The sequence below is a fragment of the Ischnura elegans genome, chromosome 8 (assembly GCF_921293095.1).
Source record: "Ischnura elegans chromosome 8, ioIscEleg1.1, whole genome shotgun sequence".
NCBI classification, from domain to species: domain Eukaryota; kingdom Metazoa; phylum Arthropoda; class Insecta; order Odonata; family Coenagrionidae; genus Ischnura; species Ischnura elegans.
The window spans coordinates 94,358,623-94,430,711 of NC_060253.1; the positions used below are offsets into that span (position 1 = coordinate 94,358,623).

At 38.2% G+C, this 72,089-nt stretch overlaps 2 protein-coding genes across 4 annotated transcripts; one reads left to right on the forward strand and one right to left on the reverse strand.

Moving 5' to 3' along the window:
• The first annotated feature begins 835 nt into the window (after nt 1-835).
• Nucleotides 836-43,283, forward strand: LOC124164162 (sodium-coupled monocarboxylate transporter 2-like). 3 transcript variants are annotated; one of them, XM_046541360.1, is made up of 14 exons: nt 836-1,011; nt 17,474-17,775; nt 23,120-23,279; nt 25,781-25,846; nt 26,121-26,172; nt 26,383-26,450; nt 30,842-30,996; nt 31,680-31,820; nt 34,095-34,203; nt 34,315-34,424; nt 38,445-38,628; nt 39,818-39,904; nt 40,474-40,652; nt 42,695-43,283. In XM_046541360.1, exons 2-14 carry the CDS (start codon nt 17,504-17,506, stop codon nt 43,011-43,013), a joined length of 1,902 nt encoding a protein of 633 aa, XP_046397316.1. In that variant the 5' UTR covers nt 836-1,011; nt 17,474-17,503; the 3' UTR covers nt 43,014-43,283. The 3 variants fall into 3 exon arrangements, with proteins under 3 accessions (XP_046397316.1, XP_046397318.1, XP_046397317.1); XM_046541361.1 differs by lacking the exon at nt 836-1,011 and adding an exon at nt 16,798-16,875; XM_046541362.1 differs by lacking the exon at nt 40,474-40,652 and having other exon boundaries at nt 42,695-42,855.
• Nucleotides 43,284-46,286: 3,003 nt separating this feature from the next.
• Nucleotides 46,287-51,411, reverse strand: LOC124164262. The gene is made up of 8 exons (XM_046541503.1): nt 51,148-51,411; nt 50,834-51,025; nt 50,663-50,746; nt 50,519-50,572; nt 50,142-50,440; nt 49,804-49,966; nt 49,491-49,635; nt 46,287-49,166 (listed from the first exon to the last, which is right to left on the reverse strand). Exons 1-8 carry the CDS (start codon nt 51,401-51,403, stop codon nt 49,127-49,129), a joined length of 1,233 nt encoding a protein of 410 aa, XP_046397459.1. The 5' UTR covers nt 51,404-51,411; the 3' UTR covers nt 46,287-49,126.
• Between the last annotated feature and the right edge of the window lie 20,678 nt (nt 51,412-72,089).

Consider the following 72,089-nt stretch of genomic DNA (forward strand, 5'->3'; position numbering starts at 1 on the left):
TTTTCTGGTCTGATCTGATTTTCTGATCTAAATCTGGTTTCCAATTATTTTTTTATTGCCTAAATCGAAAGATTATTATCTCCTCCTGGAGTATGTATTTCACGCTTTTAGATTTTTAAATGACAATATCTATTTTTCGCGATCGAATGAAAAGTGAAAATTTCAAGCGCGCGAGAACGCGATGGATAAGTATGAATGCTGGGAAAATCCTGTGTGACGTCATTCTGGTTCCCACTGCTGCTGACCTTGGTGCGAGGATATGAGCGCAGCAGAGTACCCTGCTGGCAGGTGGCGCTTGGCTTAAATAAGGATTATTATTCCCCTATCAAATAAAAAAAACTTTCCGACCATAGGCAATTTTAATAGGTGATTATTAAGAAATGTTTCCCAGAGCTCTCTGCCTCAAGAATGCATTTTTAATCTCAGACGATGTAAAACTCCTATCTACTCGTATAGAATCTAGGTCCCTGTGACGTCACGTTGAGTGGCATCGCATGGGCGTCAATATGTCCTTTTTCAAATTAGGTTAAAATTGACCATTATGATTCGTCTAAACTGAGATTCCTAAACCCAAATAATTTATATATTATGAGTACGCTAATGGTGGGTAACGACTCGTAATCAGTGCCTTTCGTTTTCTTTGATGAAGGAAGCTACCCTATTCTGCGATACGCATTTCGGAAACTCCCCTTGTCAACCTAGGGAGGTGGCCCCCTTGATTTTACGACATAAAGAGCGGACCAACACAACTCCCTTGTAAGAGGGAGGCAGAGGGGGGAACGTGAAAAACAAGCAGTAAGAAATAAAGGGTTTCCCTCGCGCACCGCCTTCTACGCATTCCACAATTCGCCTCCTCCTGAGGCGTCTGGATCAGTCTGGACCCATCATCCCCTTCAGTCCGTCCACGTGCTCACGCGGCAAGTCACTCCTCTCTCGGCTGAGGGAATAATATAATTGGCTGGCATCCACACCGCGACGGACATCCGCTGAAGGGACTTCAAGGAAACAAAGGTATTTCCACCCACGTATAGAGGACGCATCACTCTCGCTTCATCGGTGCATTTTAAGTGTACCGGGACTATACACAGTGATAACTTTTACGGGAGTCACCCGCAAAGCACTAATTGTGCCAAATATCCACAGAGAAAAAAATCATTCGCCTTAACCAAGATACGAACCCGGATCCCCCGATTTCCGGGCGAGTGCTTCACCAGTTAAGCTACCGAGGCTTGATTCTTACCTGTGGATTTTTGTGGACACAACCGGACAAGGTGTTATGGACTGCTGAGCATTTGATGTGTTATCTAACTGGCTAAAGCACTCGACCGGAAATCGGGGGATCCGGGTTCGAATCCTGGTAAAGGCGAATGATTTTTTTCTCTGAGGATTTTCTGAGGAGGTCGCATGTATTCAGGTTTCGCAGCTCATTGACTCTTCACTGAAATTTGTATCATATATGATACAGTACACTAATTGCCGGTTATTTCTGAAGGCACGATTCTTCCTCTCTAACGAGATGTATGAGATACGATATACCCCGTCGTAATACTTTTTGGTTCTCGAAACAGTCAGCAGGTGCCAAAGGTGATCAGCTTCTCATTATGTAGAAGGAAGTCAGCTCTCCGCATGGCAAATGAGTTCGAGGATTTACCCGAGTGATATCTATATGTGTAATTAGGAAAGGTTCGGGCGCCTACGAATAGTTTTCAATCAGTATATGAAATGAAAAAATCTCTTGTGGAAAATTGCCAAATATGTGATACATATTCATTTAATGTAAAATTTGTGTACAACCAAAATGTATCATATGTGATACTATTATAATATTTCCTTAAACATTGAAAAATGGCAGAAACAGTTATAAGAATGTAGTAATTGAAGCATTTATGGATATATTGCATGAAGGAAAAACTTTTTGGCACGGGTTCAGAAATTCATGCATTTAAGGATTAAGACCGGCTATTAGGAAAATGTAACAATAAATGTATACAGGTTGAGCATAAAATCTTGCCCTGATTATAAAAAATTATTATAAACCATGTTATAAACTACACTTCTAGTACACTTCCATTTCTCTTTAAGCTCATAAGTCCATGCAGGTCCATGAGGAATAGGGCGAATGGCTGATTGAATGTTAGGATAAGAAATATCCTTTTTGTCACTCAAATTGAAACTTCGCACGTTGCGAGAACAAAAATAGCAGTCATCGCTATGATTTTTGGGCTCCCTCCAAACCATCGGTATTCCAAAACGTAAGGACCGCTTTTTACGTTGAAACCATTGCCTCAAATCTTCAACACACACTGCACAAACTTTGTGTGCGGCCTAAGGGTTATTATGATCGCCGAACTTTATTATTATTATTATTATTACATAAATTGTTACAAGTCGACCATAATGTCGGGTGGTAACATAAAATCAGGAAGCACATAATACAGAGAAACAGAACCAGAATATATATCCATGATAAAAATAACACCCTAATTCTAATCTCTTACAACTAAGAATTTAACATTATCCCAATAAAACAATTTAAAACAATCCCTTAAATACATTAATTCTAATATAATACAACTGAAAAATAAGCATTGGCCCAACTTCAAACTCTCTTTTTGAACCATTATGTACTAAATCAGTAGGTAAGTGCTTCACACTTCTTCCTAAAAATTTTGGCATTTGAAGGGAAGATCTTAAAAATCACTTCAGGTAGGTCATTCCACTCCTTAATTCCTCTATGTAGGAAGGATTTTTTCAAAATGTCTGTTTTCTGTTTTTTCAATTGAATTTTAAATTTATGGTCTTTCCTTCCTATGTAGCAGGGTGAGCCCAGCTTTAGACCTTACAGAATAACCGTTTGATATAATAATTGAAATTTAAATATCTATATCAAGGAAAGAATTTTCACCACTCCAGTTTCTGACGTCGACGAACTGACGGCTAGGATACAAGCTGCTGTGAGTACTGTGGCAGAACCCATGTTAAAAAAACACCTGGCGGGAACTGGAATACCGCTTCGACATTCAAGGTAATACTTTATGCTCACCCTGTATATCAAAGGCTGAATCGCACGATCATTTATTTACATCCCTTCCGAGGGACAGCTCCAGCGATCGCTCCAATGATGGCTCCAATGACCGCTTGACGTGATCATTTTCCGCGATGGCTCGAGGGATGGCAATCCCATCTCTTTTTCCATCCCTCTCTAAAGCCTGAATCACACGATCATTTGTTTCGTCCCTCTTAGTGATGACTCGAGCGATCGCTTTTCGCGACCGGAAAAGTGATCGCTCGAGTGATCATTTTTCTGAATCACAAGGTCCCTCCCGCCGTCGCCTTTCGCATCCTTTCCGATATCACAGCTCCTGTCATGGGACCCGCATCACGAAAATATAAGTATAGCGTGTTTATGTTTACCTATGTCGTTCCCACGATTTTCAAACGTTGCGCTGCAATCGCTTCACACGGGAATGAGTTCTGATTGGCTGATATTGTGTTTCAGTGACGGTTTCAGCGACGGAGAAAACGACGAGACGAGTGGTGAAAAAAGTTATGGGATTCCTCATCATTAGAGTGATCGCCAAAAACGATTGCGGGCGACGATCAATAGGGTGGTTTCCTATTATTTTTTTATTGCCTAAATCGAAAGATTATTACTCCTGGAGTACGCATTTCACGCTGGAGTACACATTTTCGAATGACGATATCTATTTTCCGCGATTAAACGAAAAGTGAAAATTTTCAAGCGTGCGAAAACGCGACGGCTAAGTAGGAATGATGGGTAAAGTCCGTGTGACGTATTTCTGGTTCCCGCTGCCGCCCTGTGAGGTGACCTTGAGGCGAGGCTTGATCGCTGATATGACGCAGGCTGCTAGCAGGTAGCAGAGTACCTTGCTAGCAGGCAACACTTGGCTTAAATATGGATTATTACTACCTTATCAAACGAAGGAAACTTTCCGACCTTAGATAGTTTTAATAGATGATTATTAAGGTATGTTTTCCTGAGCCCTGTGACTCATGCATGCATTAGTAATCTCAGACGATGTAAAACTCCTATCCTCTCGTGTAGAAACTAGGTCCCTGTGACGTCACGTGGAGTGGCATCGCATGGGCGCCAATCTGGCCTTTTTCAAATGAGGTTAAAATTGACCATTGCCATTCATCTAAACTGGGATTTCTAAAACCAAATACTTTGTATATTATGAAAACCCTGATGGTGGGTAACGAATAGCAATCAATGCATTTCGTTTTCTTTGATGAAGGAAACTACTCTATTGCGAATGATCACTCTAGTGATCACTCGGAAATTACGGGTAAAATGATCACGTGATTCAGGCTTTAGCTAACTTTCGAACGGCTCTTTCTCAGAAATGGTAAATCTTGGAGAAAAAAGTTTCTGTGACCTTTAGCCTTGAATAATTTTTTTGCACATAGGGGATAGTTGGGGACTTTCATTAGGGTGGTATTCCTAACTTTCCTGTAAATTTTCAGCTTGTTGAGAATTTATGCAAGCGTCACTGTCTATTTTAACCGGGCTAAATAGGCGACAAGCTAACGAACGCTATCGCAGCATAGTCAGCCTGGTTGTGGAACAGGCACGTTGGCACTGCTAGTGTCACTATTGGTGTCTACTTTCACTCCAAATATGCTCGTTTTACTCTTTGTACCTTTTAACATATTTTTAAAAGACAGAGATTTTTTCTTGGTGCAATTGCGATTGAATAGAAAATTGCCATCCGATGCCAAACGATTTATCAAATTTCGAGATGATAGAATGATAAAGCTACGACTTGAATAATGCATACGCTGTCTGGGGCAAAGACTCAAGTCAGAGTGTTAATAAATATTCAACGTTTAGCCGTAACTTTCCGAGCTCAGCGCCAATATAAATTAGATGTTTCATATTCCGGATGAGAATACTTTAATAGGCACTCTCTTCTTTCATCTCCCGCCATTTAATTACCAAGAGTCAATCTGTGGAAAATTCCGTAATGGCTTCTCTTGCATAGGGTTCGCTGTTCTCACTTAGACCACGCGAAGAGGCACGAGTTTGAATCATTCGAGATTTATTTCAGTAGGAATGGCACTCATTCACAGAGGCAGAATCTTCTAGGTTCTCTCATGATAACTACCAAATGGATTCACCGCAAGCCACCATTGATTGGGACATCACTAATGACGGACATCTTTGAAGCACAGGCGTCGAGACGTGTGAAGACCATCTTCAATTTTCTAATTTAATATAAAAATAAATGGACAGTACATATGCAATAAATATCTATGGACAGACCTACAGGTCGTGTGTTATTTTTGTCCTCTAATTTTAGTAACTTCGTATCGAGCAATAATCATGAAAAATGGCATACTTATGACGAAAGGTCCTAAGTTTTGTTGAGGTCAAGCAAAATTTTATAATTTTGATCTTTTGACCTCACAATGTGGGTCCAGACCAAAAATTTGAATTTGCCTTAAAGGGTTTAAATGTTAAAAAAATCGAGATAGAAAAAAGTCTGAATTTCATTGACTAAGATGTCAATTCTTAGGTTTTCGGACACGAAAAAACCGAAAATAACACATTTATTTACGAAAATTCAACCGTTGACCCAGTAAGGTCACAGTTAAGGTCATAAAGGTGGCAAAAAGAATAGCATACCAACCAAGGTGTCGATCCATGGGTTTTAAAGGGTGCCCAAGTCAATGGTATTGTCCTAATACCCGTATATTCCACTAATTGACCTCTAGCCACTAATTAATGGTTTATACAGAGGTAAAATAATACAGAGGTAAATAAAAGAGGCTGTCTGTTTGTCTGTCCGCTATGCATTTTCTTGCTGCCGCACAGACTGCAACCAAAGTTAGTATGTAGGTGCATCTCATGCTCCCAAAGCCTTTAATGCTACTTCTGGTTGTGTCCGACGCCTCCTTCGCGTCGTTTTCTCATTATCGTTTGTTACGGCACGTCATACAACTTCCGCGGTTGGAAATCCTGACTGGTAAGCACACATACTGACACGCTCAATGGGAAAGCATAATTCAAAGGATCCTACACTTGAGTATAAATCCTCTTGGTGCGAACCTTTTCATTGGGGTATGGATTGACCATGTTAAGTAACGAGGAAGTGCTAAGAAGAGTGGGAGAAAAGAGAAGCCTCCTAAAACCGTTAAGCAGAAGACGGGTCAACTTAATTGTCCACATTCTGAAGCCTAATGGCCTGATGAAGACAATCATTGAAGGATAGGTGGTAGGGAAGAATGGCAAAGGACGGCCCCGAACGAGTTACGTAGGACCAGTGGCGCAGCGAGGGGGGGGTTTTGGGGGATAAAATCCCCCCCCCCCAGAGCTCAGAGAAATTTTTAAGTTTAATCCATTTTACTCAATTGGATTGATATTACTAATAGAATAGTGTAAGGATTAATAAAATATCCCTCAGAAAGCCGTAAAACTCACCATTTTGAACCATTTATATTTAAAATTCCGCAATTTATTAATCTCGCACCTACCGCTTATCCTGGTGAGTATTCCATACCCCCACACACCCCGTTATTAGTTGCACCTAAACACTCCCCAGCCTTAATTCCTAGCTGCGCATCTGCAAAGGACATGTTATAAAGGATGTAAAAGAGAAGAAATACGTCGCTCTAAAACGGTTAGCGGATAGGAGAGAGGAATGGAGAGCTGCGTCCAACCAATATTAGGATTGGTGACTAATGATGATGATGATGATGGGTTCACACGACGTTTTTGACCTGCACACGTACGGATACATAAAGCGATCAATGTTTTGGAGCAGGGTATAAGCTGAAGCGTGCGCGTTATACGGAAATAAGTTTTTGCATTGTTTGCTTTTACATATGTTTACTATAATCATACCTGCTTTGTTACTTTACCTAAACATCCTGCCCTGTGACCATGAATCCCAATTTCCATGTTTCCCACTTCTCTGGGTACCATACTTCCCGAGGAACGCCGGGTGACCTGCTAGTTCCTTACAACTTCCCATAATTGTCACGCTACAAATGTTTGTAGTTATGCTCTTACAAGCTAGGGAAAATATCAGTGGGGTAGCCAGGAACTTTGTTCGGGGGGGGGGAGGGTCCAAAACCAGGGGTGAGGGAATTTTAAAAACATGGCACTAATTAGCGGGTTTAAAACTAAATTTGATACTGCATAATCGAAAAAACTTCATTTTTCAAAAAAATATTTTGTAAATTCATGATTTTTCAATATTTTGTTATATTTTCTGAAGCAAAGTAATTACGTTTTTATTTTTCGGGTGGGTCCGGACCCCCCAGACCCCTCGGACCTCCCCCCTGGCTACGCCGCTGGAAAAATCTCAGTTCATCTTGAAAGCCCGACAATCTTCATACGCTCAATAAATCTTCTCTGCCCATTTCGCCATAAGGGGGTATCCATTAATTACGTGAGGCGTTTTTGGGGGCAGAGCGGGTAAAACCGCTTCTCACCCAATTTCGCGTGCGGGAGATTGAGGGTCCAGGCAGATATCACATAATTTTTTTCCCTAGATACAGCGTAAAATTGCTAGATAACTGGGTTGAATTAAGCAAAACGTGTTTCTCTATTGAAATATGACTAAATTCTACACTGCGATCTAATAAGGCCGTTTTACACGGTACACGGAATTGCGCAGTCTGACGTACGTGGGAAGGCGCAATCAAAATTGCGTCGTGTAAAGCGGTGAATTGCTAGAACACATGCGAGAATGGGTGGATGCGAGACGGCAAAATAGCCCCTGTTCTAATTTCGTTCATGCATCCGCGCAATTCCACGCCATTTTAGAAATTAATGCAGCTCTAACCTGCGCAATTCCGTGTGCCGTGTAAAACGGCCTATACAGTTCTCCAGTCCGGCCGCCGAGAGTTGTCGGATGACAGGCACAAGGGGTAGGGGGCAAGGTTGCCAGGTAAGAAAGGGAAACGCCCACCTCACATGTAAACAAAAGGGTTCCCTTCAGAAAGGAGCCAGAAGGGACGACGAGCGTGAGGACCCAAAGGAAGAATCCCTTGTTTTGGCGATTCGAAGAAAGGGCTTGATTTGGTAGCTCAGGCTTGTTTCATTGCTTCATATCCATGTGGCAACGTTGCATGACTAGACGAGGGTATGAGGTGCGTTTGGGGGACAGCGATTGGCTGCAAACCAAGCTGACGCGGGGTTCTTCGCCCCTCCTTTTGAACTGTCATCGGACAACTATCGCCGGCTGAACTGTAGACTACGACCTTAGTAAACTAAAATACTAGTCTTAATTAATCTTAAATAGAAATAATTTTTACAAATTGTTTTTTTTATAAAAACAACGCAATGAAGCATAGATTAACGTATTTATACTAAAAATAGGCATTTTGTACAATCTCACGTAATATTAGAGGGAAAGGGTCGAGTCAAATCTCACTAACGGGATCCAAAAATCAACAAAATCACTGCACTTAATTAATGGACCACTATGGACCACTATTATATATATTAATTATTACTTATATTAATTTATTTTATTATTTTACCTACATCTGGAGTATGCTCCTATACGGAAGTGAGGCATGGACAATGACCGCAGCGGAGAAAGCAAGGATAGAGGCCTTTGAAATGTGGTGCTACAGAAGAATGATGAAAATCAAATGGATCGACCGAGTTAGTAACGAGGAAGTCCTAAGAAGGGTAGGAGAAAAGAGAAGCCTCATGAAAACCTTAATAAGAAGACGGAACAACCTTATAGGCCACATCTTGAGACATGATGGCCTGATGAAGACAATCGTCGAAGGACAAGTGGAAGGCAAGAATGGAAAAGGAAGACCCCGGACAAAATATATGGAACAAGTAAAGAGAGATGTGAAAGAGAAGAAATACGTAGGTGTGAAAAGATTAGCTGATAGGAGAACTGAGTGGAGAGCTGCGTCAAACCAATCCTAGGATTGTTGATTGTTGTGATGATGACTAATTAATTAATACCACTAATTAATTTTAATGGCTCTAGAGAATGTTTAGCCTAACAATGGCGGACACCGCCTGGAATGGAAGCCCGCTGGCAGCTCACAATCAGAGTAAATACGAGGTGTATTTAACTTATGATGACTCCGATTTTTCCTACCTAATTACTCATCCGAAAACTATGAAACTGGTGTTACTTGTCGACGTAATCTCTCTGCAGACGTACACAGGTTTCACAACATCGACGCCATAATTCCAGGGCCGCTGCGAAGGCTTCTTCAGGATCTGTTTTTGACCACTGGAAAATCACTGAAGCAATATCAGCACGGCTGGTGAATGTGCAGATACGGATAGTGTCTTTCATTATTGAAAATAGCCAAAAGTCACTAAGAGCCATGTCAGGAGAGTGAGAGGGAGCATGAGAAAGCACTACAAAGTTGTTTTTACGAAGAAACTCTTGCGTAACGTTAAATCTATGTGCGGGTGCGTTGCCTTGGAGTAACAGCACGCGCGCAGACTTTCCCAGACTTTTTTGTTGCAGTACATTTTCAGGTCGTCATGCAGAATGGTGAGCGCAGAACCTACGTAAATGCCAACGCTGCAGTCATGGGCGTACCCAGCGAGGGGCAGAGGGGGGCAGTTGCCCCCCCCCCCCCCCCCAGATGCAAAATTCGCTTAAGTCTTTAAGCAAAATCAGTACTGAATTGAAACGAAAGTATTCAACAAACTTTAAATTTAAATTTGTTTTACATATAGTTTATTAATGAAGTTATTTAATAAAATTTAAACCCACGAAAAATGATATTTATTAGTATAAGATATGTACCTAAAATTTTTTTCAAGGAAATAATCTCATAAAAGCGCCGTTATAATTTTCTTAAAATGTTGGTTTCATTATCCTTTTCCATGCTAAAATGTCACAACTTGGCTTGCCCCTACCCCCCCCCACTGACCATGGCTTGACCCCCTCCCCTAATTATGATCCTGGGTACGCCCTTGGCTGGAGTTGTTATGTTCCACAGTCTTTCGGCGATCCCCCGATCTTTATTTTCAGAAATTTGAAAAAGTCACACGGAGCTATGTCTGGTGAAAATGCAGGCTGGGGCAAGGTTACAATAGTATTGTTTTTGACCAAACATTCACGGACCAGCAATTAAGTGAGAGCCGACAATCGCCGATTAAAATGCGACCGAAGTGGCATCAGAAATGAACCTTCTGCGGGATGGAATTGGGCCTCATCTATGCAATCCCCTTCCTTCATACCTTCGATACATCTTTTAAAAGAACACCATATCTGCACATTTCCCCAATAGGCTATAGGTGGCGTTAAACCTAACAATGGCGTGCGTCATATTTCCGGTGGCGGAAGCCCGGTGCAAGCTCAGAGTAAAAGCGTAAAACGAGACCATAAAAACAAATCTAATCTTAAGGCCGTTTTAGACGGGGTACGGAATTGCGCAGGTTAGAACTGCATAGATTTCTAAAATGGTGTGGAATTGCGCGAATTCATGAACGAAATTAGCATTCTCGCATGTGTTCACGCAATTCACCGCTTTACACGACGCAATGTTGACTGCGCCTTCGTACACACTACAGATTGTGCAAGTACGTGCCCCGTGTAAAACGGCCTTTAGCGGATGCCACAGGCAAAGTAAAAAAAAATAAATACAGCTGAAAATTTAATCATACTTTAGGGGCATGCATGCCAACATAATAAAAAATAGACGATAAGAACCCTCAAACTCGCGAGAAATTTAAAAATTTAGTTCCTGTTATTTTCTGAAGAAAAAAACTCGTAGATCACGTAACATAGATTGTGGTAGGGTAGAGGACAAATTTCACATTGCTGAATGAAATTTAACATGATGAAAGTGCCGTGGTAAGCCATTGGATGTGATTGGTGTTTATCAATCCTTTGAAGTTATCAAAAATTATATATATGTGATTATATGTGGACAGACCTACAGGTCGTGTGTCGTTTTTGACCTCTAATTTTGGTTCATATCGAGAAATACTCATGAAAATTGGCATACTTATGAGGAAAGGTCCCAAGTTTTGTTGAGAGCAAGCAAAATTTTATAATTTTGATCTTTTGACCCCACAATGTGGGTCCAAACAAAAAATTTGAATTTGTCTTATGGGGTTTAAATGTAAAAAAAATTGAGATAGAAAAAAGTCTGAATTTCATTGACTAAGATGTCAATTCTTAGGTTTTCGGACACGAGAAAACCAAAAATAACACATTTATTTACGAAAATTCAACCGTTGATATGTTATCAGGCCAGCAATTATATATAAAACGAAAAAAAAATTTTAAAGCAACCTTCAAATTTAAAAAACAGAGTTAATATATGTGTCACCATGACTTTCAGGGAGAGAAGTTTGACAATCAAGCGCCACTCACTTATTCGTATCACGTCCGGCAACCCATAAACCTTGAATAGCTGAAGCCATTGATGACGTCATACAGTCAATTCCACGGTGTTGCGGATGCCTCTGCTCTTGGCAAGCGGTTTGAACGGACAGATAAATGAGACACTCAATTGTCGGCAAGAAAACTCTCACTTCGAAGAAAGACTCGGCTATTTGCAGCGACAAATGGCGACTAACGACCCTGGGTGACATCCAAACAAAATATAAAAAAATACGCTCATGTCTCTTTAATCTCAGAACCTTGACAGCTTCATTAACAGCAAAACATATTTCTACGCATCGATCAACCCTTTAATAAGCATCCAGCGATTCGCACTTATTTGACGTAACAAGCATATAACTTATATAATATTAATATATACATACATTGAGTCACCTACCTAACTCTAAGGAAGGTGGATGTATACCACCGAAAATTTAGTTCAGTGAGTGTATTATATATAATTATTTATAATTATTATAATATAATTATACATAATTATGTATACAATATATTTAACTCATAAACTGATTAACACGAGGATTCATAGTCTATTCATAATCTATTCTCAGAGCACATCAAGTTTCACCATGTATCCTTATAAAAATTAAACGGGAACAATTTTATTTAATAAAAACACACGTAGAAATATTTTTATGCTCATTCTGTTTATAATAGGAGTTATAATTACAGAAAGGGGTTGATCTTCACTCAAAATGTATTTTTTTGTCTTTAAGTAAGTATTCTTAAAACATCTTTCCTAGGCTTTCATTTATATATTGTAGCAACCATCAATTTTCTCTATCCCCTCCAGATTGCGGGAAATAATTATCCACAAAAACTCGCTTATCGCATTGTAATAATCACGCTGACGGTTTTAATAAATGCTTAAACGATGGCTTAAAGAAAAAATGTAACAATTACTAATGAACAAATATCAGCCATCCTTTTAGAAGAACATATAGTAAAAAATGGTGTAGACAAAAAAAAACATCACCAATTGGTAACAAACTTCTTTTTTCTAAAAATGTCTTGAAAAATTCTTATTTCAGTCACGTTAGGTGAAATAATAGATTAGGGGGATGTCGACGATCTTTGTTCGGATGTACTATGTAACAATACACTGTGCGTATATCAAAATAAATAGTTCGGGGTACAGGTCTGCTTCCCAATGGCAGACAGTGCTAAGAGCCTTCAACATAACCAAAAGCTAACTAGCGCAAATTTAGAGGGGGCACGGGGTTACGTAACGCTTAAGAAATAGACTAATTTTTTTAATTACTGCTATCATTACGTTCGTTTCGGTTTTTGTATTACAGAGCCTCAATCATTAAATTCAATGTTAATAATGGATATTTGATTTTATTGAGATACGGCCTAGTTACGGTTAATGATACCGTCATATCATCGCGAGAGCGCGCTAAATATTCATTATAAATTGCAATCGGCCATAGAAAATAAGCAGGCATTCTTTTGGATCGTACTTGGGCGATGAGAAAAACGTTCGAAAAAACGCAAAGAAGAAAGCAGCAGCGATCGTAATTGAAATTCCAGAATAAAATTCGCGTCAGCGGATAAAAACTTATAAATGAGGAAAATTTTCAGTGTTCGGCTATTAACCGCCCGCCGAATCGAGGCATCCTAATAGTTCCTATTCACCTGCTAGTACTATCATTTTTATTATACTTTTACTTTAAATATAAAATATCTACACACAACCTCGCAAGCCGCCTAAAAAGGTGTGTGGCACGGGTTGTTAATATACAGCTATTTACATATAATATGCAAATGCTCAAATAAAATTACGAATAGCATTTATTAAGGTCCTTTATGGTTCGGAGGAAAAACGAATTCCCATATCTATCCGTTCGGCAAATTACAACTCTTAATGTATCGCTTCTGCCAAACCTGGAAATGTGGTGGGGCTCTCATATGATGCTCTCAGTGTCGCTCAAAATGATATCTATTCTCAATTGGAATCTAAGCTTAGCGCGCAGGCTCCGAGATTCTAGCGGCTGCCAGCCTGATTCGCTTAACATCTGGGTAACGCTGTCTGTACGCCCGCAGAAGTTTTTGACGAATCGCGCAGCTCCATTCCTCCAACCCTGTTATCAATATCTACAGTGACTCTGTGTCCTCGGCTAAAACCACCATATCATCAGCAAATCTAATGCATCTTATTTTTACTCAACCAAACTTTTTCCTTCTTCTCTTTCATCTAACATCTCACTTATCATGTCTTCAACATACATATTGAACAGAGTTGGTGACAGACAACATCCTTGCCTAACCCCTCTACTTAGCTCCACCCATTCAGTCATGTTTTCATTCACTTAATTTCGTACTAATAACTTTCACATTACAATAAATAGAATATTTCGTACGGTAATTGTTGTATCTTGTTGTTTTTAATCTCAAATATGAGAAGACCGTTTGTCTGTCAAACCCTTATGCCCCCTTTCCTGTGGCAGAAAATTATCCTGGATCCACCCGTGGCTATTGGTTTGCATAAAATGTTTCGTTCCCATTCGATCACTCGACCCATTCGACCATAAAGTGTTTACCCGGGAAAGCCAAAAACGAGGAACAAAACAAAGCACTGGGAGGGAGTAGAGGATAGTGGGTGTGAAACTGGGGAGAGATGCCAAAAGCACACACATGAATGTTAAAAGACTTGGATATCGTCCAGGGTTTGAGCGTCCAGTTTCTTTAGCAGCGTTAAAGGTCGCCTGCATTCAGGGGCGGTCCGGGGTGATAGGGGGCCCTCGGCAGGGGATCATGATGGGGCCCTCCATACCGGGGGATGAGAGGTTCCTCCCAAGACAGGTTTTTAGGAAATTGCATACCCGGATAAGGATTTTGACACTCTTAAGGCCTGTTTACACGATAGTGTACATTAACACCAAGGTTCTTAGACTGTAAGAACCTTGCATTAACACGTACGAGTTAATGTCTGTTTGCATGAACGAATTTTGTGGGCCGGAACGGAATATGTACGAATGCATGCACTAAATTATGACTGGTTATATGTTCTGTACATGCATTCGCACGAGCATGGTGCATTTTCGAGTTCATTTATTTAAAAACTAGATGAAAGTTAATTTAAAAAATAACATAAAAAATACTTTTAGAAGTGTTAATTCCACAGCTAAAAAGATTCTATTGGTTAAAATGGATTAAAATGGTTCTATTATCTATTTAGTAAATTTGCTCCTAGTAACTGCTATGAGATCAAAAAATAAACATCTAAAATAACCAATTCAAATAACCATTCAAAAAAGCATAAAAATGAAAGGTTCCGCAATATGGATCTTAAGACGTCTTTAATTATGTTATTTTTGTACTCTTTTTACACCGCATATTCTGTAAATAAAGCAAGTAATGAAAACGCAGAATTTCATAATTGCAAAAAGACTTTGTTTAGAGTAATCCGAGTCTTTGTAACAGATCTTTCGTATGCGTTTCACCATGGGCGGATCCTGGATTTTTCTGGAGGGGGTCTGACAGGCGAACGGTCTTCTTATATTTGGAATTAAGAACAACATAACACAATTACTGTGCGAAGTATACTTTTTATTTTAATATAAAAGTTATTCATATGAAAATTACAAAACTTAAGTTACATAGATGATAATAATGACAGTTTCATTTTATATTTTCTTGTTACAGCTCATATTTTTTATTAATTACTCGCGATCAATAGTGGACAAATCAGTTTGGATTATTTACATCTTTGCATGACATGCTGATTTTCTGACTTTCGCGTCATACCATCTCGGTTCGCTCCCTTCTTTTTTTATTGTACCGGGGATAAAAAGCTTTTGATGCCTGAATTTACGTGCGAAAGAAAAGCTTTTCAAGTAGCCTCTGCCAGGGGCGGATCCAGGATTTCTTTCTGGGAGGGGCACAAGCAAGCCGTATCCATGATTTTGTTCAGGGGGGGCACAAGGATACCTCGTTATACAAAACGAACGAAATGATAATGGGACCGTATTAAAAATCTAGCATATTTTTAAGGGTCTGGGGGGGGGGGGGCACGTGCCCCCGTGCCCCCCCCCCTGGATCCGCCTATGGCCTCTGCATTTAACTCTATTACTCATTACGCTAAGCAAAGCGAGCGCAATGATAACAGGGATCGTATCAAAAAAACTTGTCTAATTTTTAAGCATCTGTGGGGGCCTCCGTGCCCCCCCTCAATAAATCCGCCTAAGCGTTTTAGTATGCGAGAGTAGTGGGAAACCCCCTACACTCGTGGCCCTCGAGCATTTCCGACCAGCCGACTTTTTTCACGCTCTTCAACTTTCAACTGGTTTCGCCTCTAACTTTAATTAATTCCTCACTCCGAACATACCATTCGTTTCCAATAATTTTAGTGCACATACCGTGCCAGTATTGCAAGTTACTCGTGACTTTCCTTACCAGCTTCGGCAGCACCACTTTCGCGGTAAAAACTTTCCATTACTTATCAGGAGCCCTATCCGCTCAAGCAATATCTCGTTGAAAGCGTTAATCCCTATAGGCATTAACGCAATTCATTACATTTGGCATAGTGGATAGTATTAAAGCTGTTCCGAGTGACGAAAACGGAATCGGAGACGGAAGCGGAAAGTTCTATTCCGAAATCTCGGAAACGAGGAGATGTAGTTACTGGATAGGACTCCAGCTGACACATCACTTTCCGATTCCGAGAAACGGAAAGTCATTTTCCGAGACCCTTCGTCATTTCGGCCGCTCTCGGACGAGTCTCCGAGACGAGAAAAACTCGGATAGACCTTAGGATGCATCCATTAATTACGTGAGGGGATGTGCCCATTCTCTCCGAATCTCACATAGTGTCCTGGCAAGAATGACGTAATTTTTTTCCGCAAGAAACAGCGTAAAATTGCAAAAACTGGGTTCAATGGGGCTAAACATGTTTCTCTATTAAAAAATAATTAAACAAGTTGTATTTTTTTAACCCAACGCAATGAAGCATAGATTAACGTATTTAAACTGAAAATACGCATTTTTGAACGATCTCACCTGATATTAGAGGGAGGGTGGATCCGAAAATCGCCAAAATCACCTCGCGTAATTAATGGATCCCTAAGTGGATAGCTCAATCCGAAATTATGACGTCTTTCCGGGAACCAACCACGACCTCTCCGAGAGATGGTGGATGTAGTGGATAGGGCATCCTTAACCGCCCCTGCCTGCATTCAAGACTGTCGCACAGTCGGCGGCTTTGTCGCCATCGGGACAAACACCGTCGCGACGTCTTCCAGCTACCGGGTGAACGTTCGGCCGGGGATAAATAGACTACACCCTACGTATTCTTCCCCTTCACAGCCAACATCCCTAGGCCGCTAAGCTCGCTCGATTGATAAGATGCACGTATCTTGTTTTCCTAAGAGCTGCCAGGAAGCGAAATGAGGCTGTTGACGCTCAGAGAATAGACTGGCCGGAGACGAAAACACTACTTTGTTGCTTGGATAATTTCCATGCTACACGGCGTTTACTTTCTGTGTCGTCACGACGTTATAATGTTTGTATACCTATAGTTTTGAATGAAATATTTTTTCTTTCAACCATTTCATCCATTTATATTATTTTTTTAAAGTCATTCCATTTTTTTTTATTTCCCCTAACTTTTTTTCAACTCTAAAGTGCCATACTCAACAGGTGTCACATAAATTCCCTTGAGAACTGCACAAAAGTGTTAAAACCTGTTGAAAAAAGTTTCGGTATTAACTTAGGTACTACCATAGAGTACGTATATATTTACTCAATGGTGTTACCAACTCTTTTGAATATAAAGAATTGTATTCATTTGATGAGGGGAAGGATAGCTTTTATTTTAGCTGTCACTTAGTGAATATTTAGCGTGTTAACTCTACCCCGTGGCTAATCTTAGAATAACATTTAATGTAGAACCGAATTTAAAATTTTTCTTCGAAAGGTTAGTAAGGATATTTTATGTTGCCACATTTTAATGATTTTTTAGAGTCATTGTAAAAGAAACTCCACAAGTATTTTGATTGAGAGATGATGGTAGCCTAGTGGTTAGAGCCAAGTGGATTGACAAAAATTAATCACCTGAATACCATGCATCTGAAAAAACTGTTTTCATGACTTTTTTTCAGTATTTGCCAGATTTTCCCACACAGGGCAGCATGGAAGAAGAGTTGCCTGTATTACACAATGCCTATATTGAAGTAGAGGATAAGATAGAAGATGGTGACTCAAACGGGTGGAGAGACTCAGCTACCCGACACTACTTCTCTGCTCTGGACTACAGTCTATTTGGAGCCATGCTGGTGCTCTCTGCTATGATTGGTATTTACTTTGCATTCTTCGCCAAGAAGAAGCAAAACACAATATCAGAGTATCTCATGGGTGGGAGGAATATGAGTCTCGCTCCTGTTGCTATGTCCCTGACAGCAAGGTGAGTATTTTTCAAGGGTTACTGTGTCTACTGCGCTCAAATTGAGGGCAACAAGCTAAAGGTGACAACTTATGAGGACTCAGTTCTCTATAATACCACATCATACATATAAAATCACAAATACTATATAAAATGTGTGTAATATACTTCTATACTCTAAATTCTCTGCATGTAGAACGGCTTTGAATATTACGTATTCACATTATTAGATGGGAGAGTCAAACAGATGGTCAATACAGATCAATACTTAATCATTTTCTGAGGAATATTTCTTTCGCTTCTGTACTATTCTTTCTGATGCTTGTGCTCCTGATCTGTTGACATCAGAGGTGGATCTATGGGGCTGGGTAAAGGGGTCTATGCCCCCCACTCACTGAAACACACTCCAAATAGAATAAAAATTTTTGGAGGTTACTACTTTGCACAAAAATATTTAGTTATATTTTCCAGTAAATTTACCTACCACTACAAATTGAATTACCAATTAGTTTTAAACGTAGGGCATATTTGAGTATTTTTTGTCAAATAATTAGCCTAAAATAGCCGTTTTTGAGCCTGAAAAATCCAAAATTTCCAAAATTTCCGAAGTCTTTGACAGGGAGGAATTCCCCTCACCCAGCCCTCCCTTGGTCCAACCCTAGATCAGCAACTGAATGACATTTATTTATTTATATCACACCAAAAACAGCACTAAGGCCTTTAAATTGGGTTTATAAACAAAATAAATTATGTAAATGTAGTTAATAAACATGTATAAAAATAATATCATAAATAACAACCATTTTCAACATATACAATACATACAAAAGGTCGGTGTCAAAAAGATAGACTTTTCACTTGGTTATTAAAATTGGTGCGGGAGGCAAAGATGTCAAGAGAGGAAGAAGTATTGGAGATTGAATTGAAAATAGAAGGTAGGCGGAAAAAGAGGGATCTATGAGATATTGCCAGACGGAAATTGGGCTGGTGTAGATATAACCCGCAATACTGAAGCTCGAGCTTCAGTATTGCGGGTTTTGTGAGCAGGAATGCGTAGTGAAAAGAATGTTAGGAGGTCACTGGATCTGAAGGACCCATTTAAGATGCGGTAAAGAAATTTGATGTCTAATGTCAATCTGCGGTGGTTGGGGTGTAATAATCCAAGTGAATGAAGTATTTTGGCACGTGAAGAGAATTTGAGGTGAGGTATGCGATGTCGAACTATTGCTAAGAAGAAATTGAGTGGACGGTTGATTAATTTTAGTGTGGTGGGAGAAGCAGTTGACCAAATGGGAGAGCAATATTCAAGGATGGGTTGCACACATCCACCGAAGACTGATTTTAAGGTACTCGGTTTGGATATCTCGCTCAGATGATATAGGGTCCCAACCACTGCCATAGCCTTGTTAACAATGGTTTTTATATGTTCGTAAAAGGTTAATTTTTGGTCAAAAGTGATGCCTTAATAGGCGTGGGAAATGACGGAGGGAATGGGTCGATTATTTAAAGTATAAGTGGAGGTGATAGTGCTCTTCTTCAGCGAGAAAGACATCGCAGCGGATTTTCCAGGATTCACACACAACTGCCATTTATTGCACCATTTCTCTACAGCTTGAAGAGCAGTTTGCACATACGTACTATTTTGAGGAGGAAAATCATGCGAAAGATAGCAAACAGGAGGGTTGAAAAGAGTACTCAGAGGAGTGATTGAGTGGACAGTCTACCAAAGTGATAGATAACTAATCCAAAAAATGGTTAATCAAGCCATAAATATGAAGGTCTTTCAATTAGACCAAAAATTGGAATAGGGGAGAGTGTTGTACCACAAAACACTTTTTCAACGTTTTTATATAAATCACAATACATATATTTACTGAAGATTCAGTCTATTAGCAGCAATTTAACCCATCAGGATGACGTCACATAAATTTTAAGTTTAATACAAGCAGGTACCTTTACTATCAATGGATCTAATTAGAACTTCTGAAAGTGTTTGCATTGTTCCTAGGCACATCATGTTCATGTACCTCGGAACACTACCCATTGTACCCAGGAACACAAGTTAGATTGGAGGGAACAGCAACAAAACTTGTGAAAAATGAAATCAATTTGTATTATGTTCATTAAATTTGAAAGTAAATTAAAATGTTACATAATGAGAATTAATATAGTTGGTTAAAACCCAATTTTAAAATGTAACTCCTTTCATGAACAAGAACAAGAATGAATATCTTCCGTTGAAGGGGCCTACCGCATTAAATATTTCCCTGATTTATGCAGGCCATAGGAAAATAAAAGTTAAAAATATCAGCTCTAGTAATTAATTTCCCATTTACTAAATGACATTAGGCGGCATAAATTCGTCTGTGAATACACCACGATCCAGAGGGAAAATTCCAGGAGTCTTAAATCCACTGATAATGTATTTGATTGCATATTTAACAGATATCTCTTATGAAAACATGTTCCTAGGTGTAGCATGCGCTTGTGTTCCTTGGTACAAGAGGTAGCCATTTTGAATTCCGGCTGATTTTTCAGGTTAATATTGCATCTAAAATACCAAATAAGTAGCTAATACTACTCACCATTATATGTCAATTTCACCTGTGCTGCAATAACCACTGCTGGTGTAATAGAATTTTGGTAAAACACTTTGATATGCAACTAAAAATATTTACTTTTCAGCATCAAAAACTTCAAAATAGGCTCTCATTTGCAAATACATATAACCCAAATGAACTCAAATCGACCTTTGCTACTCTCTAGCGCATCTTTCACGTAATAGCTTACTTTAAAGCCCCTAGGTCGAAGCAATTGCCGGTAGTTCCTAGTGCTCCTAGGTACACTATGCCCAAGGTACACCACCTTCCCCTACATTAAAATAATTTAGTAAATGGAATAGATATATAAGTTATGATAAAAGAAAAATCTCCATCATTCAGCCACTACCTAATTAAACATGAAAGTAGCCACCCACATTTCAGGAGTAGGTGATATCATTAGAGTTTTGATCCTTAAAGTCATTAAGGACACTGGTAAATCAAGAACAGGGGTCTCCAGACATTTCAATGTAAGGGCTGCATTAAATATTTCCCTGATTCATACAGGCCGTAGGAAAATAAAAGTCAAAAATATCAGCACTAGTAATTAATTTCCTGGAGTAAAAACACCTACAATTTTTAAAAAATCTAGTTGGAAAAAATCAGATTAATCCTTAGAGTGGAAGAAAGTTTTTATATATTTGCATGCTAACTACGGCATTAGCCGAAAATTTTTATTGCTACCTGAAGGTATATCTTGCACTTGGGCACTTTCCCTCACCATAAGTATTGATAAGGGGCTTAACTCAGACCTTGTGGCAGGGGATTACTCCTGCACTGGCTGGGAGCTAAAAATCTGAAACTCCCACAGCCCAAGGGTTAAACTAAACTCGTGCATTTAGTTTTAGACAACCAAAGTTGTGTGACAAATGATACTGTCATTTTGACTTCAAAATTTAAAAAAAATCAGATTCCAGATTAGATGACCCAATAGGGTGGTGTCCTATTTTTTATTGCCTAAATCGAAATATAAATACTCCTGGAGTATTTATTTCATGCTTTTAGATTTTTAAATGACAATATCTATTTTTTGCAATTAAATGGAGAGTGAAATTTCTCAAGCACGCGAAAACACGACGGCTAAGTATGATTGCTGGGAAAAGCCCATGTGACATCATTCTGGTTCCGGTTGCCACTGTGTGAGGCCACCTTGGTGCGAGGCTATAAGTGCGGCTACGATGCAAGCCGAGCATGGAGGTAGCAGAGTACCCTGTTAGCAGGTAGCGCTTGGCTTAATAAGGATTATTATTACCCTACCAAACGAAGGAAACTTTCCGACCTTAGGGAATTTTAATAGGTGATTATTAAGAGATGTTTCCCTGAGCTCTGTGCCTCATGCATGCATTGGTAACCTCAGATGATGTATAACTCCTATCCTCTCCTGTAGAAACTAGGTCCCTGTGACGTCACGTGGAATGGCATCACATGACCACCAATCTGCTCATTTTCAAAGTAGGTTAAAATTGACCACTAACACTCATCTAAACTGGGACTTCTAAAACCAAATATGTACTTTGTATATTACTAATACACTAATGGTGGGTAACAAATCGCAGTCAATGCCTTTCATTTTCATTGATGAAGGGAACTACCCTATTGTAAGAACTTGTTTCATATGACCATCAGACAAATTGGCTCGATAGTTACATTTTCCAAAATGAAGTGTGTGAAATCTATGTTCACCCAAGTATGTTCACACACAAGTAAGGGATCTGCTTGTTTGGCCGGATGAAATTATGTGTTGGGCAAGATGTGGCCTTTGGGCCATAGTTTGGAGACCCCTGATGAAGGATATTGGCTAGGCTGATGGAGTCTAGGATCTAGGCTAATGCATTGGGGAAAGGATCAGCATCCAACTGAGTTGAATATATCCTTGTGATTCTACTCCTTTAAAGAGCTCCGAACAGAGGAGTAATGATGTTCCCAAGGTACCCAGGAAAGCATTAGCCTCAGGGGGGTAGGGGGGTCCGGACCCCCCCCCCCCTAAAATATAAAAACACAATCATTTTCCTTCATAAAAGAAAGCAAAATATTGAAAAATCATGAATTTTAAAAAAATTAATTTTTTATAACAAATGAAGTTTTTTCGATTGTGAAAAGTGTTAAAATTAGTTTGAAACCCTTTAATTAGTACCCTGTTTTACAAAAAATTTCCCCCCTGGTTTTTGCCTCCCCCCCCACAAACGGAATTCCTGGCTACGCCACTGGATGATGATGATTGGTGCACTTATTATTTCCACTGCATATGAATTATGAGCTGCTACAAGGATGATGCTTTGATCGCAACTCAATACCCGCCAGTTTCTAAGTACATATTAGTGAGGATTAGATAAAATATTTAAGACATGATATTGTGTTTTATAAATTTACAGCTCACATAAAAGATTGGAAATATTTTTGTAAACTATTAATAATCGCTCAAATGAAAAATCTTTTTTACCTCATTCACATTTGCGATAAATATTTTAATAATATTTGTAATGCATTAATACTCTCATGTGTCCAATCTGAATTTTTACCAGGCTAACAAAAATTCCACATTTGTTGAATAATTTCATGAGAGATGTAAAATCGTATGATAGACCTCTGTTTGGTAATGATTTAAAGTTGGTATTCAAAGTAAAAATGATTGTGGAAAAGACAAATATGTATGCAATATGTAACAATAATCTATGGCATTATGTAAATATTAATATGTGCAGCTGATAATGGAATATGGTAAGGCCTCCAACATTCCCATCCACATGGGTTACATGTGCTCATAGTTATGTTTCAGGAATCACCCTCCTGGGAGTACCCAGTGAGGTTTATACTTATGGCACCCAGTTCTCAGCTCTGTGCTTTGCAACAGTGATTGCAGGCCTGTTTTCAGCCATATTCTTCATCCCAGTTTTTTATGAACTTCACCTAAACACATCCTATGAGGTAAGACTATTTCAAAATTTCTTTAAATATTTCAATTCGTAACAGTGTTGGAGGGACTGCTCTCAGTTCTACCGTAGCTTCCTACATGAAACTCCCAAGTACTTACATAAACTTAAAAATTCATAAATATATATCATCATAGTTCGGGTTCCAAAACAAGTACATATATCCTCTGAGTAAAATCATGAAATAACAGTGAAATTCACCAAATCATAAGCAAGAATGTCCCATACATTGAAGATCTAATATACCACAAAGAAAGCTCTAAAAGAAACATTGCATCTGAGGCTTTCCAATTGATGTGAGGGATGTCATGAGCTTACAAAATTAAAGTGACTGTATGGGAAAAGCAAAGTGAATACCAGTTTAAAAGGAGCAATAATCTGTTTATAGAAAGAAAATATTCTATCAATTTATCTTTCGATCTATTACCTGACTACATAGTAATTCATTACTGACACAACATTTGTTGGAAAAATTAGACAAGAAAGCTACCCGATAGGGTCTATAATCATCTCCGAGACCTATAGACTCCACCATAAGACCACCACTAAGACCCGAACTACGGGCGATTACGATGTAATCAGACTCCGAACACCGATTAATGTAACGAGAGTTTATTTACTCCAAAAAAATATGTTTACAATACACTGTAACACAGCCTATATATGTTACATTAACACTCAGGCGGCACGCGTGTAATGTCCATCTCGCCAGTCCTCTCGCCGTGGAACTTACGGTACTTTCTTGCTTCCCTTACGTGGCGCTCCTCGTCCCTCTGTCCGGGAGCCCTTAAATCGTCTGCTGGAGACTCGCACAGGGGAGCCACAACCACATTATTGACATATGATGCAATTTGAAGAAGTTCAAATAAAATTGGAGTTCTACATAGTAAGCTTAGATTTGCTGGGCATTGCTGAGCAATATCCTGTGAAATTACTTGCCACATATCTTCAAGAAATTTGGATCTGCTGGGAAATTTAACCTAAATAAATAATGGAAAACAATGTGGTCATTCTTACTGGTCCACTATGGTTAATTGATTGCTATGGCTCTTATTGTCAACAGAAAAGCCAAATGCTAATGTTACATTCTTTACATTTGTTAAAAATTATGCATGGCCATCAGATTTTCTGCAAAACAAAACCATTGATCACATGAGAGTGACTTCAATACATGAACACTACATATTTCTAGATTTTTTATACTTGTTGAGTTAGTATCAAAATATAAAGTAATCCTTTTTCCTTCCTACCACATTTTATTATTTCAATTTCCAAAAATATTCAGTGATTCTTTATTCACTAGAAATTATGAAGTTACCACATGCAAAAAACGTAGCTAGGGGAAGTTGTAGGGAGGTCTGGAATCTCCCCCCCCCCCCCCTGAAATATAAAAATGCATTTACTTTGCTTCATAAAAGAAAACAAAATATTTGAAAATGATGAATTTGCAAATATTTCTTTGGAAAATGAAGTTTTTTGGATAACGAAAAGGATTAAAATTAGTTTAAAACCCTCTACTTACAACCCTCTTTTTAAAAAAATTTCTCCCCCTGAACAAAATTCCTGGCTACCCGCATGTTAGTTATATTCATGACAAAAAATGGGCAGAGCATGAATTTTTGTCCATTCATAATGAAAAGGTATAGGACATAAATGTCCTGCTACTTGTTCCCCTACACTGCAACATCACGCTACATCTAGGTTGCCTAAGGTTACCCAAGCACTCTAAGCAGTCAATTTATACCTTGTTGTTAGCGACCAAATGATATGAAAAATTGACAGTGATTCTGCCCTGAATAGCCTAATGCCCCTTGCTTATTACACGTTTTCACCCGTGCGGGAAAAAACCGCACAGTTTTAAATCGTGCACAGCTAAAACCGTCTAGTGTGAAAGTGTGCATTGGTTTACATGGATCACTAAGTAGAAAGACAATACGGTAGCCATGTGGCACTGGACAGCTGCGATGCGGCTAAAAATGCCCGTGTTTTAACTGTACAATGTGAGAGGTCTCGTAGACTTCTTCAGTGGACTAAAGAAAAAGCCCCATGCAGTTTTTTCATGCAGGTTCAAAACTGTGTAATGTGCAAAGAGTGTAACACTCGGCCAAATAACCCCAAAACATTACCCCCCCCCCTCATTAAAGATCGCAGACTGAGGGTAGAGGGTCGACCTGATGAACGCCTCAGATTTTTTGTGCTTTATTTTGAGACAGTTCCTCAACTTTTTTATCCACCTATATGCACAAGGAAACTTCAGCATATGTTATCAATGTATAAAAAAGCAAAAGTACAAGAATGAACAGCAAATAAAATCATAGCATAAAGAATTTTAAGAAATAGCATTTGCTCATACTTACACAGCTCTTATGGCTGATTCAGGGGTGGTATGGGAAGATTTCGTTCACTTTAATTTTTATTGACCTTAAAAGTGCCTACATTTAGAATGAATTCAAGATTCATGTATTTTTCTTTTAACAATTTTCTTTTTTTTTTCAGTACTTAGGAATTCGTTTTGATCGCAAAGTGCAAGTTCTTGGGTCATTCCTGTTTGTTGTCACGTATGTAAGTCATTTTTATTACTCTCTATGAGAATAAAGTGATAACCTTTAAGCACCAGAGAATAAAAACACATAAGTGTATACTTACTCTATGGTGTTATTTATGGTGACAATAAAATGAGCTCAATCAGTCTTTAAAATTTTCTCTGGATACTAGATACCAGACCAAAATTGAAAAAGTTTTAAAGAAATAATTTTAAGAAACTTTTGGGCAATAATAAATTATCAGCATGACATTTTTCCCTCAAAAGCACTGTTGATATTTTTTTCATTCACAGCTTTTGTACATTCCAGTAGTGATTTACGTTCCTGCACTGGCAATCAATCAAGGTAAATAAATCTTAGTCATCTTTACATTTTAACTCTTTGACTGAAATTTTATAATCTTCTTTACGGTAATTACAAATAAAAATGCAAAGCCTTTGAATATTATCTTGAGATATTTAAAATTTACATGACAAAATCTTATATCTGTATTCTTATGGGTGTATTTTCCAATGTTCTCAAATCTGTCACTCATATTATATTTTTTCTGCACAGTGTCTGGGGTCAACATCCATTTAATCACCCCTATTGTCTGTCTAGTCTGCATATTCTACACAACACTGGCAAGTAAAATTTAGCTTTTATTATTTATTAACACTAGAATGACAGAGTGAGCCAATTTGTTCCTTCACTCTATTCACCAATCACTTTTAACCCTTTCGAGACAGAGTGGAGTTCTCGCCTTAGCATGACTGCTGTACTGAGCCCCAAGAGACTCTTCCGTCCCCTCCGTATGGAGCATTTTTGTGGGACATTGCTTAAGACAGGTCTTGGGGATAATCACTCACTCTCAGCACCAACCTTATTCTACCCTTCCTAGCGTGGACTCTGTATTATCTCGGACTCCGAGGGTAGTTGGGCTCCCTCCTTTCCAGGTTGATAACCCTACCAGCAGCATTGTTATGCGGTCAATCATGCTTTGCTTATTAGCTATATGGATAATTGTTGCTTGAACGTAAATTGTAGGCTTTGAATTGAATTCCTCGTTTTATGTCAAATTTTGAACGAAGCTCTACCATCAATAACAACGCATTTAAAGCAGCAACAATTTCCATGCTGATGGTTGTACTGAAATTGAGATACAAGTTGATATTTATTGTAGAATTTCACTTAAAAATTGTAAACGCTGCTCATAAGACAAATAATTCAATTCAATTCAACAAAAATTTATTTTGCAAAATGACTGGATAAACAATTTTATGACCCTTACCAATAACAATAAGAATATGACAAGGGGTCCAGGTACCTGTTCCCAGATTTCAAGGGTAGAGCCTAAGTCCCACTGTGTTGGGACCAGAAACAAAGACATCACAAACCCTCGACCATCATAAAGGGTAAGAGATAGGAAACGTTTATATTCGGCATTCGTTCATGTGCGTAGGCAAATCTCTGACGAAAATATGCTGCATTCGCCTCCTGGGTCAAGAAACGTCCAGATGCATATTTTTGTCTTTAGTAGGGAAAAGGTTAATTAACTTGGCCTTTCGCGAGTTTTAACCCTTTCACTGCTGTGTACGTACCTAGTACGTCCGCACGGCAGACTGCTGTGGACGTACTTTTTCTTCCTCCCTGCCATGCGGTCAGCACTTTCGCCGAAGCACTTCGAAGGGTCGCTAATCCGCGACCCTATCCTCGACCAGCTGACCCACGCAGGACAGTCTCCTGGACCCTAGGAGCAGGCAGCCTACCTCCCGAAAAGTGACCGCTCTGACTGCAGTTTGAAAATCAATCAATAAATCCGATCATCAAAAAATTATTGTTTTCATCGCAATCATGCAATCAAGTACGTCTTTGAACCGTGTTTTTGCGATGAAAAATAACGATTTTGTTAACTTTGCTAAAATGGCCATTTTTCCGGTTGTCCGCAGCCACGTTTCTAGAAAAGTTAACAAAATCGTTATTTTTCATCGTAGAAACACGGTTAAAAGACATGCTTGATTGGCAGGATTGTGATGAAAACAATCATTTTTTGATGATTGGATTGAGTGATTGATTTTCAAATTGCAGTCAGAGCGGTCATTTTTTGGGAGGAAGGCCCCCCCTGCTGGCAGGGTCGAGGAGACGGTCCTGCGTGGGTGAGCTCGTCAAGGATAGGGCTGTGGATTAGCGACCCTTCGGAGGGTGTACCACACCCATCCTGGAAGTACCTGCTCCATGGGCCCACGAAACGCATTTTAACATTTTCGCCGCATGTGAGGAGCAGGTTTTCGGAGATTGAACAGCAGCGAAAGGGTTAAGACACTTTAACCCTTTCACTACAGTGAACTTTTCTTCCTTCCTTTTATGCACTCTGCACCAGGGGCGCAACAAGGAATTAAGGCTGGGTGGGTTTAGGTGCAACTAATACCGCCCAGTGAGAAATGAACCCACGTGGAATCCACGTTGAGTGGTGGATATTTGGTGGTGGTGGATATTGAGTGGTTGGACCCACGTGGAATCCACGTTGATTTCAAGTGGATTTGTGGTGATTATCATAAAATGTTAAACAGAATTTCTAATTTGTGGAACTTAACTCTCTGGTGACATTGCGACATTTATCATCCTGAAACCACGCTCGTTATGTGAAAATGTATCGCACATTCTATTTTTATATAATTCGTGGAAAGGCAGCCATGAGAGCACATGAAAAATCGTAGACACATATATAGAAGGTTTAGATATAGAGTGGTTGAGGTTTTAATGGTTTTAGGACAGCACCAACTGCTGTTTTAATTTTTCCACCAAATTTCCACGTGGGTTCCACGTTGATTCCACGACCAAAAACACGTGGTATCCACGTTAATTCTCCACGTGGGTTCCACGTGGATTCCACCACCCATTTCTCACTGGGCGAGGTGTGTGGGGGTATGGAATACCCACCAGGATAAGCGATTCGTGTGAGATTAATAAATTGAGGAATTTTAAGATTAATGGTTCAAAGTGGTGAGTTTTACAACTTTCTGAGGAATACCTATTTTATTAATCCTTATATTATTCTATTAGTAATATCAATCCAATTAAGTAAAATGTATTAAACTTAAAAATTTCTATGAGGTCTGGGGGGGGGTTTTATCTCCCAAAACCCCTCCCTCGCTGCACCCACTACCCAGAAATCCAGGTTTCTGGATAGTGAGCAGCAGTGGAAGGGTTAAAGATCTTCAGGTTAGTGCAGTCAGGTCTCTGCCGTATGTTTTTTTGGAAATTAATTATATTTATCCAAGAAGGGAGGCATTTCATGGCCAAAATGGCTCATTACATCGTTTTAGTGTTAAAAAAACAGCTTTACACTCAATCAATGGCGTAGCCAGAAATTTCGTTAAGGGGGGGTCCAAAACCAGGGGAAATTTTTGGAAAACAGGGTAGTACTAGTAAATAATGGATTTTAAACTAATTTTAACACTTTTCATAATTGAAAAAACTTAATTTGTTAAAGAAATATTTTGTGATTTCATGATTTTTCAAGATTTCGTTTTCTTTTTTAAAGGAAAATAATCATTCGCAAAACCTTATCGGAATTCGATTTTCAAGATTCAGAATTTTCAAGATTCGGAATGGAGGGAGACCACCCAGCTGGAAGCCCGAATAGCCTTTTTTTTGAAAATAATCATGTTTGTATATTTTGGGGGTGGGTCAAGACATCCCCCCTGGCTACGCCACTGTACTCAATATATAATACTCAATTAGATTAAGATGTTGTCTGTTAGCAGGGAATAATGTGTGGGGGGGGGGGGGCAGACGGTCCTGGTCCAAACACACACTAGATAAAATCAAAATTTTTGGAGGTTGCCACTTTTTACAAAAGTATTGTTATTTCCTGATATGTTTATGTACCTACTTTAACAAATTGAAACACAAGTTAGCTGTAAACTTAGGGCCAACATGATTTAGTTATACTTATACTAAATCTAAATACTAATTTTGCGTGATTTAAAAATAATAATACATAATAATAGATGCTTATATTCAGGTGAGGTTGAGACTAAAAATTCCCCTCTATTTCTCCCTGCTTTTGGTACATTACAATCCAGTGACAGTTCCAGATAGGGTCTTTGGGAGGCTATAGCCCCCATTGGGCATCTAATTTACACTAGATACAATAGTAATTTTGTTCAGTCTCCAGTACTGCTGGAAGGTTATCCCACAATTAGCCTCCTCCGTGTCTCTACCTTGGATCCACCATTGGGTAATCTTATTATTTTATTTCAAATATATGAACTCACAACATTTTGTAAGTGAAATGATGACTGCCTGCCATTATTGCAGTTTCCCATGCAGGGAAACTGCAATTTTGCCGGCTCAAGGAAAAATACTTACCCAGGCAAACTGCTGTTGTGTATCCCCCCTGTCAGGACTTGGTATGTGGAATACCCCAGGGCTGGCCCTAGCAGGTGCGGGGCTGGGGGCGAACCTTCAGTGCGGGGCCCTCTCACTCGTTCTCTCACTCGTTGTTATCACTCACACGACACAGTACTGTGCTGACAAACGCAATTGCACTATAAAAATAACAGCGTTATTTTTCCTTTTTCATAATATTATTTTTTGTCTAGCATAGACTTAACAATACAGTAATAGTTGAAATTGCGTTTTCAAAACTATCGTATATTTTAATTTTTTTTCACGAACGCGGGGCCCCCCAAAGTGTGGGGCCCGGGGTGGTCACTCCGGCCCTAAGGCCGGCCCTGGAATACCCCCAAATTAAATGGGAGATTTGGTCACCCTCCCTGGCTACGTTGCATGGGTCACATGGCCTTGTTCCTGTGTTCACTGATTCATATTTTTTTTAGGGGTATGTTAGGGCCATCAAATTTTACGTTTCAGCAACAAAATATTTGAGCTCAAATATAAAAATTAGTGCCATAGTAAAAGTTGCAGAATTAAATGAAGTTTCAATTGGTATATGCTCATTGCCATGGCCCAGTTCTTCAAATTAAATTCCAAAATCAGACTAATACTATTATATGTGATTTTTCCTTAGGGTGGAATGAAAGCAGTTGTATGGGCAGATGCTCTGCAAATCCTCCTTATGTTTGGGTCACTCTTTGCAATTATAGGAGTTGGAACCAACACTGTTGGAGGTTTTAATACTGTATGGCAGAGAAATGCAGACACCAATAGAACTGAGTTATTCAAGTGAGTTTTATCAGGACTGCAGCTTATTAGAATATCACCAAATTAGCAGCATGACATCTTGCAATTATTAAAGAGACTAGTCCCTCAGCATGATGTCATAGCACCTTTTGTGCTGATTCACTATATTTTCATTTCCTTAAGGCCTGTTTACTTGGTACAAACATTGCAAGTTAACGTCTAAATGCACAAATGAGAATGAACACCAAAATGAGCTATGCAACTACCTAACTTGCATTAATACATGAACATAAAATAGAACCTGTTCTAATTTGATTCATACTTTCGTACATGTTCCGATCTGATACACCAAAATCATTCATATAATCAGACATTAACTTTTACATGTTAATGCATCATGTAAACAGGACTTAAGATGCCAACTGTGTTTCCTGAGATCTCTCTCATAAGTATGTGCTAAAAATTGTTTTTGCAGTGTATCAATGCATAAGAAACTTTCCTGAAATCAATTTAAACTTTAAGTACAACATTCATAGTTTATTTCTTTTATTGAATGCAGACTGAATTGCATTACTCAAATACAGCAAAAATGTAGCATTTTTTATTGAATTTCAGTGGGTCATGGTTTATCCACATTTTAACAATGAAATTGGGCAACATAGTCCGTCCAATATGAATTTATACATAGATCATGCTTATCTCTGAAAAATATTTTTTCCATTCAGCATGGACTTGGATCCCACAATTCGACATACTTTCTGGGGGGTGGTGATTGGCTTGAGTTTCAACCTCACATACCACTTCTCAGTGAACCAAGGAATGGTTCAAAGATGTCTCGTCATGCCAAATCTAAAGCAGGCACGCATGTAAGTCCAAAATAGGATCACAAATAAGACTTCTCTGTAGACACTGGTATTTACAATGCATATCTGGACTTTTTCCTCAGATTTTTGTTCAAATACTATCTTTAAAAAATATGAATTGCAATGCTATTTTAAAGAAAAACCATAAAACAGGCAGATGAAAATTGTATACAACCGAAATACTAATGTCATTCCTATGTTCATATAAGTATTTGACCTAAACTTGAAATAAAAGGAATGCATCACTAATAATTCACACAAAACATTTACATCTGGAATGAAGATGGAAATCGTGAAGGTCATACACTGCAGGTAATTAAAGCCTATGATTTACCTTCACAATATGATTATGCAATTATTAATCCCTTAAATAAGGGATGATATAGTTCCATAATTCCTAAAGTCATCAGTATATCTGGAGAATTTTTTTATGAAGATGACAAGTTAGCTGAGAATACACATACTCATGAACATTTGAAGAATTAAATAAACTTTCCTCCTATACATACATATTTCCAAGAACACTGCTAATTTCCGGGTTCTCCAGCCGCGTCTGTCGTTTATGGTTGACTACAGTTTCGGAAGCCATCCTGCTTCCGTCTTCAGGTCGAAGGTGAGAAGTTTTCATTTTTTGCCGTCTTATATAGCACTGGCCGATCTTCTCCTGTGCGCTGATTGGTCAGAACTCTCTTCCAAACGTTGCTGATTGGGTAGCCGTTGTCCCTGTTAATATTTTGTCTTTTGTGAATTTTCGCCAACATATGATTTTCCACAGGAGCATGGCACTGTGTACACGCCTTCGCATAGTGCCTGCGGGATACGATCTTTTGGTCCAGGTACAATGTTTTGTATCTTGGTTCAATTGCGTGACCGAATCGCGAAACATGCCGAGGAATGGCGACAAGGATGAAGGAGCATGTGAGAGCTAACAATAAAAAACAACTGCACTTGTCAGCCATTGCAGAGCATGTTTGGAGTGAGGCCGGCCATAACATTGAATTCGAAAAAGCAAAGATAGTGGCAAAAGAGAGTCGCTACTACCCAAGGCAAATCAGGGAAGCAATTGAAATTCACAAAAGACAAAATATTAACAGGGACAACGGCTACCCAATCAGCAACGTTTGGAAGAGAGTTCTGACCAATCAGCGCACAGGAGGAGATCGACCAGTGCTATATAAGACGGCAAAAAATGAAAACTTCTCACCTTCGACCTACCTGAAGACGGAAGCAGGATGGCTTCCGAAACTGTAGTCAACCATAAACGACAGACGCGGCTGGAGAACCCGGAAATTAGCAGTCATCGTGAACAACGCCTTGGAAACCTACGCACGAATTTCATATTTCCAAGAATATCAATATATTGTACATGTATGTACTTGATATGAACTATGTATATATTAAGGATATGATATGAACTGGTGAGGTATGGTATTAAGGAGATGATATGATAATGCAGGGGCGCAGCTAGGAATTAAGGCTGGGGGGGGTTTAGGTGCTACTAATACCAGGTGTGTTGGGGGTATGGCATACCCACCAGGATAAGTGGTAGGTGCGAGATTAATAAATTGGGGAATTTTAAAGATAAATGGTTCAAAATGGTGAGTTTTATGGCTTTCTGCAGGATATTTTATTGATCCTTCCACTATTCTATTACTAATATCAATCCAATTAAGTAAAATGGATTAAACTCAAAATTTCCCTGAGCTCTTGGGGTTTATCCCCCAAAACTCTCCCCCCTCTGTGCCACTGTGATAATGAACTATATGTTAAACATATACTATGTACTTGATATGAACGCAGGTGGAAAAAATGTTTTGGGGAGAACCATCGGTTTCACTGCTTCTTGTCTTTGATTTAATATAGGCAGAGTATGTTTTCTTAGAGCACAAGGGCTCATAATTTCCTGACCTCTTCAGAAATAAAATCCCTCACAATGCCATTTTTTTCACTGATGATTCTCATGAACATACATTGATGAGTGGAACAAATTATATCAAAATATATTCTCGCTAAGTGAAAAAGAGTAAATGCTTACTCCTTGACTACTTCCATGCGCTACATTTCCAAAAGTTGTCACCTGAAGTGCATAATTTGATTTTGTGGGGTAAGAATTATTAAAATATTAAATTATTTAAAAAATTATTAAATGTAAATGCTAGGCTTCGTAATATTACTGAGGTTTTATTGAAATATATATATGTATAGTCATATACCTGCTCATATTTTTCTTCCATTTGTATGCATTGAAGAATAAAACTTACAAATTGTTTTCCACAGACTGATAGCTATTGCTCTTGCTGGAGTAAGCATTCTGACAGCTATCAGTACATATACTGGCCTGCAAATGTTTGCTGCTTATTATGACTGTGACCAACTATCAACCAAGGTATGTACAGCTCGTGGCACTTTTCGGCTGAGAAGTGATAGCCAACATATCAGCCTGTAGCACTATGAGGGTTAGCAAAACAACTTAATTTTTTTACCTTTTCGTGTTAAGGTGGTGAGTGAATCTGATCAGCTGCTTCCTCACTATGTCATGGAAATTGCTAAGTCATTGCCAGGTCTCCCAGGCCTCTTCATGGCTGGCGTCTTCAGTGCTGCTTTGAGGTAAATCATTTTTCATTGATTTTCATTCCCTACTTAGATTATATCCAGAGTCGCAATTCAAATTGTTCTTCTTATTCATTACTGCTCTGAGGAAAATGGAAGAGTACTCCATAGAAATGTTAGCCACAAATTTTCTTACTTGGCTATAAACCCAAGAGTTATTTTTTATGAAACTGGCATTATTCCATGAAAGTGCCATATTGTACATTTAATAACATTCCCATTACAGAAAATTGTTTATTTTAGAGGAAAATCATGGAATCAACTTTTAAAATTCTAAAATGATGAATTAGGAATAAGAAGTTATATACACATAACTTACTTTTAAAAATAATGAAGCAAGTAGTTATAGTAGCTATGGCCACAGATGTAGGGCTGGAGGATGGGGGGCGGAGGCACATGCCACCATCCCCCAACCGCTTAAAAAATAGACAGGATTTTTAATACAGTCCTATTATCATTAAGCTCGCTTGGTTTTGCATAATCAGTCATAGAGTTAAATTTAGAACTTTAAAAGCTTTTATTTCACACATAAATTCAGGAATCAAAAGTTATACATTCCCTCCAAAAAAAAAGAAGGTAACGAACCATGATGGTATGACGCAAAAGTCATAAAATCATTAATGCAACAAGAGCATGCCATGCCAGGATGAAAATAATCTCCACTGATTTATTTGCTAGGGGTCGTAGGTAAATAAAAAAAATATAAGCTAGCGAAAGGAAATGTAAAACTCAACTGCCTTTATTATATATGTATGTAACTTACTAATATTTTCATATTAATAACTTTAATCCTAAAATAAAAAGTTTACTTTGAACAGTAATTGTTGTACATTGCTCTTTATCCCAAATATGAGAAGACTATTTGCCTGAAAGACACTTGTGAACGTTTTCAGAACATTTTGTATGCTGACTGCGGGAAAAATGTTTTTAAACGTTAGACCATTGCTTGACTGCCTACAGCAGTTTCCCAAAACTTTTATTTCTACCCAGGTAGAGCCCAAGTGCACTTTACCCAACCACAATAGGATCGCTAATGCAGCTTAACTCTCTCTGGCCAACCCTCATGGCCAGGAATGCCGACTTATAAAAATATTGGGGGACCCATACTGGTGTCTTGCTCCGGGAAATTTTGAAAAACCCTGAAAACTAGACTCTCGATAACTCAACACCCCGGGGAAAATCGACAAGCCTGACACTTCTTTTCCTCCCCTAAATAACGATTTTTTTGGGGGGCTCACGCCCCCTCAGACCCCATGGAGTCGGCGCCACTGCTCACGGCATGGGGTGCCTCCCGGCATTTCCTACTGCACTGCTGTTAACCCATCAATGCCCACGGGTGCCATATGGCACCCAGTGAAGTGCCAAGCCAACACTTCTGCACTGCATATAATATGTGAATTTTAGCATACATTTATGTGCACATACTTAGTAGAAGGTTTCCTCTATTATTCAGCCAGTTTGAATTGTGTTCATTGTGTTGAGCTCATATGTATCATATTTCATAAAAATGAATGATGCGTGATTTGAAAAGCACTTTGGGCACTGACAGGTTAATATGCCAACAACAAGTGCCCGAGTAGAAGCCCATCCATTGGTAAGAAAGAAGGAAGGGTTGCCTAGGATCATAAGATTTTACTCCTTGCAAGACACTCGGCCAGGCTAGAAGGAAAAATATTTATTTGCAGTGGCATAGCCAGGAATTTCGTTTGGGGGGGAAGGGTCCAAAACCAGGGGGTAAAAGTTTTGAAAAACAGGGTACATACTAAGTAATGGGTTTTAAACTAATTTTAACACTTGTCATAATCCGAATAACTTGATTTGTTAAGGAAATATTTAGTAAATTAATGATTTTTCAATGCATTGTTTTCTTTTATGAAAGAAAATTATTGTGTTTTTATATTTTGGGGGGTCTGGACCACCTGGCTACGCCACTGTATCTTGGTTATCTCCCACACAGCCTGGTAGCTAAGATCGTGTACTCCCACAGCCAAAAATTAAAAAAAAAGGAATGAATGTAGAATAGGGTGGTTTCCTATTATTTTTTTATTGCCTAAATCGAAAGATTATTACTCCTGGAGTAAGTATTTCGCACTTTTAGATTTTTAAATGATGATATCTATTTTTCGCTATTAAATGAAAAATGAAAAATTTCAAGCGCGCAAAAACGCGACGCGTAAGTAGGAAAGTCCGTGCGACGCATTTCTGGTTCCCCCTCTCTCCTTGTGGAGTGACCTTGATCGAGGCTCTGAGCGCTGATAGGACGCAGGATGCTAGCGGATAGCTGAGTACATTGCTGAATGGTAGCACTTGGCTTAAAAAAGGTTTATTAATACCTTATCAAACAAAGAAAACTTTCCGACCTTAGCCAGTTTTAATAGGTGATTATGTTTCCCTGAGCTCTGTGCCTCATGCATGCATTGGTAACCTCAGACAATGTATAACTCCTATCCTCTCGTGTAGAAACTAGGTCCCTGTGACGTCACGCGGAGTGGAATTGCATGGGCGCCAATCTGGCCTTTTTCAAATGAGGATAAAATTTGACCCTTGCCATTCGTCTAAACCAGTATTTCAAAAACCAAATAATTTGTGTATTATGAATACACTAATGGTGGGTAACGAATCGCAATCAATGCCTATCGTTTTCTTTGATGAAGGAAACTACCCTATTGCCAAAAAATCATGATATGAAGTAATAAACCAAAAAATATTTAACCCTTTCACTGCTGTGGACGTACCTAGTACGTCCGCACGGTAGACTGCGGTGGACGTACTTTTTCTTCCTCCCTGCCATGCGGTCAGAACTTTCGCCGAAGCACTTCGAAGGGACCCACTAATCCAGGACCCTTTCCTCGACGAACTCACCCACGCAGTGCCGTCTCATCGGCCCTACCAGCGGGGGCCCTACCTCCGGAAAAGTGACCGCTCTGACTACAATTTGAAAATCAATCAATCAATCCGATTGTCACAAAATGATTGTTTTCATCGCATACCTGCCATTCAAGCAATCAAATACGTCTTTGAATCGTGTTTCTGCGATGAAAAATACCGATTTTGTTAACTTTGATATAATGGCAGTTTTCCAGTGGTCCGCAGCCACGTTTTGTTGCAAAGTTAACAAAATCGTTATTTTTCATCGCAGAAACACGGTTCAAAGACGTACTTGATTGCTTGATTGGCAGGATTGCGATGAAAACAATCATTTTGTGATGATCGGATTGATTGATTGATTTTCAAATTTTAGTCAGAGCGGTCACTTTTCTGGAGGTAGGGCCCCCGCTGGTAGAGCCGATGAGACGGTCCTGCGAGGGTGAGTTCGTCGAGGATAGGGTCGCGGATTAGCGACCTTTCGGAGGGTGTACCACACCCATCCTGGAACTACCTGCTCCATGGGCCAGGAAACGCATTTTAACATTTTCGCCGCATGTGAGGAGAAGGTTTCCGGAGATTGAACAGCAGTGAAAGGGTTAAAGTCATGCAATATGAGTGGTACATTTTTCATTTAAAAAATGTACAAAGAACTCAAAAGATGAACTGTATGAAATGGAAGATACACCATAATAATAGGCAGATTTAGGGGGGAGCACAGGAGTACGTGTGTCCCCCACCCCGAGACGCTTAAAAAATAGACAAGATATTTAATATGGTTATCATTACGTTCGTTGTGTGTATTATGAAGCCTCAATCATTTAATTTCACAATAATAACTCATCAAAAATAAAGATAATATTTCATACAGCAATTGTTTTATGTTGTTTTTTATCTCAAATATGAGGAGATCGTTTGCCTGTCAGACACTTGTGCCCCCCAGAAAAAATCCTGGATCCACCCTTGTCCATAATGGTATATATGGTCGATATAGAGCTAATGTAAGCTGATTATTCTATTACCGATATACCTATATCTGACCAAATCTAATGAGAAATACTAATGAATTCTGCCCAATGCACCAAATGTCTTCCCATAAGTAATGTACCTATGTAGCTCGGTTCACGCTAACATTTCTCTGTTTTTTTTCAGCTCCATGTCAACAGGATTGAACTCAATGTCAGGAGTGATTTATGAAGATTTCATCAGTCCATTTATGAGCCCAAGAACATCAGAAGAAAGAGCATCATTCATAATGAAGATAATATGTGCAATCCTAGGAATCATCTGTGTTGGGATGGTGTTCATTGTTGAGAACTTGGAAGGTGTTATCCAGGTACATTTTTCAAATGTTGATATGTACATACATAATAAATTTTGGGAAAGCCTTTAATTTCTCAATTAAACTCTACGACATCTCCCTGCCATAAAGCATGAGATATTAAATTAGGTAACTACATATATTTATCTATGTAGGTACTTATTGTGAGTAACTCTGAATATGCACACCATTGCATTCATACAGACATAATAGGGACACATACATAAATCATAAAACACACCCAGTGAGAAATGGTCGGTGGAATCCACGTGGAACCCACGTGGAAATGTAACGTGGATACCACGTGTTTTTGGTCGTGGAATCAACGTGGAACCCACGTGGAAATTTGGTGGAAAAATTAAAACAGCAGTAGGTGCTGTCCTAAAACCATTAAAACCTCAACCACTCTATGTCTAAACCTTCTATATATGTGTCTACGATTTTTCATGTGCTCTCATGGCTGCCTTTCCACGAATTATATAAAAATAGAATGTGCGATACATTTTCACATAACTAGCGTGGTTTCAGGATTATAAATGACGCAATGTCACACCAGAGAGTTAAGTTCCACAAATTAGAAATTCTGTTTACCATTTTATGCTAATCACCACAAATCCACTTGAAATCAACGTGGATTCCACGTGGGTCCAACCACTCAATATCCACCACCACCAAATATCCACCACTCAACGTGGATTCCACGTGGGTTCCACGTGGACTCCACCACCCATTTCTCACTGGGCAGGACTAATATTATCAGGAAGTTCTCACAGAATGAATAGTGAAACATATTAGATTGCCATATATTATATAATATAGTATATTTTTCTCACAAATAGGCAACCTAATATGATTTATAAAGAGCTAGTTAGCAAGATTGTTAGATTATATTCCAAGATAGGAGCAAAGCACATACAGGAACCCGTGCCAAAATTGTCTAAGATTTTGAGGCAAAACCTTTCTTCGACAAATTTATTGCCCAGCCAAAATTAGTTGCACGAGTTTTGGATGCATAAGCTTTTAACAATAATAATAATAAAATACCAAACCCATACTAATTTGATGACAGTGGATATATGTATTGTATATGTAATGCTTTGAATTCTCTAAACACATAATTTTCTGTTAAAAGTTAATGAAAGTGAGCATGGAAATGCTTCATCTTTTGGCCTTGGATTCTAAGCTTCACCTACTTCTTTTTTAGACTGCTTGGTCCCTTGAAGGCATCGCATGTGGACCAAAGCTTGGCATTTTTATCCTGGGAATGTTCTACCCATGGGCAAGTTCTACGGTAAGTAAGAACTTCGGCACAGTTTTTAGATGGTAAGGAAAAAATAATAAACACATAATTTTTAGATGTTTCTATTTCATCCTTAAAAAAAAACTGCCTCAAGAATTTCTAAGCCTGGAAGCAACAGGGGTCAATACATTCTGCCAGATAAATAAAAATGTACAGTGTCGGAAAAAATTAATGCAAAGCTTATTGGTGTCTGAAAGCAGCCAGTCCAGGAACTGCTTGTCTTCCAAAATTTTGTCCTCATAATGCCCTCATACAATCATGAATTTCAAAAACTATATGCCCCTTACACTTGGGGAAATAATCATATGAAAGTGCCCAAGACATCCAAGTAGCAATAAAATGTTTGGGTAAATGCCGCAGTCAGCGTGCAAAATATATAAAAACGTACATGGGTTAAGGGAGGCCGAAAGTCATTGCATATTGATGAGCAGGTAAGGAACAAAGATCAAATAAAAAGAGTTTGCATACCTAATTGTTGACTGTGTAGTAATGTCCTACAAATAAAAATATAACCTTCCCCACTAAGAGAATTCCCTTAAATAGTCACAATAATTTTTCAGGGAGCTTTTGCTGGAGGTATAACAGGATTGATACTCATGGGAGTCATTTGCATTGGGAATCAATCCGTGATATCCAAAGGCCTTATTTCATCACCAAAGAAACCAATATCCGTGGATGGCTGCACCTCGCCCTTCAATGTCACCAGTGATGCTTTGTTTAATGGAGGAAATAGTTCAATGTATGTATGTTTTATATAAATGTATAATCCTAAATGCAGACCAAAGTTGCATGATGTGCTCTCCAAAAGAAAAAGTGCAGACAGTGACAGGCAATTCTATACATATAATCATTTTTAACTGGAAACGCTATCATTAACCAAACAACTCGAGTGTTTATTTCCAATGCAGAGACTGCACACCACTTCGTGCACACTTCATACACTCTTTCAACATTTGATGAGCATGAGTTACAACTAGGTGCCAACTTTTAACTCTACAACACAATTACCTACTTCTAACTTCAGTACATGCTCCAATCATACCCAGTGGCAGGTCCAAGCTAGTGACAAGGGAGAGGGCTAACCAGAGGGGTAACCTCGCAGCAGTAGAGAGGTAGGAACAAAATTACCATTCTATCAAGTGTAAATTGGATACCCTATTGGCTATAGTCCCCCTTAGCCCCTCTCTGGATCTGCCACTGGATTATAACATTCCAAAAACGTGTAAAGTAGGCCCTAAGTTTGCATTTCAATTTGTTTAAAGAGGTTAATATACAATAAAGTATAACTACATAAATACATTGGTACAAAGTGGCAACCTCCAAAAATTTCAATTTATCTAGTGCAGGGACCATTTTGTTGGGAGGCCCACTGTTTCAAGGAGTTGCAATGTGTTGTTTCCAACGACAGCACTTGTCATATCACTATGGTTGCATTCAGAGCTACATTAACAACACCAGCAGATAAAGTGTTTTTTATCAGCAGCGTTAACCATTTATTAACGTCAATGTTAACAACTAGATTTTAACGGAAAAACAACCCAGCTTCACTTTGAATCCCCTTGTACATGATGGTTTTTTTTCTGTTTTTCTAATTTTGTGAGAATTACCTCTATATTGGCGGAAGGCTCATGCTTGGTGGTTGGCTCTGGTTTGATGGGTGACCCAGGGCCTTGGCCCCTTGTGCCTACCCTTTGATGCGGCCTTAATCTAGAGTCTGTAAGGGGGGCAAGCCGTGGTAATTGGGTAGTCTCCTTCAACAAAGAAAACAAAAAGCATTGATTGCGATTCATTACCCACCATTAGTGTATTCATAATATACAAATTATTTGGTTGTAGAAATCCCAGTTCAGACGAATCTTAATGGTCAATTTTAACCTCATATGAAAAAGGCAGGATTGGCGACCATGCGATGCTACTCCACGTGGCATCACAGGGACCTAAATGCTATACGAGTAGTCAGGAGTTTTACATCGTCTGAGATTACCAATGCATGCATGAGGCACAGAGCTCAGGGAAACATCTCTTAATAATCTCTTATTAAAATTGCCGATGGTTGTAAAGTTTCCTTCATTTGATAGGGTATTAATAATCCTTCTTAAGCCAAGCGCTACCTGCTAGCAGGGTACTCTGCTACCAGCTAGCAGCCTGTATTTTAGTGGCACTCATAGCCTCGCACCAAGGTGGCCTCTCACAGCAGCAGCCGGAACCAGAATGTCATCACGAGGGCTTTTCCCAGCATTCATATTTAGCCGTTGTGTTTTCGCATGCTTGAGATTTTTCACTTTTTCAATTAATCGCAAAAAATAGATATCGCCATTTAAAAAACTAAAAGTGTGAACTACGTGCTCCAGGAGTAATAATATTTTGATTAAGGCAATGAAAAATAATAGGAAACCATCCAAAATTCAAGTTGTAATGCAGAAAAGTTTATGATACCAAATTTTCAAGGAAATTTTAACAGCGCTTTATTGGATTTCAAAATTAATTGCTCGGAATAATATTTTTATTTTGATTACATGTTTTATACTAATATCACTTTTCTTGGATTTAAAGAAAATTTGTTCAAAAATTTCGTATTGAAATAAATTTAACTTCTAGAGGGGGGAGGGTGTGCTGGGTATGCCCATGCTTTAAATGTATTCTTTTGGAATTGAAGTCTTCATTGATTGAAAGAAAATTAAAAGTACCAAAACATGCATATTTATATATCATCGAAATATTCTCAATCACACTTGGAAGTGTTAATTACTTTTCTATTTACATGATCTGCTTCTCAATTAGGTACAACATATTGGAAGCCTTGGAAGCAAGTGCCGTTGGAGCATATTTGGAGGAGACGGAGGCATATGATGTACCATGGATATTCCGCATTTCATACACATGGTATGCATTGATAGGACTCACAACCTCTGTGGTGGCAGGAATGATAGCAACAGCCATTGCTGGTGCAAACAATCTCAAGGATATCCACATCAATCACCTCACACCTCCAGTGCGGCCACTGTTCTCAAGCTATTGCAAGGGGGAGGGCAGTGAGCATACCATCAAGCTGAATGGACTAAGCAGCACTAATACCCCAAGCCAGAAGCCAGCGACTTGATGTGCCTCAGTTTCTTTTCCATTACTTGGAGAGAAGTGGTACTCAAACAGGTCTGCGACAGGAGTCAAGTTTTCACTGTTGCAGCTCCTGAAAAATATCTCTTTGCATCAAAGGAATTGAGCTCAAATTAGGAAAGAACTGAGACAAGGAAATTCTGATTAACAAAAACAAGAAATGTTCAAGTCTCTTTTGATTAAACCCAAAACCCATGATCCCAATCAAACATAACACTGAATCATGTATGAAGGTCAATAAAAAGAATATATGATTTGAGTTTCGTTTTCATTTTCAACCTACAGTAAAACAAAAAATATGGATATAATCTCATGCGGTCTCTATGAGTATATGGTACCTATCTTCCGGACACAAAATGGTGTATGATAAGGAGTTGCATTATGACCCAGAATCACCTTGCTAAAGGAACCTAGGGCCGTATTCTTAGTGGACCCTACATATCCGTCCCTACATAACAAAAGGCCCCTACATGTGTTTCTCAGTCGACCCTACATAAGTGGTGGGGGGTAATTCCGTCGTCAAGTTCTCTGAGATGACGTAGATGATGGCGCAGTGCTAATTTTACACTCTGGTGGTGTAATAGAACTAACTACGAAACTAAGAAAAGACGACCGAAAATTTATGACTGAGCATATTGTTTTTGTAGGGCGTAGGACTGGTTCAACTACCCTACATCAAGTAGGGCCCGATTAGTTCCAAAAACGGCCATATTTAGGGCTTGATGTGGCGTATGTAGGGCGAGAACAGTTTATGTAGGGGCTGATGATGTATCCAGGGTCGGTTGGCCCTACAGGGTCGACTAAGAATACGGCCCCTAATCTTTCCAAGAACTCATCACCCTAAAATTAAGATAAATCTCATAATGAGATTGGCTGACAAAAGAGGCAATAAATAGTTTTAAAGCTAACATGAATTCAATTTTAAACTGGAATCAACTCATTCAAAAATTAAATGCCCTTGTGTGGGATAAAACTAAATCGTTTGAAGCCTAAGCAAGTGGCCCCAAAGGTGCACATCAGTGGCGTAACTATGGGGGGGATGAGGGGATAGATCCCCACTCTAATCCTCAGAGAACTAAAAATATTATTTGAAACTATTGTCTGGTTTTGACATTCAATAACTGAATCTCTAATTTAAATTTTTAGAGCCAAAATAATGTAAAATGTATTTCCTGGCATGTCATTTTTCAAAATTTTCCCGACGGAACCGAAGACAACATCTACATCTACATAAGACCCCACAAGCCACCTCAAAGGCGTGTAGCAGTGGGTGTTGGGACACCAGCCGTTTACACATAAAAAGGAAGTGCTTTAAGGAAATTACAACTGGCATTTATTAAAGTCCTTTATGGTTCAGGGGAAAAATGAAATCCCATACATATCCGTTCGGTTAAATTAAAATAAATATCTCTCTTAATTTATCACTTTTGTTGGACTAGGAAATATAGGGGGGCTCTAATATTATGCTCTCTGTGTCGCTCTTAAAGATATCTATTCTCAATTGTTCAAGCGATCGCTTCTAAGCCTAGCGCGCAGCCTCAGAGTCTCCAGCAGCTCCCAGCCTAATTCTCTTAACATCAGGGTAACGCTGTCTGTATGCCCATAGCAATTTTTGAGGAACCGTTTCTTTGTATTTTATTTAGTTCACGAATTAAGTCTTTCTGCTCCGGATCCGATATATGCTTGCTGCATATTCGAAGTGTAAGTATTCGAAGATGAGTGTAAAATAGCACCTTTCTTTTACTTTCTCATCCGAAAATCTTCCCTCAATACACTTGACGAGTTTTAATTTCTTCAGGGCTATGCCGCAAATATTCCTTATATATTTGTTCCCCTCAAGAGATTCAAGGTTATCGTAATTCCCAGGTACGTACTTCAATTCATGTTAAAGAAAAGAAAAGGAATTTCTCAATTGGTCGTATAATTCTCCCTGCTCGTCCACCTTGCAAGTCGAAAAAATTTACTGCGTTGGTGTGCGGGAAGGGGGAGAAATTCCCCGCGGGGACCAAACACCAGCCTCTCAACCGGAAAGCCCAAAAACACACGCACTCACACAATCACTCACACAAACATACACAACAAGATCCTTTGTGGGGGCTGTAGGGACCTCCGCTAAGGATTCTTGCTCCACAGAAAACCGGGAATCTTCACAGGATGGGCCTGTTAAAGACAGCCAGTGATCCATAAAAACACTTGCACTCAATAAGCAATCACTCAGACATTCACTCACCTGTGGATGGCTTCAATGTTCCGGGAGAAAAAAGGTTTTGCTCCAAAAGAGCGTCGCCGGGGGGGTTTCGGCAAGGGCACAAGGAAAACACACGTATACGTATTTCGGCTACAAAGTACCCATACAGCACAAGCAGTGCGAAACCCGTGTAAAATCGTGATAAAACACGGGTAAAAACTCGTGTATATCCCGTTTCTACTCGTGTAGGACTGGTGTAATTGCGGTGTATTTCCGGTACTATGTCCGCTATTTCTGGTGTATACACGAGTATTATCCGTATATTATTCCTTAGGTCCCACGTAGTACCACGATTCCCGAGGGCGACGCCACCGTCGCAACATTGAGTTACTTTCAAACATGGCCGCTAGTTGGCAGTACTATCGCTGCAGCCAAATCGATTGGTCGAATCTATCGAACTACCGATAGGTCGCATTTGGTGATATATCGATCACTACTATCAATGCGATATATCGTTATTTTCAATGCCTCGACGTTACAGGCATATGAAGTGATTACTTTCTACTTGTGGATTATATTAAACATTGCTTTTAAAATGCTTCACCACTACTTTACTTCGTTGACATTAGTACCTTCCACATACCTGTGAACAAAATGACGAGGTGGACCCATGGAAACGCTCCATTAATTGTCACCCAGCTGAATAATGCAAAAGCAAATTGAGCTCACAAGCAGAAACTGCAGACTAACCTGCTCCTTCAGGGGTCCGCAAAGAGTCATCAATCATGAAGTCCACTCCATAGACCCTAACCTTTCTATTAAATGAAAACTGCCAGAGGCTGCCTTGACACCCAGGGTAGCAACCAATAAAGAATGGTCCTACTACTCCTTGCACCCAACACATTCTGGTAAGGAATGAATGCATTCCATAAACCTCATACCATCAAAAACAACCTTTAAGAATAGATTGGAAAGTGCATCAAATAGACCAGACCAACTTTTCCTAATCATTAATTTCAAAGAGGAACATGGGAATATCTTTCAAATACCGACAAAAAATTTAAGGACAAATCAAATTTAAAAAACATTTATTTACCACAAAATTGTGCAAACTGATGGGTACAAAACACAGCTTTCACAATACATAATCAACAACACAGCATGTAGGAGATTACAATAGCATCACCAAACAATAAGAAAAGAAGACATAAAATTGGTGAATATAATAGGCAGTATATGTGGCATACTTAGAAGCTCCATCGAGGAATAAACAACTTGCTCAAACATACACACAAGAAGTGCATAATTACAAGAAATGAACCATGCCCATGACTCCATAACACCACATACAGAAATATGATGGAATTTGGTGACAAAATTAAATTAAAAGGATTATGCCAAGGAAATTCCACAAAACATCGAGAGAAAAAAACAGAATAGGTAATGTCAATTGCTGTAAAAAACAAGCATCCCCATAGTAAGAGCTGTCATGAAAATTGGTGAATTATTGTTGACATTTCACTGTGGAACGAAACAATCGCCCTCAAATTGGTACTCATTCCCACTTGCAATCACATACAATGCACCATCAACATAAATACACCACACCCATGACATCACACAAAGCAATATGATTGATTTGGTGACAAATTTCAATTAAAAGGAATATGCCAAGGAAATTCAACAAAACATTGAGGGAAAAAAAACAGAATAAGTAATGGCAATAGCTGTACAAAATTACAATCTCCATAGTAAGAGCTGTCATGACAACTGGTGAATTAAATTATTAGTCAATTAATTTCAAACTTTAAAACTTCATTGTGGAAGGATACAAATCCACATCAAATAAGTATTATACCAAGGAAATTCCACAAATCATTAAGGGAAAAACAGAATATGTAATGACAACAGCTGTACAAAATTAGGATTCCAATAGTAAGAGCTGTCATGACACGGTGAATTAATTTATTAGTTAATTTCAAACTTGAAACTTCATTGTGGAACATTAAAATCGACCTCAAATAAGTTTTATGCCAGGGAAATTCCACAAATCATTGATGGAAAAAACAGAGTAAGTAATGGCAATGGCTGTACAAAATTAGGATCTCCATAGTAAGAGCTGTCATGACAACTGGTGAATTAAATTATTAGTCAATTAATTTCAAACTTTAAAACTTCATTGTGGAAGGATACAAATCGACATCAAACAAGTATTATGCCAAGGAAATTCACCAAAACATCGAGGGAAAAAAAACAATAAGTAATGTCAATAGCTTTACAAAATTGGAATGCCCATAGTAAGAGCTGTCAGTACACTTGGTGAATTAAATAATAAGTTAATTACTTTTAAACTTTGAAACATCATAGTGGAATGTTACAATCAACCTCAAATAAGTATTATGCCAGGGAAATTCCACAAATCATTGATGGAAAAAACAGAATAAGTAATGGCAATAGCTGTACAAAATTACGATCTCCATAGTAAGAGCTGTCATGACAACTGGTGAATTAAATTATTAGTCAATTAATTTCAAACTTTAAAACTTCATTGTGGAAGGATACAAATCGACATCAAACAAGTATTATGCCAAGGAAATTCACCAAAACATCGAGGGAAAAAAAACAATAAGTAATGTCAATAGCTTTACAAAATTGGAATGCCCATAGTAAGAGCTGTCAGTACACTTGGTGAATTAAATAATAAGTTAATTACTTTTAAACTTTGAAACATCATAGTGGAATGTTACAATCAACCTCAAATAAGTATTATGCCAGGGAAATTCCACAAATCATTGATGGAAAAAACAGAATAAGTAATGGCAATAGCTGTACAAAATTACGATCTCCATAGTAAGAGCTGTCGTGACAACTGGTGAATTAAATTATTAGTCAATTAATTTCAAACTTTAAAACTTCATTGTGGAAGGATACAAATCGACATCAAACAAGTATTATGCCAAGGAAATTCACCAAAACATCGAGGGAAAAAAAACAATAAGTAATGTCAATAGCTTTACAAAATTGGAATGCCCATAGTAAGAGCTGTCAGTACACTTGGTGAATTAAATAATAAGTTAATTACTTTTAAACTTTGAAACATCATAGTGGAATGTTACAATCAACCTCAAATAAGTATTATGCCAGGGAAATTCCACAAATCATTGATGGAAAAAACAGAATAAGTAATGGCAATAGCTGTACAAAATTACGATCTCCATAGTAAGAGCTGTCATGACAACTGGTGAATTAAATTATTAGTCAATTAATTTCAAACTTTAAAACTTCATTGTGGAAGGATACAAATCGACATCAAACAAGTATTATGCCAAGGAAATTCACCAAAACATCGAGGGAAAAAAAACAATAAGTAATGTCAATAGCTTTACAAAATTGGAATGCCCATAGTAAGAGCTGTCAGTACACTTGGTGAATTAAATAATAAGTTAATTACTTTTAAACTTTGAAACATCATAGTGGAATGTTACAATCAACCTCAAATAAGTATTATGCCAGGGAAATTCCACAAATCATTGATGGAAAAAACAGAATATGCAATGTCAATTAGCATCCCCATACCATACAAAATTAGCATCGCATAGTAAGAGCTCTCTTGACAATTTGTGAATTATTATTGACATTTCATTGTGGAACGAAGCAATCACTCTCAAATTGGTTTCCAATGGCACTTACAATCACAAAAGATGCACCGCCAACAGAAATAAACCACGCCCTTGACCCCCCCAACATCACATACAGCAATTTGATTGATGGAATTTGGTGACAAAGTTAAATTCAAAGGATTATGCCAAAGAAATTCCACAATCATTGATGGAAAATTCCAATTGCAATACGTGCCTTTTCAACAGAAACAAATCATAACAAGTGAGAATTACAATCCAAATTATCTCATTTTAGTCTCTGTACTCGTTGTCTTCTATATCGAAGTCATCTCTGAAAACAATTAAAGTCATCATTAATGAATAGGTAGTAGGCTGTGAATTATTTCTATGTACTAATACTTTTTATGCAGAAGCAATAGTTATGACTTATGATCAACCATTCCCACATACCGCAATGACCCATTGGACAGTACGCTTACAGTGAGCGTTCAAAAAATGATGTCAGGACTAACTTATCAGAAATTATAATTCATTAAACCTGTGTGTGATCTCAAGTAATTACCAATTTCCCATTTGCACATTTAAGCAGCATGTGAAAATAAGTTCCAATACATATCCCTTTACAAAATAAAAATTTTGAAAAAGTCTTTGGTACCTGTATTCCACATCATCCAACAAATTCTGGTAAACCCCCAATCCAGACTCCTTCCTTCGACCAGCTTGCTTTACCCAGTCCTTAATTTTTATTTTAACATCCTCCTCCGTCACATGGGCAAAGCCCTTGTTCCTTATGGCAATTCCTAGATTTATAAAGGAAAAGAAAACATTAGAACAGCTTTAATGATTAAAAACTCAAAATTATATAATTGCACCCATTTCAATCCTACTGTACAATATTAAAATGTAACCAAAACTTAAAATTACATGAACTGAAATATGTGATACTCATCTGGGAAAAACCTTCTCACCGTGAACGATGGTTAACAAAGGAGAGGACTCCAGATTGTGCTTCGAACTCCTCTGGCCCCTCCATGAGCACGTTTTTGCGAACCCATTAGTCATAATTCTGCATAGAATGCCATTTATTAGGCTAGTCTCAGTCTTTCCTCCAACTCTACTCATAGAATTCATCTGTGAATGTGAATTAGTGACAAGTAATGAGTCTCCTACCTCCAATTCTCCAAAATAAGTACACCTTAGAAACAGTTGAACATATGTGAGTACTAGAATCCTGCTGGATCTTAAATACATATGCAATAATATAAATTTCATTGCATCTAAAGATTTACGATGAACAGGTACTTACCAACTGCTCCAAGACTTCTGGCTTCTTTGCATAAGCCATGACCTCTGCAAATTCATGGAAGCTTCTAACCGGTAATTGGAACGGCAGGTCAAGGCAGGCAGGCTCTACTCGTTCCTTAACCAGCTGTAGCTGGTCAAAGCCGGTGGTCAATTTGTCCATCATCTCCTTCTGGCCCAAGTCAACACTAATGACCTTTGACACTAGCTTTGCCACCGTCTGCTCCAAATTATTGATGCTTCGCATCATTAGATCCATTCTCTCATTTGAAGCCGTGTCGCTGAATCGTAAGTTGGTCTGGCCTGAAACAGAAATATTATTCTGAATCAAAACTGTCCATTATACTACCACTTGCATATTGCCATTATGTCATCACTTACACCCAATTTCCCTGGTACGTGGAACTGGTGGTACCACAGAAGCGAACCTGGACCCTGAGAAAATTTATATACAAACTACATTATTACAAACCAATAATTATACATCGTACTTGCAATTAACATACAGGGAATGATAATGCTAACCTTCCTGGACACTATAGGATCTTTTTCTCTGGGGACTTCCAAGTTTCCTCCATTGAAGAGCAGGAGACTTACTTGGTGAAGAATCTACACCGAAAGATAAACAACTAAATTAGTTAAGTCCATAGGTTTGGTCACCTCAAATCCACATCAGGTCAACCTTTGAATCTTTACCCTCTTCTGATGAATCCCTGGGAAGACTAGGAAGGATGGAACAGGTCTCCTCTCCTTCCCATGTCACAGCCTTCTTCTTTGGGGATCTTTTTCCGCGACCATACTCCTTGGATTTCCTCTTGGAAATATACTCATCTATGTCAGTTGCCTCTGACAACCCATTTACTATGTCCCTTGCAACATCATAGCTACCTGAAAAAATATGGAAATTAATTGAGAGGAAAGAATGCATTTGCAGAAGACCAGTGCTGAGCCAACGTTACAAATAGAAACAACAAAAGTTATATCCTGTTGATTGTGAGTATACAACTTACTTATGGTCTCTGTGGAGACATAGGAGACACTCCACACCTCCCAGTCAATTTGTGGGCGGACCTTTCTTCGGACCAGGGTGGTCACCGGAGAAGAACATGACCTAGGAGGCCAATAACAAAGGGAGTTGCCTCCCTTAGTAAATAGCCAGCTCTCAGGCACAAGACTACTGGACTTCATAGCACTCTTAGAGTCGGCACAGCTCACTGCACCACCTCCTCTAACTAGTCCACCAAACTCTACTATCTTCCACACCATCCTAGAAGGCAAAGAGAAATTATAATTCAGAAAATGAAGAGCATTGTAATGTTTATATTATGACTAAGTGATCAAGACTTACTGAAAATACAACAGCATATATGAAAAAAATTCTAAGAATTTTTTTTAAATCCTGAAATACTTTCTCCACTCCATAAGTCATTTTTACTCAAGTTTAAAAGTGGAAACACACACTTGCCCACTAATTACATAGCAAGTATTCAACCTCGCAAAAAATGTAATGCTTCATTTCCCCGCCAATCTGCTCCCTTCATTTTTACGATCACAACTTTTCAGCCCTTTATTGTCCACACCCAAAATGTACACAGACTGCACCCAGCACCACAAGTCCGCCAATGGTGACACAACACAAATTTAAACCATGCCACAGCAAACATGAGTTTTGATCCCTTTCACTTAACACTTAAAAAGTTCAATGTCAAAATTTCAAGTTTGACAGTGCAACAATTCTGCAATATAAAATTGCTGCACCCTTTCATTCCCATAGGGAATTATCATGCATTTAGCCCGGATATCTTTGGATGGCCATGTCTGATTAGAAGATAGTTCTGCTGCCAGAAAAATTCCAACAGACCTGGATTCCCCCGGTGATTCAAAGAAATTTGAAATTCTTTTGAACTTCCTCCCATGAATATAGATACCATCATCTTTTGATGCAATAATGGATATCATAACGATTGAACCATCAAATAACATGACGCAATTGTTGGGTTGCGTTGGGGTAATGACAACATTCTTAATGGCCATTTTAGTATACACTGGAAAGATCAGGCCTTGCGGCAATGCAACATTCTTGGCAGCAAGAGAATTCACATTTCCACTGGATGGTTGATGATGTACAGCACTCATTTCAGACTCACGCCTCACAATTTGCTGCAGTGGCTTTTCAAATTTGCGCACCATTTTCTTAATATCTTGCAGCTTATTCTCAAATCTGAAGGCACTGACCTTTTCCAGGTTACCATACTTCAACACATCTAGGTGGACATGAGTCAGTGCATGAACATTATGAGAAACACTGCGGCGACCATAAAGTGAGGAGAAATTTTCCACAAAATATTTGAGAAGGCTTTGTGCCTTCCTCCTCTGCTGGCAATAATTATTTGGAATGAAGCACCTCATGCAATAGCAAAGACATAGAAAATGTAGAAAAACGTCGGGAGAAACAATTTTATTCATGACATATGGCCCTGTATATAAGAGGAACTGTCTCAGTTCCGTGGCTTTCCACCTTTTTATTTCTTTCAGTGTCCTGGGCTTTCTAGGGAAGTCTGATGGAATGTGACTGGCAATGGATTCCAACCTCCCTGAAAGCCTCTGAATAGAACTGCTGGATAACCTCACAAGATAAGGCCCAGTGGAGAAATAAAGGAGAATTTTCCTCATTACTCCAAGACATACCAGATGCATATAATCATAGGGGAAATTTTCCACCATCACTGTGCCCGGAATATCAACCAATGGAGATCGCGTCTTGTGGTGCTCCTCTTGTGTTTGCTCACGAAAACTTGAGTCAGTCCTAAGATCTGCATTAAAGTCATTGAAGGCAATATTAGTGTCTTCATACTCTCCCCTGGTCACACACTTCCTGCAGCTATAGTAGCCTGTGTGGCTCACCGTGCCAGTTGCCAAAGAATATGCAGGGGTGTCGAGAATGTAGGCTGATACTTCTATCAGAAAATTCTTGCCACCATATGTGACACCAGATTCTTTCAAGAGGATCATCTCTTCGACAAAAAGCCGCAGGTATTCTTCCGCTGAGGATGGTTTCATGTACCCATGATACATGCCAATAGCAAATGGCCTAATTGAAGGAAAATCTTCAAAAGCCAAAAGAATTGGCCATACCTGACTGTTGGTACTCTTTGTCAAGGGAAGACCATCAAAAGAGCAGTGCAACTTCAGAGTTTCCACCTTCCTCAACTCTTTATAAGCCTCCAAATGTTGCACCACCTTATTTTCCACACCCCAATGATGGTATTCTCCACCAGCTACTTGATGGGTATGAGTTTTCCTTGGGGTATTAAGGAGAGTCCTGGCATCAGATGGCCACCCTTTGAAGCACTTATGCTTTCCTAAAATTTGCAAGAGATGATTAATTTTGGTATGCGGTATACCAGATGCTGCCCATTTCATTATCTCGTGGATAATAATGTCATCCCCATGATTTGTGCCCTCTTCCTCCTCACTGGAATCACTCTCACATGCAGAACTGGAGAGCTCATCAGTAACTTCATCTTCCAACCCATAATGAGCTGCTTCCAGATTTTCATGGAGATTTGTGTTTTCTCCATCGTCAGTGGATGAATGTATGTCATCCTGCACCGGCTGTGGCTGCTCCTCTGCCTGCCCATCTTCAATCACATCCCCATCAGTCAGCAACTCTTGGGCCAAGCCCGAAATCATTCTACGCCTATGACGCTGGGAGCAGGATGTGTAAGTCTTCCTTCGTTTAGGCATAGTGGAAAGTGATTGCAAAGGGCACCTGAAAATTGAATGATGCAAACTAAATCTTCATGGGAGGCAATTTTAACAAGTCCGCTTGCAAACTAATCGTTTGAAAATAGTAATAAATCGCTAGTTAGACAGTCTTCTCTCGCTCATAGTTGCAGTTATAGAAATTAGGTATTCCAGAAATAAATTTTCCTTCTCAAGGAAGAAAAAGCACTCCAAATCACCCATTAATAACTATTAAGGACAGCTTCCCATAAACAAGGCACACCTAGCATCCCTAACAGTGAAGAGAAAACATTTCCTTTTATGATTGGACTTAATCTTGCCAAGGTATTCAGTAGCACCACTATTCAGACTTCACAAGAGAGAAAGTCTTCATATGCCATACAGCACTCAATTTCTCAAGAACACTATTTCTAAGAAACCATGTGAAAAGACGATTACAAGTGTATGTTACATACTGGGCCATTAGTCTTGAACAACATTGATTCTCCAACTCCACTGTCCACTTTTTCCCTCCACCAAATGACAATTTTAGTAACCTATGATTATTTACCTCAGCGAGGACATAAACCTCATGAGTATGCACAAATTTAAAATTTCCTGTCTTTCACCAATCAACTTATGCAATTATGCAGATGCTGTCCCTTCTGAGAGAGATACACATCATTGAATCTGACCTCTGTGATTTTTAACTCATATTAATTTTCTTAACACATTAACACATATTAATTTTCTTGAAAAGATCGAAACCAAGTATCTGAAATGCTTAATTAAAATTTAAAAAAAAAGCACACACTGACCCTGGGTATAATCTTTCATGCAAACCCTCTTGAACCGAAGACACCATAGCATGTTCTTTCTAAATTATACTATATTCCGTAGATTCCATTTAATGGGTCAACAGGTTACTTGAACCTCCTTCTATGTCCATAACTAACCATCCAACCAACTACAGCAAAAACTGGATTAATTACTTGATGATTGTACTGAATATTGTGAGAATTTTAATTTTTTAAATTCTTCTTCCTCAAATGTAAAAAATTAGTAAATAATGCAATTGTATGGTATAAAACAATCCAATACCTTAGTATAAAAACGTTTCCTCTGTTTACCCACACATTGTCATGCTTCCATCAATTCAATAATATTATATCCAATTAATTAAATCATTTGTATCATTAATGTTACCATTACGTTTTCATTTTTTTATTGTTACTGTGTAAGGTGGAAGTAGGGAGAAGGCCGTGGGATAAACAACCGTGGCATTCACGAAAATAAAAATAAATACAATATCACATCAAATGAAATAAAAAAGATCAACGCGGAAAGCCTTCAATTTCTGAACCATTCCTAGCACTCATACCACGATGTCGAAGCATTGAGAGCATATACTATACATAACCACTCACGAAAGTAAACCTCCAAAATTTAACACGGACATTAAGAAGTGCGTACATGGGAGAACAAAATTGGCAATTGACGACCAAAAATTTAAAAGAAATAGATCACCCAGTGAACTTATGAACACCGTCGAATTACGGCAGTAGAAAGTCGTTAAATCACACGGATGAGCAACGATCAAATAATAGTTAAGAGCCAATAAATATTCAATGGATAACGGAATATATTATGAATTATATTTATCATGGCTAACAACAACGTAGGCTTGCAATCTTACGGCGTCCTTCGGACATTTTCATGACGTCAAGACCTCATTTAGTCAAGACCTACACATTTCTACACACAAAATTAAATATGAAAATAAAAGTAAATCTAAATTAGGACATAAAGAAACCAATTAAATCACCAATTGACGACTAAAAATTTAAGAAAAGTAGGTAATGCTTTCAGCGAACATTCTAATAGCGTCGAAGCACGGTAGTATTTTTAGTCTTCAAAATACACGGATGATCAACGATCAATTAAGAGCCAATAAATATTTGATGGACAACAGAATGGAAGATGAATTATTGTCGCTATGGCTAAGAGCAACTAAAGCTGGCATTTTCATGGCGTCTATCGGCCATTTTCATGACGTCACGACCTCATGGCAACTTACAAATTTCGACTAGCAAAATTGCTAATGCAAATGAAAGAGAATCCAATTCGGGACATAGAAAAACCAATACTTTCGACTATTGACGACCAAAAAGTTAAGAAAAGTTATGCTCTCAGCGAACATTTGAATAGCGTCGAATCACGGTAGTACAAATAGTCTCCAAATAAACGGTTGATCAATGATTAATTAAGAGATAAAAACATTTAATGGACAGTAGAATGGAAGCTAAATTATCATCTCTATGGCTGAGACCAACTAAGGCTGGCAATTTCATGGCGTCCTTCAGCCATTTTCATGACGTCACGACCTCATGGCAACATACACATTTCTACATACGAAATTACGTATGAAAATAAAAGTAAATCTAATTCAGGACATAGAAAAAACAATAAAACCACCAATGACGACCACTGATTTTAGTAAAGTAATGCACTCGGCGAACATTCGAACAGCGTCTAATCACGGTAGTAGATATACTCTACAAATTAAACGGTTGATCAATGATTAATTAAAAGACAATAAATATGTAATGAACAGCAGAATGGAACATAAATTATTATCTCTATGGCTGAGAACAACAAAGGCTGGCAATTTCATGGCGTCCTTCGGCCATTTTCATGACGTCACGACCTCATGGCAGGGTTCACATTTACGAGATTACTCATAACAAATAAAATGTTGCACTCATAAAAATTAATCACTCACCTTTTGATGAAGCAGCAAGAAGCTGTGGACAAGGTTGCAGACTCCTTGATGCAGCGTCTCCAAAGCAGCGAGTTGGTGGTTGAAAACGCCACGTGGGTATGGAAAATATACTATCTTCTAAATTGCCTCGCGAATGAATTTGAAGCACCAAAATGCCGAACACCCGAGGTAAAGAAAATATTACCCGGATTAGGTGATATTAACTCAGAGGACTGAGTTGAATGAGGAATGAATTATGGCGAGGTGATAGCGGTGAACAATGAGAGTGGAGTGATGATGAAGGGGTAGATGAAAATGGAAGTATGAGATGACTATATGAGAGGTATAAATGAACTATAATGAGTGAAGGATGAGAGTTCTGACAAGAACTGTTGGAAATGGCAGTTGATAGAATTCAATTTCAGCACGAGGCGAATCTAAGCGTCTAAGCACAAGGCGAGAGAACAGCGAAGTGGAACATGGGGGCATGGTTCATTCAGTTTCCAACTTAATGGCGCTGTTGTATTTTTTTTATCCAGCGACATAGACGGTGATACGAAGAACTAATAGTTAAAAATGTCTGCTACCCCAGGGTTAGAAATACAATTTTTTCATTAAATGCAAGAAGGAGTATTGTTCAACATTACGAAGGACGCTAATAAATTTACATGAAATACAATTTTCATCAATGTAGCAATTTCTGTATGGACGAATTCAATCATTATCAAATACTTACCCCAAAAAATTAAAATAAATATATATTTTTAATTATACCTTTACGAACCTGGAAGTATGCAAGCAATTTAAAAAAAAACATGAAAATAATCCTAGGAATGTATTTCTATCCAAAATTACGGCTTTAATGAGCGGTTATAAGTTGAATGTATCGATACACGGGCTTTATTCTCATAATACCCGAGTATTATTTTTACACCATATTTCCACCAGAAATACACGTGTAAAAGAAATGTCGGTGCTGTCTGGGTAGCCCTCTTCAGCGTGCTGAAGGAAGAACCAAATGCACTAACAACACGAGGCTGAAAGTGATTCTGAAAGTGATGAGGCTTATGATCATGATGAGGCTGATAGTGATTTTTTCGACTTGCAAGGTGGACGAGCAGGGAGAATTATACGGCTAATTGAGAAATTCCTTTTCTTTTCATTAATCCCAGACGGCACAGGAAGTTTTCGTACCTGAATACGAGGGTGGACCATCAAGATACAAAAATCGCGCTTAGGAAGTTACTAAAAAGGTTTTGTTTCTTTATTTCCTTTAATGACGAAAAAAGATGCAAGAGGACTGGCAAATTCATATGCATCGATAAAATTGTATCTCATCGATAAAACTGTATTCGGTCTGGGACTATTTTCTTTCGCGGGTGGTGCCATCGTGCCATATTCTCCTAAGTAGAAAGATCACATGCCTTCACAAGCCCACACAAGCCGTTGGAGATCGCATCGTTTACGTCACGTCTCACCACATTTCAGGGATTTTTGTGGTTAAGTTTGTGAAAAATAGAGTGTCTGGTAATCCCAGTGAGAAATGGATCATCGAATCTACGTCGAATCTTCGTCGATTCGACGACTATAGATCGATATGTGGTCGACGTCGATTTTATTTGTTCAATCGACGTTTTTTCGACGTGTTATTCTCATTGGCCAGCGGGGTCAGCGTGTTGATTGGCTGAGGGGAGAACTTAGTGATGTAGTTTTAATGTCTTAAAAATAACGGTGAGACGCTATTACAACATATGTGTCTAAAATAAGAAATATAAAATTAAATAATTATTTTATTTATCCATATATAGGTTTAATCTCCGAGAACAATCTTTGATTCCTTTTAATTCTGTAACTTGACCGTTGAAGTTCGATTGCGTGTATCAGTTGAGCCGTTGAGCTGTTAGTCGTCATGCTGTTAGTTCTTCACAGTAAACTCGGAACAGAGACATTCGGCGCCGTATAGAAAATTTATTGTCGCATTTATTTTGCGCGACAGACTTTGCTAGCTCTAAATCCTGTTATTGGTATTTAAAATCCTTCTGAAACTTAATGAGCTTTTGGATTCGTATTAATCATCGAAAAAGGCATTCCGTCGCTTAGTAAAGACAAGCTTCACTACGTCTTCCATACTTCGGAATCGGTCTGCTTTTGGACCGCTGTATGACAGGTAGGATTAGCTTCCCCTATTTAATGTGTTCAAGATTTCCATTTTCACACATTTGCCACATACGCCGGACCTTCTATTTGCGTCCAAGTTCTTACTTCTTTCCTGCGTGGTATGTGATATGCACAAGCTTGGCTTTGTGACTACGTTTACCTCATTTCGATACCTTTATACTCGCGTCATAGATGTCAACACCTCACATTTTTTCTCAAGGATTTCTGATTATTATTGAAGATGAATACGAAGGACTTAAGATTACAAGTCACCATTATAAATTTATTTCAGCCTTCATTTGTTTAGACTTTACGTGCTCGATTGAAATACGTCGTTGGCGCAGCAATAGATGCTCTTTATTAGCCGAAAAGATGTATATTTCCGCAATTATTAGTAGGAATCGCAGGTAAAAAGACGATATCTCGCCGACATAGAAAACTCGTCGATGGTGTCGACGTCGAAAACACGTCGATGGCGTCGACGTCGAAAACACGTCGATTTTCGGACCATATAGACATCGATCGATGTGTTACCATCGACGTTTTATCGATGAGTGCTTCGACGTCGAATCGGCGTAGATTCGATGAGCTATTTCTCACTGGGAATGGTGAAGTTTCCCTTATTCTTTAATGTCATTCACTGGGCTTCAGAAACGTGTTTGTGAGATATTTTTGTTAAAAATGCCTTTCGTGTGTGTATTGTCGGGATGTAATGGAAACTCCGGGACATGGTTCAAGTTTTTAGCTTTCCAAAAGATCCTGAGTTGAAGAAGAAGTGCATTTGGGCGATAAGAAGAAAACATTTCACCCCTACGAAAAACTGTGAGGTATGTATCTCTTTCTCGCTGTAATTATTTGGATGTAATTTTAAGTTAGAAGTGGCTTCGGGATGTTGATGCATCAACATCCCGAACTATTCAGTACTGAAGTACTATATAGTACTTCAGTACTGAATAGTTCGTTTAGTACTGAATAGTACTATATAGTACTATTCAGTACTAAAAATGGTGATTCAAAATATTGTAGCAGCAATTCTTTTGAAAATTCTTGCATTTTAGTTGTCTTTTTTGTATTAATTCATTCGGTAAATGTGTGGTTAAAGGAGAAACTAGGAATAAGCTGCCAAGTTTTCCAAGTCCAAGTATATTTCTCGTTGTTGTTTTCCGCAGTTCCCAGCTTTGCAGCTGTCTCCTGGGCGTTTCGTTTAGTAATGTTGCAGGCAGATTAGTTGATCACGTTTTACAGATTAAAATAAGAGTCATGGTATAATAATACTGGACAGGGAATTAGGGGATAGGAATATGGGAAGGGTTGAGGGCACATTTGGGGAGGCGGTGTTTTGGTTTCAGCGGAGGTTCGTAGTCCCAAAGATTTTTTAACAGTGCATTATTTGTTTTATCAAATGTAAGGGCAAATTTTTCTAGAGCAGATTTTAGTTTCGCTAGAGCTGCCAAGTTTATAGGATCGAATATTGCTTCTTAGCTTGCCCTATGGTGTATTACACGTCGGCTTTCATCATTTCAAATTATCTTATGCTATATAGTTTAAAACAATAAAAATATCAGGCATACAAATATTTACTATATTTACGAGCCTAGTAATTTGATTTCTCATGCAGAAATACCAAAAATTGGAAATGATTTGACCTAATAAGTTACATGGTATTTTATTATTTATTAATTTTAGGTGTGTGAGCTTCACATCGCACCTTGTGATATCAGAAAATAATCTGTGGCCTTGGACGAGAAGACGAGGAGAAAATTCTTGCTGAATTGAAGGTGCCCAGATTGGAGGAAGGTACCATTGCTTCACTGTTACCTGTCGCCAAGAAGACAGACATTGTGGCAGAAGTGACATATTTGTGGATGTGGATTTGATTTGTGCAAGTTGATGCTGTGACAGTGGACGTTCATAGGAAAAAGTATTGAAGATAGTTTTTATGTATCGACCAGTCGATCCTCTTTTAAATAATTTTTATTCGAAAGAGAATAAGAGTAATTGTTTCGCTAAATTAGATGTGGGATAGAAGAGAAAATTGGAAATATTATTGTGGTTGACAATAGAAAATACATAATATATCCCTAGTAACACAGTCTGTTGGCCCAACGTAGTTTTTTGGTAGGCATCGTTGGGAAAGCGTTGGGGACATTTTGGTTGGAGAGCCTCTACTATCCCAACGATGGGCCAACAAAGGTTTCCCAACGGGATATTCGTTACGTTGCCAACTTACGGCCAACGCTGGGCCAACTTCTATATTTCAGCAGTTAATGAAGGCCTGTTTACACGATACGTTAACACGTACGAGTTAATGTACGTTTGCGTGAATGATTTTTGTGGACCGGAACGGAACATGTGTGAATGCATGAACCAAAGTAGAACTGGTTCTATTTTCTGTGCATGCATTTGCACAAGTTGGGAGGTTACACGGTGCATTTTGGCGTTCATTCTCACGTTCATACATTTAGACATTAACCCGGAACACCGGAGACAGCATGATTTCATGGTGGATTGACTGGTTACAGCAGCTGATGCATGAAAAAAAATGAACGCTTTTTTAAAGTTTTATATTGTTTATAAATATTAATTAATTTTAAACAAAGTTAGCAACAATTTTAGTAACATTTACGAGCGTTAAAAATTTCTACATGCCTTACGGGTTAAATAACAACAATTGAATTAACTTATATCTCTCTAAATTATTAATAAAAAATTTAAAGTTTAAACAAATTTAGCAACTTTCAAAAAATTTAAAATTTCCACATGTTATACGGTTTAGAAGCGTTGGATGAACAATAAACCCGTACTCTTTCATGGTTATAAAATTACTTAAATTAAAAAAAAATTAGCAACTTTTACAAAAATTAACAACAGGAATAATGGAATTTATCGATTTTTACTGAAATTTTATCCCACACAGCACATCGTTGCCAGAGGACGTCCGCTGCGCGTCCGTCGCGTCCTCTCAGTGTCCGCGGATTTTCAGGACAGCCAGAGGACATCCGCCGGCTGTCCTGGCCATCCGTCCACACACTGTCCTATCTCGGATGTCCAGCGGACGTCCAACTAGTGTCCCATTATGCAGGGCTTGGGAGTTTTGGTTTCCTCTTAAAATACTCACCTCCTCAAGAAGGAACTCCGAGAGAAAGTCTCGAGATCCTCCTCCGAGTAGGGAGTATAGGAGAAGGGAGAAAGAAAAAAACTCTCTCTCGTTTCTGAAGCCAGAATACTTCCTCCCGATCGAGGAAGAGGAAATTTTTCGTGGAGGAAGAGATATTTTGAGGATTATTTTAGGTAACCAAATGTAATCCTCTTGTTGGAGTGTGGACTCTGGGAGGAAATTATAAACTATTTAACGAAAAAAAAATTTGACATTTTTACCGCTTCTATAGTTTAAGAACAACAAATGTACGCTATTTTTAAGTTTAATATTGTTTATAACAATTAATTAAGTTTAAACAAAGTTAGCAACAATTTAAGTAACATTTACGAACGTTAAAAATTTCTACATGCCTTACGGGTTAAACAAAAAAAATTGAACGAACTTATGACTCTCTACATTATTTATAACAATTTTTAAAGTTTAAACAAATTTGGCAACAATTTTAGCAACTTTCAAAAAATTAAAAATTTCCGCATGTTGTACGGTTGAGAAGCGTTAGATGAACAATAAACCCGTACTCTTTCATGATTACAAAAATTACTTAAATTTAAACAAATTTAGCAACTTTTACAAAAATTAACAACAGGAATAATGGAATTTATCGATTTTTACTGAAATTTTATATTATGTACCAATGTCATTCCATTCCTACAGGTTAAATGAACTCTATCAACTTATTGATTAATTAATATTTACCCTCTAGGGATTAAAAAATCTCAGAGGCGATTGATTGGAAAGTATTTTAATGAAACATAACGCTTTAAATTTATTTTGATTTTTAATGGTAAAAATTCTCCTAAAATTATCACGGAATCGATGGCCTCATTCCCAGATTAGACATTGTAATTGTCCAATTTAAGGATAGGCAATAGAAGGTAAGTACTGCCGTACCTTTACTTTATATTGAAATTCTAGTTTTTTTGGTGACGAACGAATTTTGAATCTACCGCTACTCCGCGATACAGGAAGGTGTTCTCCCATGGTTCTCCACATTCCTCCGTTCCTCCTTTCCAACAGAGGAACCGGAACGGAACACCGGAGACAGCATGGTGGTTTGGCGGTAACAAAGATGCAGCTGTATTCCAAGTAAGTTTGATGTGACATCTAAATAATTTTTTCTTGGCGTTCACTGGCGGCAGTATAGTGTTTCCGCATGCTCCTTATATTTCTTATAACTCAGCCTGTAACATTTCGAAGAAAAATATGGCTCTGCTTGGAACAACATGACCGTCTTGGTAAAACCGTTACTTGGCAACTAAAGGTAGCGTCTTTTTCCGTTGTTCATGGTGAAATTTTCGCTTTTGTTCCTTGTTTACATGATATAATTTAAAGTGGAAGTTCTTGTACTATAGTCTCTGTACGCGAGAACGTATAGGAAATAATGTAAGTGCTAGCGTATAAAATAGAACCTGTTGTTTTGATAACGTAGGCTACGGCTGAATTTGTTGAAACGGTCCGTTTGGTTCCGTTCCTAAATCAAATCAAGTAGGGTTCTTGGCAAAAAATATAACTAGGTAACACGTAAGTACATTAGTATATAAATATACTAATGTAATTGCGTGTAACCGGGGGATTTTGCAACACGCATGTATGATTAGTAGGTTTCACGTAAATTATTAATTCTTTGAAATCGGACTACACCGTGTGATTTCTTTCGATATGTATATTCACGCACGCACCGAAAAAGAACATTAATGTTATGATAGGATAACCACCAATGTTTAGCCTTTTTACAAAAAGTTTTTATACTCTTTATCTATTTGATGGAACTAGGTTAATAATAAAAAATTTTAGGTCCTAAATAAATAAATGATCTATTATGTCAGTAAAGATAAGGCTTAGGGATTAAAAAATTACAATGCCGATATAACTTTATAGCGTTTAATATATTTTTTCTGCCAAACTTTGCTAACCTACTAAACTATAAACTAATTTAACTACAAACTAAGTAACTGTGCTATTAGTCATCCATGCATTTAATTTAGTGGAAACTATAGGACGACTGTAAGAAACTCGGGATGAATCTAAACAAGGTCTAATTGTAAGTGATATATTGTGTAAACAAACCTTACGGCCATATTTCATGGTTCATTTATTTGCTCAAACTGCTGCATGAAATCTTATACCCAGAAAATAGAACTTGTGCATCTTTTCGTACAGCCATTGGTACACATTTTGGTGTAGAGTATCGTGAACCTGATATATTTACCTGGAGGCATTTACTGACTATAGCTTTCATGTAGTGGAGTTGAATAAAAATAGCTTATCTGTATTTTTATTTAGTTCCTATCTAGATGTGGGATGTTTTTTGACCCACATCTCGTGATATAAAAAAAAAATATATATATATACAGTCAATTATAAGAAGACAGACATACAAACTTATAAATAGAGATAGGAACTAAATAAAAATACAGATAAGCTATTTTTATTCAACTCCACTACATGAAAGCTATAGTCAGTAGATGCCTCCAGGTAAATATATCAGGTTCAAGATACTCTACACCAAAATGTGTACCGATGGCTGTAAGAAAAGATGCACAAGTTCTATTTCTGGGTATAAGATTTCATGCAGCAGTTTGAGCAAATAAATGAACCATGAAACATAGCCGTAAGGTTTGTTTACACAATATATCACTTACAATTAGACCTTGCTTAGATTCATCCCAAGTTTCTTACAGCCGTCCTATAATTTCCACTAAATTCAATGCATGGATGAATAATAGCACAGTTACTTAGTTAGTGGTTAAATTAGTTTATAGTCTAGCAGGTTAGCAAAGTTTGGCAGAAAAAATGTATTAAACGCTATAAAGTTACGTTGGAATTGTAATTTTTTAATCCCTAAGCCTTATCTTTACTGACATAATAGATCATTTATTTATTTAGGACCTACAATTTTAAATTATTAACCTAGTTCCATCAAATAGATAAAGAGTATAAAAACCTTTTGTAAAAAGGCTAAACATTGGTGGTTATCCTATCATAACATTAATGTCTTTTTTGATGCGTGCGTGAATACGCATATCGAAAGAAATGACACGGTGTAGTCCGATTTCAAAAAATTAATAATTTACGTGAAACCTATTAATTATTCATGCGTGTTGCAAAATCCCCCGGTTACACGTACCATTCCTAATTATATTTATTGCCAAGAAGCCTACTTTATTGCACTGATTTAGGAACGGAACTAAACGGAACGTTTGGACAGGTTTGGACTTCAACAAATTCAGGCTACGTTATCAAAACAACAGGTTCTATTTGATACGCTAGCACTTACATTATTTCCTATACGTTCTCGCGTACAGAGACTATAGTACAAGAACTTCCACTTTAAATTATATCATGTAAACAAGGAACAAAAGCGAAAATTTCACCATGAACAACGGAAAAAGACGCTATCTTTTGTTGCCAAGTAACGGTTTTACCAAGACGGTCATATTGTTCCAAGCAGAGCCATATTTTTCCGCGAGATATAACAGGCTGAGTTAAAAGAAATATAAGGAGCATGCGGAAACACTACACTGCCGCCAGTGAACGCCAAGAAAAAAATTATTTAGATGTCACATGAAACTTACTTGAAATTCAGCTGCATCTGCTGCTGTAACCAGCCAATCCACCATGAAACCATGCTGTCTCCGGTGTTCCGTTCCGGTTCCTCAGTTGGAAGGGAGGAACCGAGGAACGGAGGAATGTGGAGAACACCTTCCTGTATCGCGGAGTAGCGGTAGATTCAAAATTCGTTCGCCACCAAAAAAACTAGAATTTCAATATAAAGTAAAGGTACGGCAGTACTTACCTTCTATTGCCTATCCTTAAATTGGACAATCAAAATGTCTAATCTGGGAATGATGCCATCTATGCCGTGATAATTTTAGGAGAATTCTCACCATTTGAAATTAAAATAAATTTAACGCGTTATGTTTCTTAAAAATACTTTCCAATCAATCGCCTAGGAGATTTTTTAATCCCTAAGAGTAAATATTAATTAATCAATAAGTTGAAAGAGTTCGTTTAACCTGTAGGAATGGAATGTCCCTGAGACGGCTACGCGACGTCCGCAGGACATTGGTACATAATATCCCACACAGCACACGGAAACCTTTCGGACATCCGGTGATTGTCCGCCAAGTGGCCTATGGACGTCCTACGGACGTGCGAATTCATGCCAAAGGTTGTCCGCTGCAAGTCCGCATGTCAGTAAAAAAGGTGGCCTACGGACGTCCTGAAAGTGCCCGCTCCGGACACCTTCAGGACACGTTTAGGTTAGGATTGCATTTTGTTCGATACTAATAAATAATAGGTCCAGACAAGAATTTAAATAAATAAGGCATCAATTCCATGCACAATATTTATTTGGCTTCTTAAAATAATAGAATGCAAGAAACTACATACATATTATTTAATTTTCTTCTTCCCCTGCAACCGCTCCTTGGCGTGCCTTAGCCAGTTTTGGATGGCAACCTCCACATCTTTTTCAGCGGTCATGCTCTCCTGCACTGCTCCTGTAATAATGAAGTATATAAACATTTCATTGTAGCAAGAAATTGTATCTTGTACGTAACAAGCAGATTACATAAGACAGGACGCTACAGTCTTATTAGTCACGTGTTTAACCCTCATATGGATTTACAAAATTAGTTACGTCGTTGGATTTACGGCGCCGCAGCGGCGCCGCGTCATTTTTTGCTATTATCTTTCAAAGTTAGCCTGAATTTACAAATTTTCTGATTGATAATGGTAAATACATCTATTATCTTTATTTCTTACCGTGTTTTTCTAGATTTAAACCCTTATTGTTGAAGTTATAACAAAAAAACTTGAACGCTGCATTCCTTTCCTTTTCTTGCCGTAATGGTCTTTATTTCAGTTCCCTTTGTTTGTTATTTTCGAGTGAAAGTTTTTATTTCGTGTGTAATTGTTGTTTGAAATATTTTTCTGAAATGCAGAGCTCGACAAACTCCGCTTTTTAATGTTTATATTGTTTATAATTTTATGCATCTAAATACTAAAAATGATGACCGAATAAAATTCGTTTATGACTATATGACATAATTTTGCTTCACTGCGTCCACCCATATGTTATATCTTCGCAGTGTATATAGAAGGATAAGTTATTAAACGTTAATAATAGAACAGCTGCAGGATAAGTGAGAAGAGACGAGTGTTACTTTCGTGGTTTTTACAAGATTCTGGCGATCAAGACAAATCTTACGAATATTCTGGGAGCTTATTCCCTGCAATTAAAAAAAATCAAGGCTTATGGGTTTTGAAATATAAATAATATGGGATGATAAGCGACTTGTCAAAGAACCCAACGCTTCTTTGGAGTTGGAGCTAGAAGAGTCGGTACTCTTTTCCTACCACGGAACCCTATTCCCCCACTGGGGCGTGTAGCCCACAGGGAAAGGTTTCCTTAGATATGGACGGGTAAATGTTTTGCGTGGGAGTGCATCAGATTAGGTTTTACTCCTCTATTGGTGGGAAATAAAAAAAAAAAAAAATTCTTAGAAGTATGCGCTATTGGTGGTAGGGGAGGAGGAGCAGCTGCCTTTTTTCTTTCGTCCAGCTCTGCGTGAGAAAGTGATGAAAGAATGCTCTGGGGTGACAAAAATACCCTCACTTTGGAAGGACTTCCCTTACATTTTCTTTCCGTTTCCTTTCTTAGCGTTTCACTGACCCAAACATTGAGACTGTCCATACCTTCCCACTAAGCTCCCTTATTCGTCATTCACCACCTTCTTCCCCCCTCCCACAAAACTTGATTGAACTTCTCTCCACCCTACTGACCCACCCGAGCTGGATCTTCTTGGAATGAAGGGAGGGCCACCGCGGGGCGTTTTGACAAGGCTTTTGTTCCCTGTCCCTCATGCAGCTTTGGAAGGATGAAGAAAAAGCAGGCTTTTGTATCTAATTGCCTCCTTGCACTCCCAACCTTTTTCGCGATAAGGATTTTCTACTCCTACCTGTCCTAACGATCTGGGTATTCCCCGATCCTTGGCAGTCGACACACTACCACCCCTTCACCCCAAAACAACCTCCTGGCATTCCTTCTCCTTTCTCCTCCTCACTCACCCCTTTACGTTAGTAACACCCCCAGTGCATAAAACATCTGTGCATTTCAGTACACAAAGAAACGAGAAATATGTTCACAAATTTTCACCTCACGGTAAATTGTCTTTTCACCTATTCATAACGAAACGATTTTTACCATGTAAAGTCTAAACCCATCGTCAGGAAAGAGAAATTATTTTCTATCACACAATTAGTTGGGTAGTTATCTTGATTTCACCCCAATGGTAAACTGTCACGTCATCAGTAACTATATAACTGCCAGCAATTTTGTATAGACTATCGTAGCCGCAAAGGGTTTTTTTTCGAATGAAAGGTACAAGACATATAACAATAACTGTGCGATGTGTTCTTCACAGTAGTCGGTGAAACTTCTGAATCTCCTGGCAAGTTACAGTTACTCATTCAGCGAGAAATGTTCACACAACGGTGAGAAAGCATTATTGTACGAATTCGGATAATGCATTGTGTTAAATTTTTCTTAGAATTGCTGCTTGGAGTAATTCTAAACAGAGTCACTCTAGGGTTTACCCTAAGGTGACTATCACCACGGCAGGTACGTGGACGCGGAGTGGAAAAGGTGCCCAAGCAAAACTAAGTCGGAGGCCCATGAAAAAACAACTTTGACTAGCCATGAGTTTTTATGAATAATTCTTGTAAAAAGATGAAGTTTTGTCAATGAACATCAAAACGAGGCAAATATTTTGATTCTTAGCTAAAATAGAAAGCAAAATTGGTATGGTAATATTTTCCTTTTGTTTAACAATTTCATTTTGTTTATAATGTTTAGAAATATAAATAATATGATTATAAATATGTTATAGCATTTCATACGATACGTAAATGCTTTGATATTAACATTAAGAGTGCAGTCAACGACGTAGTGACGAGGAAATACTGAGCGCCGCAGCGGCGCCGAAAATCCAACTACGTAACTTTTTCCATTAGAGGCCAATAAAATGTAACCTATCAACACTATGCTAACAAAATTTTGTGTGTAGACGAAGAAAGCAGAAAAAATAGACTACTGAAAATTTCAAAATGATTCATTGGAATGGAAAAATGTTACACCACTTTTAAAACCTCGAGCGCCGCTAAGGCGCAGCAAATCCATATGAGGGTTAACATTCTTAAGGTTTCAAAATTAGGAAACCTGTCCATTACAGGCTGAATACATTTTACAAACTTTTCTTTGACTTTTTCTTGTTCTTTAATAAGAAAAGATTTTGAGCAAAAATATTAATATGTTAGTCAGCTATATATTATGATTAAGAACATTTTTCATAGAACAATTGTTGAACTAGATTTTAATCCCAAATATGAGAAGACTGTTTGCCTGTTAGACCCTGGTGCACCATCTAGAAAAAAATTCTTTGATGCATCCTTGCCAGACAGCTAAGTAGAGGTCTCGAAAAAGATATTGGAAAAAGCATTCAAATGGAGGATAATATTTCTGAACAATTGGTCTCTGCTTGAAGATTATGACTACACTAGAGTGAATTGTGGAGGTAAAGAAAAGTGTTACATAAGCTGGAGCTAAGGAAGACTAATGCAGAAGAGCTGAATATGATATAGGAGTAAAGGAAACTAGAAAATTTAAAGGAGGAAGTTTAAGTGGACTAGATCTCTTGGGATTAGTGTGAAAGCAGCCACACTGATTTGGCACACAAACCACTTAGCTGCATTGGCCGAGATGCAACTTAAAAAAATAGAAACTTTGAAAAACTAGCAAAAACTTGCTGTAGTTAAGGCCATTCCATGATTTAGATCTCCGAATTCTTCCAATCTTAATAATTAAAATAGATCTTCTAATGTAGTCTGGTATCGAGGTAAAAGTGACAACCTAGCTCACTGGCAATATTCACATTTCGACAGAGACATAACAGGGGAATAGCAGCTAAGGCCTGCTGTGAGCTACTGAAATTTCTATAGCTCCTACAATAACACCTACTTCAAAACATCTTAGTTAGCTAGAGCTACTAGAAAATAGTAGCTTCTGTAGTACAGTGCAACTACCATCCCTGTTGAATAAGTTATCCCATTCTTAAGTTCTACAGGTGTTATACATCGAACTTTTATAGAGCATGAGATCCTTTTCAACCATGTTTTTGGTAATTATACCTCCCATATGCAGAACAAAAATTGTTTTCAATTGTTTGAATTACATGGTAGTGGAATCTGCATCTGAAAATAATACATAACAATACTATTTTCTCTACCATTAGCATGGAAGGGTGAACCTTGTATTACAAGATGTTTAATAATTATTTAAATTTACTTTATATGAGCTCCCTTAACAGGAGCAACTTGCCAAAAAAGTATCCAGACCAAAAATATTCCTCCTTGCCCAAACCTGTATAATAATCAAACGAATACTTACACCTCTCTCTCATGCCTTGCTTTAGCATGTTTCAGCCAACTCTTCACTGTAACTTCCACACTAAAATGTTGCTGTTGTTGAAAATGTTGCTGTTGTAAAAATGTTGCTGATGTTGAAAAAGTTGCTGCTGTTGAAAATGTTGCTGTTTTTGAAAATGGTGCTGTTGTTGAAAATGTTGCTGTTACTGAAAATGTTGTTGTTGTTGAAAATGTTGAGGTTGTTGTTGTTTTTTTTTAAATGTTGCTGTTGTTGTTGTTGCTGAAAATGTTGCTGTTGTTGTTGTTGAAAATGTTGCTGTAGTTGTTTTTGTTGAAAATGTTGCTATTGCTCTTGTTGAAATTGTTGCTGTTGTTGAAAATGTTGCTGTTGATGAAAATGTTTTTGCTGTTGAAACTGTTGCTGTTGTTTAAATAGTTAATGGTGATGAATGTTTGGCTGTTGATAAAAAATTGGCTGTTTATGAAAATGTAGCTGTTGCTGAAAATGTTGCTGTTGTTGAAAATGTTGCTGTTGTTGTTGTTTATGTTGAAAATATTGCTTTTGTTGTTGTTGAAAATGATGCTGTTGCTGGAAATGTTGCTGTTATGGAAAATAATGCTGTTTTGTCGTTGTTGTTGTTGAAAATGTTGCCGTTTTTGCTGTTGAAAATGTTGCTGTGGCTGTTGTTGAAAATGTTGCTGTTGTTTAAAATGTGGCTGTTGTTGAAAATGTTGCTGTTGTTGAAAATATTAATGTTATTGAAAATGTTGCTGTTGATGAAAATGTTGCTTTTGTTGAAAATGTTGCTTTTTTTGAAAAAGTTGCTGTTGATGAAAATGTTGCTGTTGATGAATATACTGCTGTTGATGAAAAAGTTGCTGTTGATGAAAATGTTGCTGTTGTTGAATATGTTGCTGTTCTTGAACATGTTGCTGTTGTTGAAATAGTTGCTGTTGATGAAAATGTTGCTATTGTTGAAAATTTTGCTGTTGTTGAAAATGTTGCTGTTGATGAAAATGTTGCTGTTGTTAAAAATGTTGCTGTTGATGAAAATGTTGCTGTTGATGAAAATGTTGCTACTGATGAAAATGTTGCTGTTGATGTAAACGTTGCTGTTGATGAAAATGTTGTTGTTGATGAAAACATTTATGTTGTTGATAATGTTGCTGTTGATGAAAATGTTGCTGTTGATGAAAATGTCTGTTGATTAAAATGTTGATGTTGATGAAAATATTGCTGTTATTTAAATGTTGCTCTTAATGAAAATTTTGCTGCTGATGAAAATGATGCTGTTGTTTAAAATGTTGCTGTTGTTGAAAATTTTGCTGTTGATGCAATGTTGCTTTCGATGAAAATGTTGCTGTTGTTGAAAATGCTGCTGTTGATGATAGTGTTGCTGTTGATAAAAATGTTGCTATTGATGAAAATTTTGCTGGTGTTGAAAATGTTGCTGTTGATGAAAATGTTGTTGTTGTTGAAAATGTTGCTGTTGTTGAAAATTTTGCTGTTGTTGAATATGTTGCTGTTGTGTACAATTTAGCTGTTGTTGAAAATGTTGCTGTTGTTGAATATGCTGCTGTTGTAAAAATGTTGCTGATGTTGAAAAAGTTGCGGCTGATGAAAATGTTGCTGTTGTTGAAAATATTGCTGCTGTTGAAAATGTTGCTGATGTTGAAAAAGTTGCTGGTGTTGAAATTGTTGCTGTTGTTGAAATTTTTGC

Excerpts from the sequence above, each read along its gene's own strand:
- LOC124164162 (XM_046541360.1), top strand. The coding sequence starts at position 17,504 with ATGGAAGAAGAGTTGCCTGTATTACACAATGCCTATATTGAAGTAGAG. Across the intron at positions 26,451-30,841 it reads GCATATTCTACACAACACTG|GGTGGAATGAAAGCAGTTGT; the intron begins GCAAGTAAAATT and ends ATTTTTCCTTAG. Across the intron at positions 39,905-40,473 it reads ACCCATGGGCAAGTTCTACG|GGAGCTTTTGCTGGAGGTAT; the intron begins GTAAGTAAGAAC and ends ATAATTTTTCAG.
- LOC124164262 (XM_046541503.1), bottom strand. The coding sequence starts at position 51,403 with ATGGTGTGGAAGATAGTAGAGTTTGGTGGACTAGTTAGAGGAGGTGGT. Across the intron at positions 50,747-50,833 it reads CAGGGATTCATCAGAAGAGG|ATTCTTCACCAAGTAAGTCT; the intron begins GTAAAGATTCAA and ends CTTTCGGTGTAG. Across the intron at positions 49,967-50,141 it reads CAGAAGTCTTGGAGCAGTTG|ATGAATTCTATGAGTAGAGT; the intron begins GTAAGTACCTGT and ends TCACATTCACAG.